Source organism: Anolis carolinensis, chromosome 2 (genome assembly GCF_035594765.1).
Source record: "Anolis carolinensis isolate JA03-04 chromosome 2, rAnoCar3.1.pri, whole genome shotgun sequence".
NCBI lineage: Eukaryota > Metazoa > Chordata > Lepidosauria > Squamata > Dactyloidae > Anolis > Anolis carolinensis.
The window spans coordinates 21,480,584-21,551,794 of NC_085842.1; the positions used below are offsets into that span (position 1 = coordinate 21,480,584).

At 45.2% G+C, this 71,211-nt stretch overlaps 3 protein-coding genes across 5 annotated transcripts; all 3 read right to left on the reverse strand.

The window, feature by feature from the left end:
• Nucleotides 1-3,403: 3,403 nt before the first annotated feature.
• LOC103278091 (zinc finger protein 773) lies at nucleotides 3,404-12,080 on the reverse strand. Its single transcript, XM_062973534.1, is given in 7 exon segments — nucleotides 3,404-5,332; nucleotides 7,716-7,850; nucleotides 8,248-8,374; nucleotides 8,916-8,998; nucleotides 9,308-9,374; nucleotides 9,968-10,373; nucleotides 10,375-12,080. Coding segments are annotated over 7 exon segments (1,881 nt in total). The 5' UTR covers nucleotides 10,548-12,080; the 3' UTR covers nucleotides 3,404-4,442.
• Nucleotides 12,081-21,773: 9,693 nt separating this feature from the next.
• Nucleotides 21,774-33,544, reverse strand: LOC100565231 (zinc finger protein 436). 3 transcript variants are annotated; one of them, XM_016991868.2, is made up of 8 exons: nucleotides 33,449-33,537; nucleotides 31,759-31,832; nucleotides 30,879-31,647; nucleotides 30,260-30,380; nucleotides 29,868-29,950; nucleotides 29,175-29,301; nucleotides 25,201-25,335; nucleotides 21,774-22,964 (listed from the first exon to the last, which is right to left on the reverse strand). In XM_016991868.2, exons 3-8 carry the CDS (start codon nucleotides 31,614-31,616, stop codon nucleotides 21,799-21,801), a joined length of 2,370 nt encoding a protein of 789 aa, XP_016847357.2. In that variant the 5' UTR covers nucleotides 31,617-31,647; nucleotides 31,759-31,832; nucleotides 33,449-33,537; the 3' UTR covers nucleotides 21,774-21,798. The 3 variants fall into 3 exon arrangements, with proteins under 3 accessions (XP_016847357.2, XP_062829605.1, XP_062829606.1); XM_062973535.1 differs by lacking the exon at nucleotides 31,759-31,832 and having other exon boundaries at nucleotides 33,449-33,544; XM_062973536.1 differs by lacking the exons at nucleotides 25,201-25,335; nucleotides 31,759-31,832 and having other exon boundaries at nucleotides 33,449-33,544.
• A 14,743-nt stretch (nucleotides 33,545-48,287) lies between these two features.
• Nucleotides 48,288-58,961, reverse strand: LOC103277526 (zinc finger and SCAN domain-containing protein 31). Its single transcript, XM_062973540.1, has 8 exons — nucleotides 58,677-58,961; nucleotides 56,727-57,492; nucleotides 56,041-56,161; nucleotides 55,617-55,699; nucleotides 54,965-55,091; nucleotides 54,346-54,480; nucleotides 49,686-49,729; nucleotides 48,288-49,131 (listed from the first exon to the last, which is right to left on the reverse strand). Exons 1-8 carry the CDS (start codon nucleotides 58,682-58,684, stop codon nucleotides 48,637-48,639), a joined length of 1,779 nt encoding a protein of 592 aa, XP_062829610.1. The 5' UTR covers nucleotides 58,685-58,961; the 3' UTR covers nucleotides 48,288-48,636.
• Between the last annotated feature and the right edge of the window lie 12,250 nt (nucleotides 58,962-71,211).

Sequence of the window (71,211 nt, forward strand, 5' to 3'; positions counted from 1 at the left end):
GACCACTGGGGTATAATGGCCTCCAATATGGATGCCTGGGGAAAGTCATTGCACATAGTGGCAGGCAGCAAAATGTGTCTCTTGGCCAATGGCCCCCAATGCCCTAAAATTTGGACAGATTTATGGGCACTGAAACAATGTTACACAAGTAGAAGAAGGACTTTCACAGTGATGGAACCCCTATTGAATGAACAGGAAATAACAATTCAAAAGCAGGAACAGATTTTTTTGCAATTGGTAAAGTTTTTTATATGAACTACAAAATTGCGCAATAAATCTTAGGAAAGGGCAAACGCTCTGCAATTTAGCAAACAAACAGGGTGGATTGTGTTCTCCCACTGTACCAAATTTGATCAGTATAGCTGAAAAAATAAGAGCAGGAGAGCCCCCGAACTCCCCCCCCCCTCTGGGGCTGTTTTTGGGCGACTGCGCATGCGCGTCCGCCATTAACGAATTAATTTTGAAGATAACGAATTTTCGTTAATTTCGAAATTTTTTGGGGGCAAAATTCGGAAATACCTTCAAAAACGAAACGCTGCCCCCCTCTAGTTTTGAAACGAGTTTAGAATCAAATTTTTCGTGGATCGATCAAGCCTAGTAAACACACACAGGTCTGTACACGCAAAGTGTGGCGCAGTTAACAAAGATTATATACCTTGGCTTATCTAAACTTGACCAATTGTCGATGGTCTTCTTCACCTCCACACCTATCTTGGCAGGTGGTAATCTATGACCTAACTGGTTTCCCTGAGCTAGCTTCTCTTCTTGGAAATTCTCCACCCTGGTGTTCTAGTGTTATCTTCTTGTTACTTCTGGAGAAAGGCACCAGCTCAAAGGGAGGGGCACAGGTCTTTTGTTACACGTACTTTGGTTCATGCAAAGAGCTTACGTTGTCTAGATAAAAAACTATATAATATATGCAAAAGCAAAGCTATATTTGCAAAAGTTTACTATTTTCTGGCTTATGGTCCCTTCACAATGACTGTCGATCATAACATTTTCTTCCTACTCAAAGGAGCTTTGTAATCATGTTCTATCAGATGCATTTGCAGAGTCCATTTCAGACCTTTGCACCCAACCTCTAAAGTCTAACTTACACACAAAGCTTTAGCTTCAACATACCAGCACCTACATATATGAAGGCGCTGGTATGTTGAAGAGTACCAAGTACAAGTAAAATATCCCTTAACCAAAATGCTTGGGCCCAGAAATGTTCTGGATTAGAGATTTTGAAATATTTGTATGAACATAACAAGGTATCTTGGAGATGGGACCCATGTTGTGTGGAGAGTTAAGAACGGCTGAGGTTCTTTCAGGCAGGGGGGAAACTTTTGAAAATCCCACTGCTGCCACCAATTTGTGGAGAACTCAGGCAGGGGGGAATCTTTTTTATCCCACCTCTAACACCAATTGCGGGGATGTGGAGAAGGATGGTGTTTTTATTAATTAATTATATTACATATATAACTATATCAGCTGCCACCAGTTATTAAAGATGTCTTGTTTAAATGCTGCCACCTGAGGTAAAAATGTTTATGATGCGGCCACAAGATGTCAAGGGGATTATCAACTCTAGCCACCACTATAGGAATACGTAGCCACTAGCTACCTAGAGAGGAGACTTTTATTTTTCTTTCTTTCTTCTTGTTTATTCTTGATGTGTGTATGTATGACAGAGACTAAGATGTTTGAAGGAACAATAACATTTATTTAGGCACAAGCTTGATAGTTACAATTCTCACTTAGAGGCACTTTCCTTAACAATTTCAATAACAGAATGAGGTGTTTCAAATTTCCTAAAATTCCACTTCAATCACAGAATATCTGTTCCTAGTCAGGAGACGGACTACCTTAAAATAAGTCACCAAACTTATTTTATCCCTGATCCCCTAACTTGGGATCAGCCTTCCCTGAGCTTCAACAGAGCCCAGACTACCTGAAATAAGTCACCAAACTTATTTTAGAATTGACTCAAATTTCCTCATTTGAGCCACCCTGATCTTCCAACTGAGAATCAGACTTCCCTGTGGTTCGCTGACCACAGACACTGACTGACTGAGTCCCCCCCCCCCCCAAATTCTACTCTCTGTTCAGCTAACCCAGTTGGCTCCGCCCCCTTCTCCATGGCAACCAGCCATGAGTGCAGAGTAACTGAAATATTAACCCTTTTTAAAACACAGTTAAACGTGACTTTTAAAATGCAGTTAAACATGACATCTGTAAACTAAAATTCACACTTCTTTACATGTTGAAACACGAAATTCATCTGTTACATATACACCTTCTACACATGGCTTGAAGGTAGTTTTATTCACAATATTTATGTGTATAAGACAAAGCTTGTGAACAATGAAAGCAAAAGTGCCCTTATCACAGCCACCCATTTTTAGATTTTGGGGTATTTCAGAATTTGGATTTCCAGAGAAGGGATGTTCAAGCAGTCTTGCTTTAAGATCCTACCTCTTCCCACTGCCTGGATGTGGGAACAGGCCTTTGTCTCCTATGGACACTCAGGTGTCAGATCAGCTTATCTCTCCGAGAGAAGTCCTTCCCACATTTGGGGCATTTAAAGGGCTTCTCTCCCGTGTGGACTTCAGATGACACATCAGATGTACCTCCTGTTGAAACCACTTCCTGCACTGGGAACACTGGTATTGTTTCCTCTCCCATGTGGATGCGCTGATGCCTCAGTAATGGTTCCTCAGACGAAAAGCCTTTTCTGCATATGGAGCATTTGTGCTGTTTCTCTCCGGTGTGAATTTTCTGGTACTGAGTCAATGCCTTCCGGTGTCCAAAGAATTTCCCACACCGACCACTGGTACTGCTTTGCTTTTGTCTGGATATTTTCTACATTTCAGTATGTATTTTGTGGAAATATGTTTTAATATGTGTATTTTAAAGAATGTTTTAGATGAAAGTGTGTTTTAACAATGTTGTAACCCGCCTTGAACTGTGAGGAGAGGAGGGCAAGAAATGAAAATTATTATTATTAATAATAATAATAATAATAATAATAATAATAATAATAATAAGTGGAAACGTAGGTAATGATAGTGTTTCCAAAGGACATCCCACATTGATTGCACGGGTACTTTTTTGCTTTTGTCTGAATGCCTTGATATAACCCCTTTATGTTACGGTGGTTTCTTCCACTCGTTGATGGTTCACAAGGTACCTGAGATTAGACAGAGTCAACACCAGGATGAAACTTTGCCTTGACTCAGAGAGTTGGGTCTGCTTCTTGTCTATAGGAGTCCCTTGATGTTTTTCAAAGTCATTTTTATGCTGCATGGTTTTGTCCAAAGAGTTTTCTTTGTTGTGCATCACAAACAAGCCTTGTATTGTAGTGGTATCTTCTGTTGTATTTAGAGGACAAGGATTTTCTGCCTCCTGTTTGCATCGCACAGCTTTTGTTGACCTCAGGAAGACGTCCTTCTGCAAACACTCTGAATTTATTTCTCCTTCCAATGCCAGTTTCTGATCTCCTTTGGAGTCCCAAAATCACAAATATGGCATAAAACAGTCATTATGACAAGCTGGATACCAAGATCAACCACAGGCACATGAAACTAGTATTTTCTGGCAACTGCTCTTTATTTACATTCCTGGTTGGACTGCAGTTACATGAAATGGTGGATACAACAAAATGTCATTAGAACTACTTTTGTCAAACTTGTACTATTGTCTGCATATAACATTTGTTCTTTCCTCTTAAATTCCTCTATAATCAAGTTCACTTTCCCTTATATCTTCTTTTTATGTTTTTCCTTCTGTTATTGTTTTTTTTTTCACTTCCATGGGGTCCTGTGCCCCTAAACCAGCAAATGTGGAAGGATAACAGTACATTTGTTAGTTTTGAAAAGCTGAATGCTAAAAAGCAAATAATTGGAAACGCTTCTGTAACAGGGTTGTTGTGTGTTTTCCAGGCTGTATGGCCATGTTCCAGAAGCATTCTCTCCTGACGTTTTGCCCACATCTATGACAGGCATCCTCAGAGGTTGTGAGGCACTTCACAAAAGCCTTCGACAACGCTTGTGTAACACCCACTTATCTAGATTCTGAAATGGTGTCTCCTGAATTATAAAAGGAGAAATCTGGTCTTCCATTTGACCCTGCAGCTGGAGGAGCGCTTTAAGGAAGGAGGGGCCTCCCAATTCCCTCCCACCTTGCAGTGGGCTACAAACTACAGAGTATACATTATCTCAGCAACCTTCATAAATACTGTTTGTTCAGTGCATCATTCAGACCACAGTTCTCCCCATGCACAGAAGATAAAGAGTCCTTAAGAAGGACCTATACGTCCTCTGGTGTCCATTCAACAGATATTGCCAAGAGAAGCCCTTTCCACATTCAGGGCACAATAGGGTTTCTTTCCAGGATGGATTCCCTGGTGGAGAATTAAATGTGAGCTCTGTCTGAAGCATCTGCCACATTGAAAACATTCACAGTTTCTCTCCAGTATGAATTCTTTGATGGCACTTCAGTTTCTTTCTTTCAGCAAAGCTCTTGCCACACTGTGAGCATTTATAGGGTTTCTCTCCAGTATGAATTCTTTGATGGATCTTCAAGTTATATCTCTTAGCAAAACATTTGCCACACTGAGAGCATTTATAGGGTTTCTCTCCAGTATGTATTCTTTGATGCACCATCAAGGTACATTTCAGAGTGAAACACTTACCACACTGAGAGCATTCATAGGGTTTCTCTCCAGTATGAATTCTTTGATGGTTCTTCAAGGTAGATCTCAGAGTGAAACACTTGCCACACTGAGAGCATTCATAGGGTTTCACCCCAGTATGGCTTAGCTGGTGTTTTACCAGGCTATCTTTCCGGCTGAAGCATGTCTCGCACTGAGAACATTGGTATGGCTTTTCTCCAGTATGACTACATTCGTGGCATGCCAGGTGCGCTCTAGATTTGAAGTCCTTCTCACAAGTAACACATTTATGCAGTTTCTTTCCTGTAGGAACATTTTGGTTTCTCTGTAAAGACTGTCCGTGGCTCTTGCTTGTTTCTCCATCTTTAGGACATTTAGCATCTTTCTTTCTTGGGTTCAGATCAACAAACCCATCTGACACACTGTGGTATTTTCTCCCATACTTGGAGAACAAGGGCTTCCCTGTGTCTGTGGAGGCCTTGTTATCAGCACCTGTAAGGCTTTTAGTGTGTTTCCTCTCTGTCTCCATGTACTTCTTCGACTCCTGACCCATGAGCCGGTATCCGCTTTTATGAATGTTGGATGCAATAGGCAAACTCCTCTGAGATGGTTCTGCTGGTGATGACTCTACCTGCGAAGATATCTTTATCTCCCTCCAACATCTCTTCTCATAATCTGCAGAGAGATAGAGAGTACAATTGTTGCTGTTCTGGCCACCACTTTTCTAATTTGTACCACCAGGCTTTCCCTCCTGCCATCTCTTGCTTTCCATCTGATTCAAAATGTCTTTGTTCACCTTGGATCATTTGAGTTCATGTGTGGGTATGTGTACTGATACATCACCCTTGCTTTACATTCTGAGCTATCTGCATTAAGCCTGGCATTAGGAAATGTCATCTCTCGTTAAAAAAAGGGGCAATTCTTGTGCTTCAAAGGTCAAGGGATTCCAAGATCATCCAAGGCTGCTCTAAATAATAGTATTCCCAGAAATCCAACAACCGCAACAATGATTTAATCTAATACAGGCCTGCATGAATGCAAGTCTTACAAGTTAATGTGTATTCAGGTCTTATTTATTTAATTATTTTATTTTTTCACCCCACTCCCACCCTCTGCCCTTTCCCCTTGAACATACTCTTTGTACAAAAAACTACAGAAATTACATTTGAAATATAAATCTTAATCTCAATTTTTCCAGGACTTTGGGGAAACCCAGGACACGTTGCTAAACAGGCCGGGCCTTTGCCGGAGGGAGGAAACTCTTCCCTCCAGTAAAGGCCCGGGACTTTGGAGAAATCTTCATGGCTCTCTTCTTCCACTCTCGCTGCATTTTTTTTTTTGGGGGGGGGGGGGGGGGGAAATACAGTTTACAAATACTTGAAAATTGCCTAGGGCCGGCCTTGCCTGTTCACTAATTCACTCCCTCCATGTATAAGTATTTTGTCTTCTAGCCCAGCTTTGGATCCAATTTCCTGCTCCTATCCAGTTCTGAATTTCTTTTTGCTCTACTCAGGATTTCCATCTTCTGTATCCAAGTCCTCAACTAGTCTTTTTCCTCCACCTTTGATTAATCTCAGTGTTTTACCTATATTTATGTCATTGCTACGTTTAACCTGCCATATTGTTGCCAACCTATTCTCATTGTCTGCATGTTAACTTCTTTTTTTCCACTCTCTAATTGTTTCTTTAAACAGTTTCTATTTCCTCTCTCCTATTCCAATCCTTACATATAATTTTTTCTTTAATATTATTATTTTCTCCATATTTACCCCTTTTGTCCTAGTATACTGTGTTTCTAACTATCTTTGATTTTGAAACACTTCATGATTTGCTTCTAATATGTATTCAGTTCCATGACATACGTTTAATGTTCCTGCTCAAAGCCAGTTTCAACATTCTTAATGGCTCGAACACTGAGTCGCTGTAATGGCATGTAACAAATCCAGCACCATATGAAATGCATATGGACTATCTTGCTGCTTCTCAAAGATCTTTTACTGGGTGATAAAATATCATATATAATAACAGAAAACAGTGACAGGGACAGTCCCCTTGAGAGAGGTGATGTATCCTCTTCAAACACCGCTCGACCTTTGAAAAATATCTGCTGATTAAGTGATCAAAAATATTAATGTTTTTCACAGATTAATGTTTTTTTCATAGATGCCAGGGTGGCAAATCACGAAAATTATCTAACTGGAACAATGTTTTTCCTTCTACTTCTCCTTACTGATATTTCTGTACCTTTCATGCCACTACAGAATTTCTCCATTAATTTTTGAAATTATTATTATTCTCAATGTAAAGTCCTTTCTTTACATCCACAGCTTTGAGAAAATGTGTTTTTCTGTTTTTGTTGCAGGTTTTAAAAGGAAGGACATTAAAAGAAAGAGAGGAAACTTGACTTTCTTCACCGGTGGTTCCTCAGTGGGTTTTGCTGGACATAATTATTCTATAATCAGGACATTCAGACATTCTTTTCTCCCCTGATGTGGGGATAATTCATTGTTTTAAAAAGCTGTTTCTCTCACATGCTCTGGGTATTCATGAGGTTTATTTTCAATATTATGTCTCTTGATTGTTTAAGGAGGAGCCTACCCAGGATTTTATCTTAGTATTCTAACTATATATGTGATTTTATTTTATTGATTTGTATTATATTGTTGGGTTTTTATATTGTCTTGGGCTAGGCCTCATGTAAGCTGCCCGGAGTCCCTTTGGAGAGATGGGATGGGGTATAATAATAGAGTTGTTATTATTATTGTTGTTGTTATTTAACAAATTTGATTTCTCCCCTGTACGGTTTTCCTTCCATGTGTCTACCATTTCTTTCAATTATGTCTCCTTTGATGTTGATCAGGGTCAGCTTTTGAGACGCTCTTCTTGCTTTTCCCAAGGAGACTCTGTGACAATCCCTTCAACCACAGTTGGGGAACCAGAGCCTTCCTTAAATTAATGCCCGTGATTTTGTTCAGCCTGTATCTGCCACAAGAAATCCCTAGATGTCCTGACTCTTTGGAGCTCACAGAAGCCCCTTCCTCTCCCCCCTTGGACTCACTTCTTTGTCCACACGTCTCCGCTGTCAATGGTCCATCTCTTTGGTTTAGGAGTGGCACTGCCCTGGGCCTCTCCTTCAGCACATTCACTCCATGCTGAGACGTCTCCACTTTAAACAAAGTTACATCAACCTCACCTGTAGACAAAGAGGGAGGAATTCTGTCCATGCTCAAGAATCCTTTTTAGGAACCCCTAGGTCCTGCGGCACAACTCTGTGAGCAACGTCTGCTGGATGCTGGTCACAGAGTCGTAGTGGAGGATCTAGAGATTCCTAAGAACATTTTAATTAAATCCACACATTATACAATATGTAAATGTTGTACCGGTCTCTGCTTCTCCCTTTCCTTTTAGGGCCTTTCCACACAGCCATATAACCCAGAATATTAAGGCAGATAATCTGCAATATCTTTGTTGAACTGGGTTATCTGAATGCACACTGCCATATAATCCACTTTAATATGGATTTTATACATCTGTGTGGAAGTGGCCTCAATTTCATAAAGTGACAGATCACGGATCTGAGCTGTCCTTACCAAATGGCTGGGCGTTTCCGCCCTCCTCCTGCAGGACTTTCCAGAAGATGGTCTGTTGGCCCAGCTGGGAGAGCGTCTGCTCAGCCCTGTGCAAAGGGACGCCTGTGTCTCTGCAGTCCAGCAGACCCTGGAAACGCAAGACATGTCCATCAACACAACAGTCTGGACCTTCTCATGCGCAACAGCATTGATATAGAGACTGATCTGCTTGTACTTCTGCTGCATTAACCCTGCAGTGCAGATGCATCCTCAAATGGGCAAACATTCTTCTTGCTTGTTCTATCTAGAGCAATGAGCTGGCAGAGGGAACTTTCTGTAGCCTGTATTTGGGTTCTTGAAAGTAGCATTCAGGATCCAGCAGAACAATTCAATAAACTGTTAACCCTGAAGCTATCCATGGTATCCATAGAGGGTGAAGGAATCAAATACTAGCATAAAGCAAAGACTGACCAAAACAGAATAGAGTGGGACAATGTTTTCCCTCGATCTGGACACTAGACTCCTATGGATGCAGCCTAGAATTGCATTGCCCACATCAGACAATTGGCTCATGTTCAGCTTGTGGTCTATAAGACTCCTAGATGATCCCTTATTGTTATTATTAGCCATTATTATGGTTATTGCCGAGTAATACTTGGATGTGGGCAGAACTAAATGAGATTACATACCGCACCCAGCCCAACTTCTGTCTCAACTTGTCCTTCAGGAGGAAACACTGAAATGGAAGGACTTGGACCTTGGATTCCACCACCTGTAAAGAATAAATGGGAATTTTTTTAGAAGGAGAACAAGTTGGATAGAATCAAAGGCAGATGCTAGGAGAGTGCATTTTTAAAAATTAGTTTCAAATAGAAATCACTCAAACAACTTCACACACCACTGGCCATGTTTGTAGTTTTGGAAGGTACTTAGCCAAAGAGAGCTGATGCCTCCCTAAGTTACAGCTCCCATTATCCCATAGTACTGAGCCATATAAAGTGATGTCAGACTACATAAGTGCTACAGCGTAGGTATAGCCTGTGTGTGGCACATTCATTCTCACATAGCCATTAAGCCTTACCTAGCAAAGGGATCACGGCATCCTTCACTGGTTTGGCTTCCACCTCCAGGGAACCAACACACACATCCTTTGACGATCCCCGAGAACCAGGAAGAGAGATTTCAGAAATGGAGAGAAGGAAAAGGAATTCTCTCAGGCCAGTGTGTTTGTTTTAGATTCAGTTTTGCTGGACATAGATTAAAAAAAAAATACCATAGTGTTGGAAGAGACCAGAAGGGTAATCTATTCCACTGCTTCTTGAACTGTGGGTCCTGATCTGAAAAGGGGTTCTTTCAGGTCAGTGATGGGGTCACAAAAATTGACAACAATAGAAGTTTTCTGAATGCCACCAAGTGGCTGTTTTAGACGTTTACCCGGATCTGTTTGCTGTGCTTTCAGTGGATTCTGCAGATGTACTTGATAAAAAGAAAAAACAGCCTGTTCAACAAGCCTTCAATGCTGATTTGATATCAGTAAATATTTTATATACCTGGGCTATATTTTATATACCTAGATACTCAGATGATGTAGACATTTGTCAGTTAGAAAGGGTTTGTGGGTGCAAAACTTTTAAAAGCCCTGTCTAATCCAAGTCCCATTCTGTCATAGAAGAATGAACAATCAAATCACCCCCAACAGATGGCCACCCAGCCTCTGCTTCAGTAGCCCTTGGAGCCTCACCTGGCACCTGGCGGAATCGGCCTCTTGCTGTCTCTTGAGGAGGAAGTCCTCTGCCAGGGCCACAGCCTGGGAACAGGTCTCCGGCCCTCCGCCTCGGATCCATCCTTGCAGGTCTTGGGGAAGACTGGCCAGGAATTGCTCCAGGACCAGCAGCTCCAGGATCTGCTCCTTGCTGCGTCTCTCTGGCTTCAGCCACCGACTGCAAAGCTCCTGGACTTGGCTGTAAACCCTTCGCGGGTCCCCGACCGCTTGGCAGCAGAACTGCCGAAAATGCTGGCGCTGCAGCTCCGCTCTCAGGGCCTCTGCTCTCAAGATGGCCGCTTTCACTTTCCCATAATCCCCCCTGTCTCCGGCTTCCAGGCTCAGAAAGGCCTGCTCTGCTTCTCCGCTCAAGGCGGGCATCAGCCCACTCTTCCTTTGGCCACCGACAGGCTTTGGCCACTTGCTCGAAGGAGGCCAGAAAGGTCTTGGCCTCGTCCCACGGCGTCTCCTCTGCCGACGGAAGGCTCCCCCATGTTGAGGAAGGCGACTGGAGGGTCTTCAGGAACTCCTGCCATTGGGCTTCCCAGCGCTGCTCCATCCTTTGACTTGGAAGCTCGTTGCCTTCTTCCGGTGCTTTCCACGTTGGCCCCTTGGTCACGTGTTCGGACTGAACCCTGCTTCAGGCTTTCCCTCCTTCTCTTACTGCTCCTTGTTCCGGCTGCAGACTTGTGGAATTCAGCTCCTACATCCCCTTCCTCTCTTCAAGCCAAACTTCAGTTCTGGGATAAAAAGAGTCACAAGCGTTGCTTTCAGGTAAATAACTTGAATGAAAGAGTCAACCAACCTTGCTTTGAATGTGCAGGAGCAAAAGGCTGCCGTTCTTTTCTTACCCAATCAAAGGACTCAATAGGGGCAATTCCAGCAGCGTGGAGACATTCCTGAGCTAAACTATGGAGATTTTTCCTGAATTAAAAAGAATGGAATGTAAAGGGAAAACGGAATAAAAATTCATTTGGAAGGAATCTCTCCAAAAATCTATTCCTTTGCCTTCTCAAAGGGCGTTAAGAGTGGAATAACTCCTCCTCTCACAGAATCCTAGAGTTGCCAGAGATCCCGAGGGCCATCCAGTCCAGTCCCATTCTGCCAAGCAGGAATGCACAATTCAAGTCCTCCCAACAGATGGCCATCCGGCCTTTGTTTAAAAAAAAAAAAACCTTCAGAGGAGGAGATTCCATCACACTCCAAGTCAGCAGCATGTTCCACTGTCAACAACTCTTATCTTGAGGAAGTTCTTCCCAATGTTCAGGTGAAATATCTTTTCCTGTACATGGAGCATAGACACCCCTCTCCCGCAACCAATGTTAAAGACTGGTGTGCTTGGGAAGGCCTTACAGTGGATTATGTGAGTTATAGTTCACCCACAACCAGGGACCACTGTAAACACCAGTGACGATGGATCTGGACCAAACGTGGCCCATAGTCCCTCCCATGACCCACAGAAAGTACTAGAGAAGTTTGGTAGGGTGTTTGACCCTAGGCGATGGGAGTTATAGTTCACCCATACGCAACGTGCATTGTGGACCTCACCAGTCATGGACCTGAACCAAACTTGGCACACAGACCCAACATGGTCAACTCTTCACTCCTAATGCTGCTTGGAGGCAATGACAGGCAATGATGGGAGTTGTAGTTTTCCCACATCCTTATGCTTTTTCTGATGAATTTCTAATAAATAGCACTGCAAAATAAATGCAAAATATTCTAATGTTTATCATCACAAAAGATCTAACCAGGCATCAACAGGCACCTAAGCAAATACTACTAAGGTTTATGGTTTCCCCTGACATTAGGTCTAGTCATGTCCGACTCTGGGGGTTGGTGCTCATCCCCATTTTTAAGCCGAAGAGCCAGCGTTGTCCTTAGACACCTCCAAGGCCATATGGCCGGCAAGACTGCATTGAACACCGTTACCTTCCCGGCAGAGTGGTACCTTTTGATGTACTGACCCTTGCATGTTTTTGAAATGCTAGTTTGGCAGAAGCTGGAGCTAACCGTGGGAGCTCACCCTGCTCTCCAGATTCGAACCGCCAACCTTTCGGTCAGCAAGTTCATCAGCTCAGTTTAACCCACTGCGTCACCACAGTCTCTGAGCTAATACTATAGAGAAAGCTTAATTTACAAAGAGAGACATAAAACATCTCAAATGTTATTGTTAAAATGAAATGAAACAGGGCACAGAATGGAAACCCTTGGTACAAATCTATGGAAAGAGGATTCAAATCTACACAACAGCTTCCTGCAAAGGCACGCACAACACTCAAGAGGAAGCCAGGAAAAGGGCCTTTCCCTTCCCCCACAAAGGCTATTCTGGCCCCACCTGCAGCACCGTGGCTCCAGGCGAGGGGGCCTTGGAAGTTCCAGTTTCCCAAGGCCTTGAGCCAGCTGGGACCCCAAAGGCCTCCTCCTGGGGCCCCCTCCGCCTCTCGTCCTGCCTCCGCCTCGAACAGAAGGAAGGAAGGAAGGAAGGAAGGAAGGAAGGAAGGAAGGAAGGAAGCCCAGCAGAGCAGCGAGAGGGAAGGAGCTCCGCCGGAAGGAAAGGCCAGGCGGGGAGGAGGAGGAGGCTGGCCAAGGCGCTGCTGCCCCCGGTGGCCGCCTGAGGCATTGCAGCCCCTTCCCTTCCAGAGAGACCGAGGGGAGAGACCTGTCTCTTCACATGGAGGAGGCCTCCAAAGCCATTCCCTCGGTCACAACAAGCTCCCGAGGAGACGGAGCGGTATATAAACAAAGTATTATTATTTTATTATGACACAGCAAACAAGATAGATATGCTGGATTTCATATCACAAAATCACAAGTCAAACACTTCCCAAGTGTCTAGGACTGTGTGATGTATTTTCGGATGATGCGCGCAGATCCCAGCAGGGTGGCCTTTTGCAGTTGGCAGATCGTAATTTTGTCAATGTCTATTGTTTCCAAATGCCGGCTGAGATCTTTTGGCACGGCATCCAGTGTGCCCATCACCACCGGGACCACCTACACTGGTTTCTGCCAGAGTCTTTGAAGTTCAATCTTGAGGTCCTGATAGCGGCTGAGTTTTTCCTGTTGTTTTTCATCAATGCGACTGTCACCTGGGATGGCGACATCAATGATCCAAACCTTTTTCTTTTCCACAACTGTGATGTCTGGTATTCCAGAACTTTGTCAGTCTGGATTTGGAAGTCCCACAGTATCTTTGCATGTTCGTTTTCCAAAACGTTTGCAGGTTTGTGATCCACCAGGACTGCTGGGAGGTGGTACTTGAGGCATAAGTTCCAATGAATCATTTGGGCCACATAGTTGTGCCTCTGTTTGTAGTCTGTCTGCAATTTTCTTACAGCAGCTGAGGATATGATCAATGGTTTTGTCAGTTTCCTTGCACAGTCTGCATTTTGGGTCATCAGCTGATTTTTCAATCTTGGCCTTAATTGCGTTTGTTCTGATGGCTTGCTCCTGGGCTGCAAGGATCAGGCCTTCTGTCTCCTTCTTCAGGGTCCCATTCGTGAGCCAGAGCCAGGTCTTCTCCTTATCAGCTTTTCCTTCAATTTTGTCAAGGAACTTTCCAGGCAATGTTTTGTTGTGCCAGCTGTCAGCTCTAGTTTGTAGTGCGGTTTTCTTGTACTGGTTTTTTGTCTGCTGTGCTTTGAGGAGTTTCTGATTTTTTACTTCAATCAAAACAGGTTCTTCACTTTGCTTTACTTATTATTATTATTATTATTATTATTATTATTATTGCTGCATTTGGTGGTCCCTGTGTAAACTTATCCACAGCTGCACGGTATATGTTAGACTCCTGCAGTGGTCGTGAGAGGATCCCTCTTGCCCTTCTTTGAACGTCACATTTGTGGGATTTTCTTGGTGGGTCTGTAGATAGTTTGCAGGTTGTGTTTCTTTCTCAGCCTCCCTCTGTGGTCAGTGGTTGATGTGTGGTAGGAACTCTGGGTGGATCTCTGTCTTTGCTCTCACGGCTTGTTCTTGGCCTTGCAGCTCTTCTGATATCTGAAGATGTTTGGCTTTTTCTTTTTTGCCATGAACCCAACAGCTTTCAGTTGCTTTTTCAGACATTTCGGCATCTTCTGGAGTCGGGTGGATGAAAGGAAACACGGCAACTAACAGGGCTTTAAGTCCCCTCGTGCCCCTTCCGCACTGGCTTTCTCTCCCAGGATCTGCCCCAGATTATCTGCTGATCCCAGACTGTCTGGCAGAGGAGACCCATATAGTTCAAAGCAGATGACCTGGGATCAGATCCTGGGATGCGGGGCAGTGCGGATGGGCCTCACGCGTGGTGGGAAATGGCGCCCCCTGTGGCCTAAAGCAGGCAGCCTCTCCCAGGAAGGGCCCGCATGAGGCCTAGTGTGGGAGACTGGCTTAGATTGGGGCCTCGTATTTCTACAGTGCTAGCTGTGCCCGGCCACACGTTGCTGGGTATGGTGGTATGGGAAATAAAGGATTGAGGAATTAGTGGTAGTTAGTGTATGTTGGAGCCCGTGATGGCGCAGCGTGTAAAGCACTGAGCTGCTGAACTTGTGGACCGAAAGGTTGCAGGTTCGAATCTGGGGGGTGGGGTGAGCATCCACTGTTAGCCCCAGCTTCTGCCAACATGCAAATGTGAATAGATCAATAGGTACTGCTCTGCCGGGAAGGTAATGGCGCTCAATGCAGTCATGCCAGCCACATGACCTTGGAGGTGTCTGCGGGCAACACTGGAGATAAGCACCAACCCCCAGAGTTGGTCACGACAGACTTAATGTCAGGGGAAAACCTTTTACCTTTACTATCTTGAATGGATTTCTCGTCACTTAAAGAAAATGAGAGACATTTTCCCCATGCCCGAGACCCTGATCACTTTGCCAAACCTTTGGCCTCCCACCCTCTTTAGCAGGAGTAAACTGGTTCCGTGTACACTATGCAAATTAAACCCACATATACATCTTTGCCAAATAGGTACAATTTATTCTACTGCTGCTCTTCATAGACTCATAAAGTTTGAACCCCACAGCCGCCCCATCCAATCCTCTGCCGTGCAGGAATACCCAGTCAAAGCACTCCGGACATTCCCATCTGTCCATAATGCAGTTTATGCTTTGATTTTGTCATGACAAAGATAGCTATACCAACCAAATCTTAAAATTTGAGCACTCGTGATAGATTTTGGGAAGGCAAAGCATATTTTGAATGTGCAGTTTTGTCAGCAAAACCACAAAAGTGGCATAAAACAGTAATTATGACACACTAGATACCAAGTTCAATCACACACACACGAAGCCAATATTTTCTGGCAACCGCCCTTTACAGTAAGACCCCCGTTTCTGCGGCGGATACGTTCCTGGTTGGATTGCAGTTATATGAAATGCTGAATACAACAAAATGTCATTAGAACTACTTTTGTCAAACTTGTATTATTGTCTGACGATAACATTTGTTCTTGTTCTCTCCTCTTAATTTCCTCTATAATCAAATTCACTTTCTCTCTTTTCTTCTTTTTATGTTTTATCTTCTTTTTTTCCACTTCCATGGGGGTCCTGTGCCCCTAACCAGCAAATGTGGAAGGATAACAGTACATTTATTAGTTTTGAAAGCTGAATGCTAAAAAACAAATAATTGGAAACACTTGTGTAACAGGGTTGTTGTGTGTTTTCCGGGCTGTATGGCCATGTTCCAGAAGCATTCTGTCCTGACATTTCACCCACATCTATGGCAGGCATCCTCAGAGGTTTTGAGGCATATACCTCACTGTCATGGAACCCAGTTACAGGGCTTTGGTAATTCAGCCCTGTAACTGGGAGTCATAACATAAACAATCCCAGGAGCACCTGGCAGAAGAAGATAGAATATGCCTGGGAACTTGGGGCCGAAAATATAAACAATTATAATTGGTCTAGTGTGTGAAAATGGTAGTAATGTGATATTGGGGGTGGGACTTGATGATGATATTTACGTGTGGTGTTACGTAGCATCAAAAGTTATAAAAATAGTTGTATGTAAACATTGGGTCATTCCTGACTTTTCCAAAGTCATGTGTTCTTCAATAAAGATTGGATTTGAGAGCAGCCATCTCTGATCTGCGTTCAGACTGATCCTTTGAAGTGAGCAGGACAATTAAGTCAGGAATCCAGTTCTCACCCTCCTGCAAATTTGCAGTGAAGTGATAATGAGCAGGGAAGGAGATCAAAGCCATGACGGAGCAAAGGGGCCTCCGCTGGGAGCTCTGCCGTTGGCAGAAGAGACATTGCAAGCCATAGCTTCCTCTACGGGGTACCCCAAGCCGGACGGCGTGACCCAGAGGATTCCCAGAGGGGGAAGAGGCGTTCCGGCGGCGGCAGAAACCAGTTGGGGATCTGGAGGAAGCATGCCGGAGACCGTGGCCCTGCGGTTATCCATCCTGGAAACTCACTTATCCAGGCTGTCGGATACCGTGGGGAGAATAGTGCCAATATTGGAAGAGAATCTCCAAAAAGAGCACATCCGATATGGCGCCGAGAGAGAGCCAAGCAAAGGAGGCGATTGGAGCCAGAGGGGACAGCGAGCTTCAACGCAGAGTCCCGCGGCGGCAAGGGACGAGGGAGACGAGGAATACTGGCAGGAGCTGGAGTTCCGAGACAGAATGGCGCGCGAAGTGGAGCGCCAGCGAGCTCTGGGAACTCTGAGGCCGCCATCTCCAACAGAGCTCCCAACCCCCCGAATGGGCGTCGGGGTGGAAAGGCCACTGGGGCCAGGGATCGGGTCCAGTGGATTTGCAGACGAAGGCGGAGAGGAGCGGGGGATCCAGGAAGAGGAGGAGGATGTGCCGTACGACGAGGAAAGGCGAGATGAGGGGGCTACAGCGAGGCCAGTATGCGGATGGGCGGAAGGGCCGACAGCGGCGGCAGACTTTCGGGAGCCGCGCAGAATGACCACCGGAGTGGGGCGCGGCGTGTTCCAAGGAGCCGCCCGAGGAAACCTGATGCAACCCTTCCCCATGCCTCCCAGACAGCATCAACGGGCCGCAGAATGGATGCCAAGAAGAGAAGATCTCAAACTGGAATACGGAGGGGAACCAGATGAACTGAACTTTTTTCTAATTAGCATCAGAGGATACATGGAAGACAATGCACACACATTCCCCTCCGAAGCAAGCAGGGTTCGAGCCATCGGCAACACACTAAAGCGAGGAGCAGCCAGCTGGTACGTGCAACTCCATGCCAGACACGACCCATGCCTGAGGTCAGTGCCCCGCTTCCTCGCCGCACTGGAAAACCGATTCAGAGACCGGCTAGAGCAATTGAGGGCTCGAGACCAGCTGAAAGGAATAAAGCAGAGGGACAAAACAGTGCCCGAGTACGCAGAGGAATTCCTACACCTCGCGGAAAGGGTACCAGAGTGGTCTGAAGTGACCAAAGTGGAGTTATTTAAAGAGGGACTACGCCCCGAGATTTTCAGCTGGGCAGCGCACAGAGATGACCCCGAAACGCTCCAGGGATGGATTCAACTAGCGGGGCGCGTTGAATCCACCCTGGCCCAAGTAAAGCGCTTCAGGAGCAGCGGCGGCCAGCAAAGACCGGTGGCGAGAGGTCGAGGAGAAACGAGGAAGCAGGAAAGACCTGGAGGGAGGCCGGGGATTCCCTCCAGAGGAGACGACAACAAACCTAAACCGGGATGCTTTGTATGTGGGAAGACGGGCCATCGAGCAGCAGAATGCTGGGCACGGAAGGGGGAGCCGCCAAAACCCTCAAAGCCCAAGCCAGCAACCGGGAGGCGTGCGGAGGAGGAGGTGCAAGCCCCAGAATCTTCAGAAAAATTGGTGAGTCGGGACAAACGCATGATAGTAGTGCCAATCTGCCTCTCGGGGCTAGAGAATCGGGCCACCTGCAAGGCATTTGTGGATTGTGGTTGTTCCAGGAATATTATAACTCCAGAGTTAGCAGGAGCGTTGAAATGCCAGCAGATGGCGCTTGACTCCCCAATTGCATTTTCGCAGCTAGACGGATCAGTTGCTACTGGGGAAGTATCTACAAAGGAAATACGGGAGGTCCCATGTAAAATAGGCAAATGGGAAGGAAGAATATCCTTTGTGATAGCCCCTATTGCCACATACCACGTAATATTAGGGATACCATGGCTCGAACAGGCAAATCCCGAAGTAGATTGGAGAGGAAAGAGCCTAGCATTTAAAGAACAGCAGACGCAATGGGAGATAAGCAAGATTGCAGAAGAGGAGGACGAGGGAGATGAAGAAGGTGAAATAGACCCACTGCTATTGCCACCTGAATACAGAGACTTTGTGGATGTGTTCAATCAGAAAGAGGCAAGTAAATTACCTCCCAAAAGGAATATAGAAGTAGAAATTGAAATAACCCCCGGAGCGAACTTACCAAAACCAAAAGTGTATCCCATGTCTGTGCAGGAGAAGGAGGAATTGAGGAAATACATTGATAAAAACCTGGCGCGGGGCTTCATTAAGCCATCCAATTCTCCTCTCGGGGCCCCAGTGTTATTCAGGAGAAAGAAAGACAACTCCCTAAGATTGTGCATTGATTATCGAAATTTGAATGCAATTACTAAGGACAATAAATACCCTATGCCCTTAGTAAAGGATTTAATTACCGTATTGAAAAAAGGGAGCATATTTACTAAACTTGATTTAATTGAAGCATATCATAAATTAAGGATCAAACCGGAAGATACTTGGAAAACTGCATTTTCCTGCGCATTCGGCCATTTTGAATATAAAATTTTACCTTTCGGTTTAAAAAATGGAGGCGGGTGCTTTATGCAGCTTATAAATGAAATACTGCACCCATTGTTGTACAGAGGGGTATTCATATTTCTTGATGATATCTTGATTGTGACTGAAGATAAGGAAAAGCACGTGAAATTGGTCCGGGAAGTTTTGCAGAGACTAAGAGAAGCAAAGCTGTACGCAAAACTGTCCAAATGTGAATTTAATAAAACTCAAATTGACTTTCTGGGGTATCGGATATCTCCAGAAGGGTTAGCTATGGATCCAGCTAAAGTATCAGATGTAAAAGAATGGGGAGTGCCTCAAACAAGGAGGCAATTGCAATCGTTTCTGGGGTTTGCAAATTTTTATAGATCCTTCATAAAAGGCTTCGCGCAAATAACTGCACCCCTTACTGAACTTTTAAAAACAAAAGGGAAAGGAGAGACAGCAAAAGTAAAAGCTCCTGGCGCCAAACTAAGTTGGACGCCAGAATGCCAAAAGGCATTTGAAACCCTAAAAGAATGCTTCACAGAAGGACCCATTCTAAAACACCCCGATATCAGGAGCCCTTTCATAATCCATTGCGATGCCTCAGACTGTGCGTATGGGGCAGTACTATTGCAAAAGGATCAAAATGGGAACTTAAAACCCTGTGGATATTTGTCCCGGAAGTTCAGCGAAACTGAAAAATGTTGGCCGATATGGGAAAAAGAGGCACTAGCCATATTAAAAGCCTTAGAATGCTGGCGACACTTTCTCGAAGGAAGCGGAATCCCATTTGAAATTTGGTCTGACCATAAGAACCTCCAGTATTTAAAGTCCCCTCGAAAATTATCCCCCAAACAGATTAGATGGGCACAATACTTCAGCAGGTTCGATTTCCAATTAAAGTTTTTTCAGGGGAAGCAGAATGTCTTGGCAGATGCTCTTTCACGCATGCCTCAACACGAAGGAATACCCACAGCAAAAGAGGGAACAATATTCTCTGACAAACAATGGGGTTTAGCTGTCAGAACAAGAGCACAAACCCAAAAGGAGAACACTGCTATGGTTGAACTCGACGGAAAAGATAATTGGGGAAACGAGCTGAAACAGTCTTATGAAGGAGACCAGTGGATCGCATCCAATGCAGAACAGGGGGAGCAGAAGGGGGGATTTTGGTTTGTGAACAAGAAACTGTATATCCCAGCAACATTAAGGATCAAGATTTTGCATCGTTTTCACAACAACCAGAGCGCTGGTCATACAGGAATTACAAAAACAACAAAAGCAATAGCAAAACATTGCTGGTGGCCAGGGATGAGGAAGGACATAAAAAATTATGTTGTTCAATGTGATGATTGTGCCAGAAATAAATCGAGAGGAGGGAAGCCAATGGGATTATTACAAACAGTAGCAGAACCTACCAGACCTTGGGAATGTGTAGCTATGGACTTTGTGGGGGAACTACCGGTTAGCAAAGGACATCGTTATATTTGGACAGTATTGGACCTGTTTTCTAAACAGGCCCACTTTATAGCACTGACGAAACTACCATCAGCCGAGAAACTAGCTGAATTGTACATAAACCACATTTACAAACTGCATGGATGTCCCAGTAGAGTGATCAGTGACAGAGGAGTACAATTCACAGCAAAATTTTGGGAAAAATTCCTGGAAATGCTAGGAGCAGAAAGGAGTTTAAGTTCTGCTTTTCACCCCATGACAAATGGGGCGGTAGAACGTACTCAGCAGACACTTGGGCAGTTCCTTCGAATGTACTCTAACATGAGACAAAATGACTGGTCTCGGTGGTTGGCTTTTGCAGAACTAGCTTTTAATTCGACTATACATTCAGCAACAAATAAAACCCCCTTTGAAGTAGTTTACGGGTATGAACTACAGCCTCTGCCCCAGCTGCCGAGATGGACAGAGAATGAGGGAACAGAGGCAGGGAAATGGAAAGCGCAAATGATGGAATGCTGGAGTCAAGTGACTGCATCCTTAAAAGAAGCACATAAAAAGTATAAAGTATTCGCAGACAGAAAGAGGGTGGAAGGTGATAAATTGGAGAAAGGAGATTTAGTGTGGCTAAGTACCCAAAACATCAAACTGGGGCTACCTTCGAAAAAATTGGGCCCTAAATATATTGGACCATTTAGAATACAGGGTGTTATCAACGAGGTGACTTTCCAGTTGGCATTGCCAAAAAGCTTAGGGAAAATACACCCTGTATTCCATCGTAGCTTACTGAAAAAATACATGGGTACTTTGGACAAAATGGACACATAGAATTATTGTTTTGTTTCAGGCTTGTGATGAAAGAAGAACCGAAGAGGAGGACGAAGAAAAGGAGGGCACCATGTCATGGAACCCAGTTACAGGGCTTTGGTAATTCAGCCCTGTAACTGGGAGTCATAACATAAACAATCCCAGGAGCACCTGGCAGAAGAAGATAGAATATGCCTGGGAACTTGGGGCCGAAAGTATAAACAATTATAATTGGTCTAGTGTGTGAAAATGGTAGTAATGTGATATTGGGGGTGGGACTTGATGATGATATTTACGTGTGGTGTTACGTAGCATCAAAAGTTATAAAAATAGTTGTATGTAAACATTGGGTCATTCCTGACTTTTCCAAAGTCATGTGTTCTTCAATAAAGATTGGATTTGAGAGCAGCCATCTCTGATCTGCGTTCAGACTGATCCTTTGAAGTGAGCAGGACACCTCACAACCTCTGAGGATGCCTGCCATAGATGTGGGCAAAGCGTTATTAGAGAATGCTTCTGGAACATGGCCATACAGCCTGGAAAGCATACAACAACCCTGTGATTCCGGCCATGAAAGCCTTCAACAACGCTTGTGGATTTTGAAACTGTGTCTCCTGAATTATAACAATAATTTCACAGGAGAAATCTGGTCTTCCATTTGAAACTGCAGCTGGGGGAGCACTTGAAGGAAGGAGGCCCCCCAATTCCCTCCCACCCTGCAGTGGCCTACAGACTAGAGTATACATTTATCTCAGCAACCTTCATAAATATTGTTTGTTCAGTGCATCTTTAGGACCACAGTTCTCCCCACACACAGAAGAGAGAGACCTTATGAAGAACCTATGAGTTGTCTGGTTTATATTCAACAGATATTGCCAAGAGAAGCCTTTTCCACATTCGGGGCACAATAAGGTTTCTTTCCAGTATGGATTCCCTGGTGGACAATTAAATGTGAGTGCCGTTGGAAGCATTTCCCACATTGAGAACATTCATAGGGTTTCTCTCCAGTATGAATTCTTTGGTGGACCTTCATGTTAGATCTCTTAGAGAAACACTTGCCACACTGAGAGCATTGATAGGGTTTCTCTCCAGTATGAATTCTTTGATGGTTCTTCAAGGTATGTCTCTGAGGGAAACACTTGCCACACTGAGAGCACTTATAGGGTTTCTCTCCAGTATGAATTCTTTGATGGTCCTTCAAGGTCTTTCTTTCAGCAAAGCTCTTGCCACACTGAGAGCATTTATAGGGTTTCTCTCCGGTATGAATTCTTTGATGGACCTTCATGTTAGATCTCTTAGTGAAAGACTTGCAACACTGTGAGCATTTATAGGGTTTCTCTCCAGTATGAATTCTTTGATGATCCTTCAAGTTATGTTTCAGAGTGAAACACATACCACACTGACAACATTCATGGGGTTTCTCTCCAGTATGTATTCTTTGATGGTTCTTCAGGTGAGATCTCTGAGCGAAACACTTGCCACACTGAAAGCACTTATAGGGTTTCATCCCTGTATGGCTTAGCTGGTGTCTTACCAGCTTATATTTCCAGCTGAAGCATTTTTCGCACTGAGAACATTGGTATGGCTTTTCTCCAGTGTGACTCCGTTTGTGGCACAACAGGTCCGCTCTAGATTTGAAGTCCTTCTCACAAGTAACACATTTATGCAGTTTCCTTCCTGTAGGAACATTTTGGTTTCTCTGTAAAGACTGTCCATGGCTCTTGCTTGTTTCTCCATCTTCAGGACATTTAGTATCTTTTTTTCTTGGGTTCAGATCAACAAACCCATCTGACACACTGTGGTATTTTCTCCCATACTTGGAGAACAAGGGCTTCCCTACATCTGTAGAGGCCTTTTTATCAGCACCTATAAGGCTTTTAGTGTGTTTCCTCTCTGTCTCCATGTACTTCTTCGACTCCTGACCCATGAGCCGGTATCCGCTTTTATGAATGTTGGATGCAGTAGGTCTCTGAGATGGCTCTACCTGCGAAGATATCTTCATCTCCTTCCAACATCCCTTTTCATCACCTGAAGAGAAAGAAAGGACATTTTTTCTGTTCTGGCCACCACTTTCCTAATTTGTACCACCTGGCTTTCCCTTCTGCTATCTCTTGCTTTCCATCTAATTCAAAATGTCTTTGTTCACTTTGGATCATTTGAGTTCATGTGTGAGTATTTGTATTGATACGTCACCCTGGCTTTACATTCTGAGCTGTCTGCATTAAGCCTGGCATTAGGAAATTTCATCTCTCTGTAAAAATGGGACAATCTTGTGCTTCAAAGGTCAAAAGACTTCCAAGACCATCCAAAGCTGCCCTAAATATAATTACTCTCAAAAACCCATCACAACAATGGTTTAATCTAATACAGATCTGCAAGTCTTACAAGTCGATGTGTATTCTGTTCTTATTTATTTATTATTTTATTGTTTCATCCCACTCCCACTCTCCACCCTTTCCCCTTGGACATACTCATTGTACAATAAACTACAGAAATTACATTTGAAATATCATTCTTAATCTCATTTTTTCCACTCCACATCTTCATACATTCTCTAAGGAATTATTACCTGGATCCCACATATACCTAATTATTGTAACATTTTCTAGTTATTTTCTATTGTTCAAATTACAATTTTTATTTCCACATTTAATGTATTAACTAAACAATTACACGGTCCATCTGTAACAAATCTAGCACCATAAGACATGCATAGTGGCTACCTTTCTGCTTCTCAAAGATCTTTTACTGGGTGATAAAAATTCTGTATATAACAACAGAATATAGTGACAGGGACAGTCTCCTTGAGAGAGGTTAGATGCTCTAACTCAGGGGTCCCCAAACTAAGGCCCGGGGGCCGGATGCGGCCCTCTGAGGTCATTTACCTGGCCCCTGCCCTCAGTTTTATAATATAATATATTGTATATACATATAATATTGATAATAATATTATAATGTAATGCAATATAACACATAATAATACCATATAATAATATTAATTATATGTTCTATATTACATATAATATTACTAATAATATTACAGTATAGTGGTATAGTTCAATATAGTAATATATAATGCTAATATTGTGCTATGCTAATAATATAATATATTGTATGTACATATAATTTGTAAGCCACTCTGAGTCCCCTTTGGGGTGAGAAGGGTGTGATACAAATGTAGTAAATAAATGCAGTAAATAAATAAATAATAAATAAATTTTAGACTTAGGCTTGCCCAAAGTCTGAAATGACTTGAAGGCACACAACAACAACAACAACAACAACAACAATCCTAATTAACGACTATCTCATTGGCCAGAAGCAGGATCACACTTCCCATTGAAATCCTGATAAATGTATGTTGGTTAAAATTATTTTTATTTTTAAATATTGTATTGTTCTTTCATTGTTCTTCTTCTAGTTGTTGTTCTTGTTGTTGTTTTTGCACTACAAATAAGACATGTGCAGTGTGCATCGGAATTTGTATTTTTTTTCTCCAAATGATAATCCGGCCCCTCAACAGTCTGAAGGATTGTGGACCGGCCCTCGGCTTAAAAAGTTTGAGGACCCCTGCTCTAACTGAAACACTTTTGTTTTTCCTTCTACTTCTCATTACTGATACTTCTTTCCCTTTCATGCCACTTTGGAATTTCTCTGGTTTTTTTTTTAATTATTATTCTCAATGTAAAGTCCTCTGTTTACATCCACAGCTGTACTTTTAACCTTTGCTGTGAGGAAAGGTGTTGTTTTTGTTTCAGCCTCTAAAAAGAAGGAAACTAAAGTTAAAGAGAGGAAACTTGGCTTCCTTCACCAGTGGCTCCTCAGTGGGTTTTGCTGGACGTAATTATTCTATAATCAGGACATTCAGACGTTCTTTTCTCCCCTGATGTGGGTATAATTCATTGTTTTAAAAAGCTGTTTCTCTCACATGCTCTAGGTATCCATGAGGTTGATCTTCAATACTATGTCTCTGATTGTTTAACAAATTTGATTTCTCTACTGTATGGCTTTCCTTCCATGTGTCTACCATTTCTTTCTTTTATGCTTCCTTTGATATTGATCAGGGTCAGCTTTTGAGACGCTTTTCTTGGTTTTCCCCAGGAGACTCTGTGACAATCCCTTCAACCACAATTGGGGAACCAGAGCCTTCCCCAAATTAATGCCCCATGGTTTTGTTCAGCCTGTTCCAGCCAGAAGAAATCCCTAGATGTCCTGACTCCTTTGGAGATCACAGAAGCCCCTTCCTCTGCCCCCTTGGACTCACTTCTTTGTCCAGACGGCTCCGCCGTCAACAGTCCATCTCTTTGGTTTAGAAGTGGCGCTACCCCAGGCCTCTCCTCCAGCTTATCCCCTCCATGCTGAGACGTCTCCACTTTAAGCAAAGTTGAATCAACCTCACCTGTAGTAAGTAAGTCAGTAAAACTTTATTTATATAGTAAGTAAGTAAGTAAAACTATTTATATACCGCTCTATCTCCCCAAAGGGACTCAGGGCAGTTTCCAACCATAAATACAAACAACATACACTACATAAACAGCAAAATAAACACATTATTAAAACAAGATAAAACTATACAACTAATAAGTAACAGTCACAACAAACCTTTGATCCAGCATATTTCAGGGCCATGGGTCGGTGGTGTACCAGAGTGGATTATTCAAAAACCTGCCAGAATCACCAGGTTTTCAGTTCCTTATGGAAGGTGGACAGAGTAGGGGCTTGCTTAATCTCCTTTGGGAGGACATTCCAGAGACGAGGGGCCACAACCGAGAAGACCCGCTCCCTCGTCCCCACCAATTACACTTGGGACGGCAGTGGGAATGAGAGGAGGGCCTCCCCGGCCGATCTCAAGGGGGAGATGCGATCACGGAGATAGGCAGGGCCCGAGCTGTGTAGGGCTTTATAGGTCAATACCTGGACCTTAAATTGGGCCTGGCAGTTTATCAGCAGCCATTGGAACTGCTTTAATAGGGGCGTTGTATCCTCCCTATAACCAGCCCCAGTTAGAAACTTGGCTGCCGACCTTTGAACCAGCTGGAATTTCCGGACTGTCTTCGCAGGCAGCCCCAAGTAGAGAGCACTGCAGTAGTCCAATGTGGATGTAACCAAGGCATGGACCACCGTGGCCAAGTCAGACTTCTCGGGGTACAGTCGCAGCTGGCACACAAGTTTTAATTGTGCAAAGGCCCTCCCGGCCACTGCCGACACCTGAGCTTCAAGCGTCAGTGATGAGTCCAGAAGGACCCCCAAGTTGTGGACCTATGTCCTCAGGGGGAGTGCAACCCCATGGAGCACAGGTTGCCACCCAATACCAAATTGGTCCCACGACTGACCAGGAGGGCCTCTGTCTTGTCTGGATTCGTCACTGCTGCCAGGCACTGGTTTAGGGTCTGGGTGGCTTCCATGGAATTCGGTGGAAAAGAGCAGTAGAGTTGGGTGTCATCTGCGTAGAGATGGCACCGAACTCCAAAACCCCGGATGACCTCACCCAGCGGTTTCATGTAGATGTTGAAAAGCATGGGTGATAGAATGGAACCTTGCGGGAACCCACAGGTCAAAGGCCAGGGGTCTGAGCAGGTATTCCCCAGCTTCACCATCTGGGTACGATCCCTCAGGAAGGAGCGGAGCCACTGCAGAGCAATGCCCCCAAAACCTATTCCCGAGAGCCACCCCAAAAGGATACCATGGTCAATGGTATCGAACACCGCTGAGATGTCCAAGAGAACCAGAAGGGAAGCATGCCTCCTATCTAGCTTTCTGCGGAGGTCATCCACCAAGGCAACCAAAGCCATCTTAGTCCCATGACCAGGCCTGAAACCAGACTGTGACGAATCTAGATAATCGGTCTCATCCAAGAATTCCTGGAGCTGAGAAGCGACCACCCTCTCCAAGACCTTGCCCAAAATTGGGAGGTTGGAGATTGGTCGGTAGTTGGTCAATAATGACAATCCAAGTTGCCTTCTTCAGAATAGGCTTTAGAATTGCTTTTTTGAGGCAAGATGGTATATGCCCCTGTTGAAGAGAGGTGTTGATGATTCCTGTAACCCAATCAGTCAACCCCCACTGGCAAGTTTAATAAGCCAAGATGGGCAAGGGTCTAGGGCACAAGTGGTTGCCCTCACTGCTCCAAGAACCTTGTCAACGTCATCAGGCTGAACAAGTCGGAACGAATCCAACAAAACCTGACAGGTGCCTCATTTACATCCCTTGTTTCTGCACTAACGCAGGCGTCTAAGTTGGAGCGTATTCGAGCAACATTGGGTTGTCAGGTGATCAGGGGGCCCCTCCCCCTCAAGGAGATGTTCTCTGACCACATGGTTGCAGACGCGATGCAGGCAGTCGAGAAAATCCTGGGGGAGTTTTGGGAGGGTTGACCCAAAACTTTTGGGAATTGTAGTTCGCCACATTCTTATACATTTTCTCATGGGAGCATTCATAAAAAACAAAAGACTGAGGTTTTTTCCTAAGACATAGTGTAACATCGGAAGCGGGCTAAGCCTCATAGGAAGAAAGCCACTCATGAATAGAAGTGGGCTAAGCTTCATAGGAAGAAACAGCGGGCCCCTTTTTGGGACACCATGGTGTAGTGGTTTGAAAGTTGGACTACGATTGTGGCTTGATTCCCCATTCAGCCATGGAAACCCACTGGGTGATCTTGGGCAAGCCACACACTCTCAGCCACAGAAAAGCCAATGAAACAGTTTCAAACCAGGAACAGATTTCCTTATTCAGAGGCTGGTGGTCATCTGTCAGGAGTGATTTGATGGTGTACTATGATTTCTGTTCCTGGGTGATAAATGTCATTTCGTAATTGGTTCTGTCATAGAAACATGGCAAAACTTTACACTGCCAAAACTTTGTCTTTGCACAAGGGACATGGTGCTATGATAGCCCATTACAGTTTCCTGGGACACTGTCCACCAATTTAACCAAGTTTCAGCCACAAAAGCAATGTTTCTGAAGTAGAACAATGACTTTCAAAGTAAAGACAACCCAATGAAACAGGAAATAACACTTTCAAACCAGGAACAGATTTTTGTTATTATTAAAAAAAGTTTTTTTAGTAAAAACTTTGAAAATTCTTTGAAGTGTTCTCAGATTTGGTGAGCTAACAGTGTTTTTTGTGTTCTACCACTATAGCAAATTTCATTAGGATAGCTCAAAAATTGAGGGAGAAAGAGGCCCCTCAATTTTCCCCATTGGCGATGTTTTCCTTAATGCGCATGCGCATTCGCCATTAATGAAGTACATACAAAGCTTCGGAAGTTTCGGAAAGTTTTGAATTTTTTGCTTCAAAATTCGGAAATGACTTTAGAAACGAAGCACCAGCACCCCCTATTTTTGAAGAGGGTATTGAACCATTTTTTTTCATGGATCACACATGCCTAATAAATATATACAGTAGAATCTCGGTCATCCGATTTAAATGGGCGGAGCCCAACTCGGGTTACCCGGATTAATCGGATAACCCAGATTCTTGACCCAGGCGCCTGACGGAGGAAGAAAATTAATCCCTCCGGCAGGCGCTTGGACCCAGGGAAGCGGGAGGCATGCAGATGCTTAGCGACATGCCTTGCGCTTCCCTCTCTGGGTCCAAGCGCAAGGCGAAGGGAGTTTTCTCCTTTCGCCCGGCGCTTGGACCCAGGCAGGGAAGCGCAAGGCGTGCCGCTAAGCAGCGACACGCTTCACACTTCTCTAAAGGCCCAAGCTCACTCTCTCCGCTCGGCGCTTGGGCCCACGATCACTGCTGCTGCAGCAGCGATCACGGCCCGCTTCCTCCTGCCTCCACCTCTCCTCTTGCGAGAAGGAGCTCCTTCTCGCAAGAGGGAAGCGCCCCGCCTCTTCCTTCTCGCGAGAGGAGGGGGAAAGGCCGGAGGAAACGGCGCGATCGTGGCCTGCTTCCATGGGCCGAGCCGTCACCCCTTGGGAAGCAGCTCACAATCCGGGGCTCGGATTACTGAGATTGTACTGTGTGTATGTGTGTACACACACACACACACATACAAAGAGAGAGAGAGTGTGTGTGTATACCCTCTGCTTCTCCCTTTCCTTTTAGGGCCTTTCCACACAGCCATATAACCCAGAATATCAAGTCAGATAATCTGCAATATCTTCTTTCAACTGAGTTATCTGAATCCTCACTGCCATATAATCCAGTTTAACATGGATTTTATACAGCTGTGTGGAAGGGGCATCAATTTCATAAAGTAATAGGTCACGGATCTGAGCTGCCCTTACCAAATGGCTGGGTGTTTCCGCCCTCCTCCTGCAGGACTTGCCAGAAGATGGTCTGTGGGCCCGGCTGGGAGAGAGTCTGCTCAACGCTGTGCAAAGGGACGCCTGTGTCCCTGCAGTCCAGCAGACCCTGGAAACGCAAGACATGCCCATCAACACAACAGTCAGGCCATCCTCGTGCACAACAGCATTGACATAGAAACGGATCTGCCTGTGCTTCCACTGCATTAACTCTACAATGCAGATGCATCCTCAAATGGGCTAACATTCTTCTTGCTTGTTCTACAGCAATGAGCTGACAAAGTGAACTTTCTGCAGCCTGTGTTTGGGTTCTTGAAAGTAGCATTCAGGATCCAGCAGAACAATTCAATATACTGTTAACCCTGAAGCTATCCATGGCATCCATACAGGGTGAAGGAATCAAATACTAGCATATATCAAGGACATACTTTTGTGAGGCCTGACCAAAACACAATAGAGTGGGACTATGACTTCCCTTGATCTGGACACTAGAGTCCAATGGATGCAGCCTAGAATTGCATTGCCCATTTTCGCTGTCACATCACACAATTGGCTTATGTTCAGCTTGTGGTCCATAAGACTCCTAGACGATCCCTTATTGTTATTATTAGACATTATTATTGTTATTGTAGACTAATACTTTGGATTTCGGCAGAACTAAATGAGATTACATACCTCACCCAGCTCAGCTTCTGTCTTAACTTGTCCATCAGGAGGAAACACTGAAATGGAAGGACTTGGGCATTGGGTTCCACCACCTGCAAAGAATAAATGGAAATTCTTTTTTTAGAAGGAGAATGGGTTGGATACAATCAAAGGCAGATGCTGGGCAAGTGAAACCTACCCTCTTCCCCATTTATTCAAAAAATATAGTTTTAAAAAAGAAATCGCTCAAACAACTTCACACCCCATATTTAGCCAAAGAGAGCTGGTGCCTGCCTAAGTTACAGCTCCCATTATCCCATACTACTGAGCCATATAAGTTAAAGGGATGTCAGACTACATGAGGTCTACAGCGTAGGTACAGCCTACGTGTGGCACATTCATTCTCATTCATGAAGCCTTACTTAGCAAAGGGATATCCGCATCCTTCACCGGCTTGGATTCTTCATAGATCTGTCCCTGAGCAGCATCTGGCGACTTCCTTTCCGCATCCAGGGAACCAACACACACATCCTGCGACAGTCCCTGAGAAATAGGGAGATTTTGGAAATGGAGAGAAGGAAAACAAATTCTCTCAGGCTAGTGTGTTTTTTTTTAGATTCAGTTTTATTAGGACATTGGTAAAAAAAAATACCACAATGTTGGAAGAGACCACAAGGGTCATCTATTCCACTGCTTCTTGAACTGTGGGTCCTGATCCGAAATGAGGTCTTTTTAGTTCAGTGATGGGGTCACAAAAATTGACAACAGAAGTTTTCTGAATGCCACCAACTGGTTGTTTTAGACATTTACCCAAATCTGTTTGCAGTGTTTCCAGTGGATTCTGTTGAGGAAGCCTTGCAAATGCTGATTTTTATATACCCAGGTAATATAGAAATTTGTCAGGTGCAAAGGGATCATGAGTGCAAAAGTTTAAGAAGCCCTGTCTAATCCAACCCCATTTGGTCACGTAAGAGAATACAATCACAGCTCCCCCAAGAGATGGCCACCCAGCCTCTGCTTCAATAGCCCTTGGAGCCTCACCTGGCACCTGGCGGAATCGGCCTCTTGCTGCCTCTTGAGGAGGAAGTCCTCTGCCAGGGCCACAGCCTGGGAACAGCTCTCCGGCCCTCCGCCTCGGATCCATCCTTGCAGGTCTTGGGGAAGACTGGCCAGGAATTGCTCCAGGACCAGCAGCTCCAGGATCTGCTCCTTGCTGCGTCTCTCCGGCTTCAGCCACCGACTGCAAAGCTCCTGGACTTGGCTGTAAACCCTTCGCGGGTCCTCGACCTCTTGGCAGCAGAACTGCCGAAAATGCTGGCGCTGCAGCTCCGCTCTCAGGGACTCCGCTCTCAAGATGGCCGCCTTCACTTTCCCATAATCCTCCCTGTCTCCGGCTTCCAGGCTCTGAAAGGCCTGCTCTGCTTCTCCACTCAATGCGGGCAACAGCCGGGCCACCCACTCTTCCTTGGGCCACCGACAGGCTTTGGCCACTTGTTCGAAGGAGGCCAGGAAGTCCTTGGCCTTGTCCCATGGCATTTCCTCTGCTGGCGGAAGGCTTCTCCATGCCCAGGAAGGCGACTGGAAGGTCTTCAGGAACTGCTGCCATTGGGCTTCCCAGCACTGCTCCATCCTTAGACCTGGAAGCTTGTTGCCTTCTTCTGGCGCTTTCCACATTGGTCCCTCGGTCACGTGTTCAGACTGAACCCCATTTCCTGCTTTCCCTCCTTCTCTTGCTGCTCCTTGTTCCAGCTGCAGACTTGCAGGATTCAGCTCCTTCATCCCCTTCCTCTCTTCAAGCCAAACTTCAGTTCTGGGATAAAAAGAGTGACAAGTGTTGCTTTCAGGCAAATACCTTGAATGAAAGAGTCGACCAACCTTGCTTTGAATGTGCAGGAGCAGAGGGCTGCCGTTCTTTCCTTACCCAATGGAAGGACTCAGTACAGGCAATTCCAGCAGCGTGGAGAAATATTCCTGAGCTGAACTGGGAGATTTTTCCTGAATTAAAAAGAATGAAATGCAGAGGGGGAAATAGAATAAAAATTCAGTTTGGATGGAATCTCTCTCCAAAAATCTATTCCCTTGCCTTCTCAAAGGGCGGTATGAGTGGAATAACTCTGTCTCTCACAGAATCCTAGAGTTGAAAGAGACCCCGCAGGCCATCCAGTCCAATCTCATCCTGACAGTTTGTATGTATTTTCCAAGATGGCCCCCACATCCAGACAGCCCTGTGATTCCTGCCAACAACGCATCTGAACCAGATTTGCGACACAGACACCAGGGGGAGGTGGGTAACTACACTGGATGATGGGAGTTATGGTTCACCCCCACCCAGAGAGCACTGCGAACCCCACTGAAGATGGATCCGGCCCAAACTTATAACACAGACCCACCAATTCCAACTTTACATATGTAGGGTGTGTGTTTGTGGGGCGAATTACTCTGGACAACGGAAGTTGTAGTTCATTCATGTATTATTAAAATACAGTAGAGTCTCACTTATCCAACATAAATGGGTTGGTAGAATGTTGGATAAGTGAAAATGTTGGATAATACGGAGGTATTAAGGAAATGCCTATTAAACGTCAAATTATGTTATGATTTTACAAATTAAGCACCAAAACATCATATTTTACAACAAATCGACAGAAAAAGTAGTTCAATACACGGTAACGTTATGTAGTAATTACTCTATTTACGCATTTAGCACCAAAGCCTCGCAATGTATTACAAACATTGACTACAAAAACATTGACTACCAAAAAGTGACTATAAATAAAGATAAAGGTAAAGGTGTCCCCTAGCATTAAGTCCAGTCATGTCTGACTCTGGGGGTTGGTGCTCATCTCCATTTCTAAGCCGAAGAGCTGGCGTTGTCCATAGACACCTCCAAGGTCATGTGGCTGGCATGACTGCATGAAGCGCCGTTACCTTCCCACCAGAGCAGTACCTATTGATTTACTCACATTGGCATGTTTTCGAACTGCTAGGTTGGCAGAAGCTGGAGCTAATAGCGGGCGCTCACTCCGCTCCTGGGGTTCGAACCTGGGACCTTTCGGTCTGCAAGTAGCTCAGTGCTTTAACTCACTTCACCACCGGGGCTCCATAAATAAAGATAGAATTGCATAAAATAAACGTACTGCAACAACATTGTTGGAAGTTAAATCCGTAAAAAGTTCAGTACTTGCTGCCAAGAGAAACAGCTGTGGATAGAGGCGGGGTGGTGGTGGTGGCAGACTGTGCTGGATAATCCAGAACGTTGGATAAGCGAGACTCTACTGTATCATGAAACGGGGCAGAGAATGGAAACCCTTTGAATACATCTATGGGAAGATTATACCAATCGAGACTGGAGCTTCCTGCAAAGGCAGGCACAATATTCACGAGGATGCCAGGAAAAGGACACAGAGGGTGTTCTGGCCCCACCTGCAGGGCCTGGCTCCAGGGGGGGGCCTTGGGAGTCGTAGTTTCACAAGGCCTTGGGCCCCCTTGCCTAAGAGGGCCAGCCACCGCCCCCAGGGTCCCACAGCATGGAGCCAAGGCAGCGAAAGCGGTGCCAAAGCGAGAGAGGGAGGGAAGGAGGGAGGGAAGGAGGGAGGGAGGCTTCTTCCCACCTAAGCAGCAAGAGGACAGGAACTCCTCCAGAAGGAAAGACGAGGCAGGAAGGAGGAGGAGGAGGAGGAAGAGGAAGTGGCGGTTGGCCCAGGAGGAGCCGCATGGGCGCTGCTGCCCCCGGTGGCCGCCCAGGACATTGCAGCCCCTTCCCTTCCCTTCAACGGCGCATGCGCTCCCTCGGGCAGAGGCCGGGGATTCCATCCCAGGGAGAGAGCCTCGGAGGAGGGAGACAGGGCTCTCCATCATGCGTTATTTTAATTTGGTTTAATAAGTCTATTTTGAGATCGTTTCGTCCACTGTTTTTATTTGATTTACCATGGTCTGTTTTTGGCACTGAATCTTTGCCATTTTGACACTTTTGTTGGAAACCGCCCTGAGTCCCACTAAAGGAGGAATGCCAAAGTTCTGTACAAGAAACATAAAGGTATTTCATGTCTACAGTTGGGCCCCATGTCCATGCCCCCTCACTATCTACATACACGCAAGTAGACGGATACTCTGCCTGTCCTTATAGTACAGTCAACCCTCCACATTCGCTGGGGTTAGGGGCTCTGAGAACCCTTTCTAGGAATCCCTAGATCCTGCAGCACAATTGTCAGTGTCTGCTGGAGGCTGGTCACAGAATCATACTGGGGATCTAGAGATTCCTAAGGAGGGCGTTTTAATTAAATCCACGCACAACACCATTTGCAAATATGGAGGGCTGGCAGTATGTATATATAGTACTTGAGCTGGTCACGGTTTCTCCCTTGCCTCTCAGTTTTATAAAGTGACAGGTCAGGGTTCTGAGCTGCCTTTACCAAATGGCTGGGCGTTTCCGCCCTCCTCCTGCAGGACTTGCCAGAAGATGTTCTGAAGACGCAAAGATACTGTGGGACTTCCGAATCCAGACTGACAAAGTTCTGAAACACAACACACCAGACATCACAGTTGTGGAAAAGAAAAAGGTTTGGATCATTGATGTCGCCATCCCAGGTGACAGTCGCATTGACGAAAAACAACAGGAAAAACTCAGCCACTATCAGGACCTCAAGATTGAACTTCAAAGACTCTGGCAGAAACCAGTGCAGGTGGTCCCGGTGGCGATCGGCACATTGGGTGCCGTGCCAAAAGATCTCAGCTGGCATTTGGAAACAATAGGCATTGACAAAATTACAATCTGCCAACTGCAAAAGGCCACCCTACTGGGATCTGCGCGCATCATCCGAAAATACATCACACAGTCCTAGACACTTGGGAAGTGTTCGACTTGTGATTTTGTGAAACGAAATCCAGCATATCTATCTTGTTTGCTGTGTCATACAATAAAATAATAATAATAAAACGTTATTTATACCCCGCTCCATCTCTCGAAGGACTCGGGGCGGCTTACACTGGGAGAAGCCCAAAACAGTATTACATCAGTAAAAACAGTTACACAATAAAATCACAGTATAATAACCTTCCACACAGCCCTATATATATCCCAGAATGTCAAGGCAGAAAATCTAAAGCTTATTTGAGTGCGGATTCAGATAACCCAGTTCAAAGCAGATATTGTGGGATTTTTTGCCTTGATATTCTGGGATACAGGGCTGTGTGGAAGAGCCCTAAATCACGGGTTTGAAACAGGGGCAAAAAATCCCAGGACTTCAGAAGGGGTCCACATACAGACAGACCTGTCAGTCCTGGGATTTCTGCCTCCGTTGTCCAGACGTGCTGCTTTGTTCCGAGTTTTAGAGGCGCCTAAGATGGTCGATGTGAGACTTTTGTCAGAAACCTTGGCCGTTTTTTTAAAGCCCCGGGACGCGGATACATGGATATGCGGATCTCTGCAAATGTTCCGGTTTTTATTCGTCATCTCATTATCAAATGGCTCTCCTTAAATATCAAATTGCTCCCCCCCCCCCCAAATATTGGGAACCAGGGTTTTTAGGATAAAGTCAGCTTGACATCACTTGAGCTGCCAAGGCTCAATGCTACACAGTTCTGGGAGTTGTAGTTTGGTGAGGCCCCAGAACCTTTGACAGAGGAAGCTTCAAATCAAGCTAGAAATGCCAGGATTCCATTGCATGGAACCCTGGCAGTCGAAGTGGCATCAAACTGCATTCCTTCTACAGTGTAGCTGCTCCCTGGGAGTAAAGCCCAGGGGATTCAGTCCCAAGGAGAGAGACTCTACGAAACCTTGGGAGGAGCAAGGAGACAGAGGAAGGAGCCACCTTGGAGGATACGGACAGGGCTCGGGGCCACTTTCTCAGGGAAGCTGGAGTGCCCATTCGGGGCTGGACTCGCTGGCCTTTCTTTCCTTTTACTAAAGGTTGGCCTCAGTTGTTATTATTGTTGCCACCAGTGTCTTTAAAATGTGCTTTAAGCCTTTTCACCTTTCTGTGCCTTATTTTCCATCTTCACCGCTATGATACTTCATCTTGTTGATGGGAAGTTTCTCACAGGAGTGGAAATCATTTATCAGACAGACGGCAAACTATTTAACCTCAGCAGACTGAACGCCAAAACCCAGGTCACAACATCTGTTATAGAACTCCAATATAACGATGATAATGTTATCTGTGTGCTTTCAGAAGACGACCTCCAAGCCACTCTAAACACCTTTGCAGAAGCATACGAGAAGCTCAGCCTCTCATTGAATATCGAGAGGATCAAAATGCTCTTCCAGCAGTAACCAGCCAATCCCTCTGCAATGCCAGGAATATAGCTTAATGGTGTAACATTAGAAAACATTGACCATTTCTGCTACCTTGGCAGCCACCTCTCCACAAAAGGCAACATTGACACTGAAATACAACATTGCCTGAGCTCTGCGAGTGCAGCATTTCTCTGAATGAAGCAGATTGTGTTTGAGGATTAGGACATTTGTAGGGATACCAAGGTGCTTGTGTATAAAGCCATTGCCCTCCCAACCCTGTTATATGCCTGGAAAATGTGGATGGTCTACAGACGTCACTCTCAACACCTGGAACGATTCCATCAGCATTGCCTCCGAGAATTCCTGCAAATCTCTTGGGAAAACAGGCGGACAAATGTCAACGTGCTGGAAGAAGCAAAGACCACCATCACTGAAGTGATGCTCCTACGCCATCAACTCAGCTGGACTGACCACGTTGTCCAAATGCTCAATCACCATCTCCCAAATCAGTTGCTATACTCCCAACTCAAGAATAGGGAACGTAATGTTGGTGGGCAGGAAAAGAGATTTAAAGACGGGCTCAAAGCCAACCTTAAAAACTGTGGGATAGATACCAGGAACTGGGAAGCCCTGGCCCTTAAGCGCTCTAATTGGAGGTCAGCTGTGACCAGCAGTGCTGCAGAATTCGAAGAGACATGAATGGAGGGCTTAAGGGAGAAGCATGCTAAGAGAAAGGCGCGTCAAGCCAACCCTGACTGGGAACTCGCAGAAGAACATGAGGGTCCAGAACAGGTCTAAGGATATCATTGGTAAAAATGAATGTCTTACCAAGACTATTGTTCCTATTCCAAAACCTACCAATAATATGTAAGAACATAAAATTTAAAGAATGGAACATAGAACTATTGAAATTTGCTTAGAAGGGGAAAAAACCCAGAATTAAATACACGATATTAACAGACAAAAAAAAATAGAGATGGTTTTGGTTTTCTGGACATAAAATTATATTATGATGCATGTGCCCTAGCCTGGATTAAGGACTGGATGAGCTTAAAAAAAGAAAAGTTGCTTTCCCTAGAGGGACATGATTTGCGAGTGAGTTGGCATTCATATGTTTGGTACGAGAGAGAGAGAAAAGAGAAAACCTTCGGGAACCACTTCATACAATCCTCACTACTCCGGACTTGGCAAAAATATAAAAAAATTCTATACAAAGACTCCACTATGGCTATCCTCCATGGAAGCCAACTAGAGAAGACTATTAGGCTGGTCTAAGTGGCCAACATATAAGGATTTATTAGTAAAGGGTTCAATAACTCTAAAATCTCATGAGGAGATCAAACAAAAATTTACCAATATTTCCTGGCTACACTATTTGCAGATTAAGGAACTATAGGATAAAGACAAACTAATTGGCTTCAGCCAAAACGATCAATTTTGGGACAAAATAAGAATACAAAAATTTACAATAAATTATTGGAGTAGTCAACAGAAGGGGAAACAGTCAAGAATTGTATGATAAAATGGGCCAAAAATTTGAGAAGAACATAACCCTCTCAGAATGGGACTCAATTTGGACCAAAAAATTGAGATATACATACACGATGGATTTGAAGGAAAACTGGCTGAAAATGTTCCATCGTTGATACATTACACCAAAGAAACTAAGCCAAATGTACAAAAATACTCAGAAAAATTGCTGGAAATGCAAGAGCCAAGAAGGCAGCTTCTTCCACGTGTGGTGGACATGCAAAGAAACAAAGAAATTTTGGGAGAAAATCCATGCAGCATGTCAACACATACTTAAGTTACAATTCCCTATGAAACCGGAATATTACCTTTTAGGTATAACTGACTTGGATATTCACTTCGATTCCAACAATGATATTCTGTTCACCTATTTGACCACAGCCGCTAGAATTAGCTTTGCAAAAAAGTGGAAACAAAAGGAAGTACCAAATATAGAGGACTGGTTCCAGAAAGTGAGAGAGATTAAAGACATGGACAAATTAACTTTTCTACTAAAGAAAAATACAGGAACCGCGACAAAGTACACAGACTGGTCTAAAGTAGAGGAACACAAAAGGAAAAGACAATGAAGTATCTTTGGAGCCTCCTCTTCTTTTAGAGAAGTAAAGAACAGCCAATTTATTTTATATCAATGACAAGACTTCTTTTTACCCTCAATATATTCTTCTAAATTTGGAATCGCAAAGGCTACGATGAAAGTCACAAAAAAATTTTTCCTCCTCTCCCTCCCTATGTTTCCTTTTTTCTATTTTTCCTACGTTTCTAATAAACATGATTCCTACTCTTTCGATGTTGTTTAAATATATATATATATACTAGCTGTGCCCAGCCACGCGTTGCTGTGGTGTTGTCTGGTGGTGTTGGTGAGAACTTGTTGAGTTAGTGGTGGTATTGAATGTCTGTTGTATGGTTGTCTTTATGTTTAGTATGCATTTGGTTGTGTACTGTGAAAGTGGTGAGGATAGAGGGGGTCTATGTCTGTGCCGTCCGCCGGACAATAAAAAACTATAAAACTGAAACGTGCTGTCCTTTATCCGGGCGAACTGCAAATCCCTATAAGCTGTCCTATAGATATTGAACGACTGAGTCTGGATAACTTCAAAAAAGGATGTTTATTCATACAAGGTTGTAAACCTGGCACAGATCTTAAAGTTGCAGAAAATGAAACAAATTTCCATAGGTTTTAGTTGCAGAATTATCCCTGGTTCCAGAAGGCAAAAGTGATTATAAAACCACTATACCCTAATCACGCTGCCTATATTAGAAGGAGAAACTCTTTCCTTCCCTATCTTTACAGCAAAGATTAGTTCTAGAAGCGATGGAATAACTTTGCTCCTCTAACTAGATTTCCTATTCCAGATCAATATAATTCAATACTTATCTAATTTGGATAGGCTTAGATTGGCCTGGTTTTGAGGATGATTTGTCCCAGTTAGCTTTGCACAGCTCCAGCACGTTGGAAGACTATAGCCAGAATGAAGCTCCAAAATGGAGACTAGACCCTGGTAAAAAGGGCGGTCCTAAGATGTTGCACTCTTTGACCAATCACTGCAAAGAAAACTGCAGCCAGCTCTTGCAGATTCCAAGCCACCTTTCCTAGGCCTTTGCAGCCAGAGGCTCAAACAAAATGTAAAGGAGGGAAAACAAACAAACGACCAATAGGTAAGGCAAACCATCGTCCTGGGGGACGGAACACTCCCCGCTAAATTCCCAGGATGTGGGAATTTACCAATCAAAAACATACAAACACCTTTGTATACACAACAATACAAACACTATAAAACTTTAAACATCTCCAATAAGCAACACGAGGTCACTAATTGGTCTGTCCAGGACAGACATTTTGTCCTTACTATGAGTCTTTACTTGAACTTTTCTAACCTTACCGTCCGGGCAAGGAAAGGTCTTTAATACAATGCCCATGGGCCACGCATGGCGGGGCAAGTCTTTGTCCTTTAACAACACAACGTTGTTAACCTCAATGTTGTCCTGTGGGCTTTGCCAGATTCTTCTAGCTTGAAGTTGGCTTAAGTACTCAGCTTTCCACCTTTTCCAAAAGTGGTTGGCCAAGGACTGCACCTGTTTCCACAGGGCACGGTGAGTTCCGTCCGGAACTGGCAACATGACGTCCTTCCATCCTGGCACCTTTTGTGTCAAAATAAGTGCAGGAGTCAGTGGTTGTAAGTTCTCAGGGTCACTGGTAAGGGGAACCAGCGGCCGGTTGTTGATAATTGCGGTAACTTCCGCCATAAGTGTCACCAAAACATCATGCGTCAATGACCTATGACTCAAAAGCATGGCATTAAGGATTTTGCGACTAATACCAATCATCCTCTCCCAAACACCACCCATGTGGGAGGCGTGAGGAACATTGAAAGTCCACATAATTTGTTCAGTATTCGTAAAGTTCTGAACCTTTGGGTCTCTCCCAAACCTAGACACACAATTGAGTTCTTTGGTCGCACCTACAAAATTGGTGCCACAGTCAGATCTAATAGACTTAATCGGCCCTCTGAGAGCTATGAACCTTTTCAATGCATTTAAAAATGATGAAGTGTCCATCCCTTCTATGACTTCTATATGGACAGCTCGTATTACTAAACAAGTAAACAAAACTGCCCACCTCTTGTTATTTACAACACCACCCCTGGTTTTCCTAGTGACAACCTCCCAAGGACCAAACACATCGATTCCCACATGGGAAAAGGGTGGGTCTGTCAAAGTCCTATCCTGAGGTAGTTCTGCCATCAACTGACTTTGACAGTTTCGCCTAAGGCGCCTGCATTTAACACATTTGAAAATACAACTGTTGACCAACCTTTTGGCATTAACTACCCACAGACCTTCATTTCTAAGGGCTGCCTCAGTTAGAGTTCTACCCTGATGATGGATCCTTTCATGGTGATGCCGAACGAGCAGCAATGCAGTGTGACTATTAGGGGGTATGATGATGGGGTTTTTTATGCACGCCTTGAGTTTAGCTTTGGCTAACCTTCCTCCAACTCTCAAAATACCCTCCTTGTCTAGAAATGGGTTTAACTCATTTAGAAGACTTTGATTAGGGATGTTGAGCCCTTGCTCTAGCCTAGCTATTTCCTGCTTGAAAGCAGATCTCTGTACTGACTTGAATATGACGCTCTTAGCCTTTATCATATCCTGGACCTGTAAAGGCTCACTATCTTTGCAAGCTAAACGATGTATAAGCCTAGCTACTGCTCTAAGAAGACTGTGCCACTCCGAAAAACGTTCAAAACGGTGTGGTTCCAGGCAAGATCTTTGGCCCATCTTGATTTCTGTGGTTGATTTGCAGGCTTTCACCTCTGCACTTCGTGAGACTTGAGCATTCATAATGTCCGAAAACCTTTGCTCATCTTTCGAGAGCGCTGTGGCTTCGTCTCTCTCAGAGACTTTGAAGATGGAGGAATACTCTGGAGTTATTGCTTGGCAGTAGACTGAGATGTGACTTAGGCAACTGCGCACAAGTGTAGGACGTCCACCTTTAAGCACCTGTGCTTGATTGGAGTCCAACGACGATGGTGGGTGCATCTTGTTTATGCACACTGGGCCTGTAACTGTCCAGCCTAGTGGTAGCAGCTGAGCAATGGGCGCCCCTGGAGGTCCCTTAACTTGGTCGTTCACATAGAACAAGTTCGGACAGTCCGCACCAAGCAGAAGGGCAATGTCCACATCTGGACGGAAAGCAGGTATGGCATTCTTTAATCGTCGCAAATGTGGATGAGTCTCCACAACTTCTCTAGTTACAATTTGTTTTTTGTTCCGAGGGATGGAGGAACACTCAATCAGGTCTGGCAACTTGAACTGCCTCTTCTGGTCGCAAGAGGAGACAACAAAGCCAGATGCTATGCGACCCTGCAACTTCTTTTTTCCTGCACACGTAGTCATAGTGTAGTCAACCATCTTGGTTTTAAGGTCAAACATGCGGAAGAACTCTGGAGTAGCCAGGGAGGCGTCGCTCTGTGAATCCAGGGCCACATAGAGTCTCTTTCTAAGCCAAGGGCTCTTGGCTGGATATACATCCGCTAGGCAGATAGGATGACAAACTCTGTACTGGTGCGAGTCAGAACACAGCTCTGTACAGGCGACTGCTGAAACTTCCACCTGCATCTCTGGTGCGGCTGGCTTGTCGGTGTCTTCGACTGCTGACTTTTCTTTTGATGAAGCGTTCTCTTTGGGGTGGGAGATGATATTGGAGTTGTGCATTGCGGTGCAATGCTTGAGGCTGTTGCATTTCTCACACTTGATGTTTTCTTTGCAGTTGGATGCAAAGTGTGGAGTTGCTCCACAGCATCTAAAGCAGATTCCCTGCCTTTGAACTAGCTGTTGCCTTTCTTTGTATGTCTTTCTACTAAACTCCCTGCAGTTGGCCAAGCTGTGAGGCTTTTGGTGAATAGGGCAAAGCAACTCTTTTACCTCCGACCTGGGTTCGTCAGTCTTGTGTTGAGTTTCGACTGCCTTTACGCTGACAGGTCTATTGGCCTCTCTAGGTGGTTTCTTGTCCACTTCAGGTGCCTTCTCTGGCTGGGTCCCTTGGTATAAGGTGGGGAGGCCCGTCTGTGGATCATTCCTTTCTCTGGCTGCCCTGGTGATGAACTGGACCAAATGAGAAAATGGAGGGTATGCCTGGGAGTGGGCCTCCTTGTAGTTGAAGACCTCCTGTCCCCAGCGTTCTTGCAAAGTGAAGGGCAGCTTGGTCAAGATCTGCCTCTGGGACAGGTGCTGATCGAGGCACTTCAAACCGGGCAGTTCTGGATTCTCCTTGGCCGACTCTAATTCCGCAAGGAGATCGCTGAGGTCCCACAAGAGTTTGAAGTCTTTGAGTTTTAAAGCTGGGAACCTTTGGAGCTTGTCCATAAGAGATGCTTCAATCTCTGTGCTGGCCCCATACCTCTGCTGCAACCTGGCCCAGGCCTTTTCCAGGGCTTTGTCGGGATCGGCTACGTGGGCTGCGTAGATCTTCTTAACTTGTGAGGATGAGGCTGGGCCCAACCATGCAGCCAGAAGAGTCAGTTCTTCCTCAGGCAATAACTTTAAGTCTCTGATTGCTCTCTGGAAGGTGGCCTTCCAGAGAAGAAATTCCTCAGGCTTGTCCGAAAACTTTTCGACACCCTTGTCCTTAAGATCTCTTCTGGGGCTTCTGATGATGGAGACAAGCTGGGACTCTGGCGTCGAAGGGAACAATTGAGGAGTTTGCTGTTGTGGAGTGGACTCCCACCGTGCACCTTGCGTCAACCTTTGGCCTCTTGGAGGGATGACATCGACCACTGACGAATCGGTGGCTCCCTGTGCAGCTGTCTGTAAGGGCCAACTAGCACTCGGCCTTGAGGCCCTGATTGACTGACCTAGGGATTTAGCAGGAGGCACAGGTAGCTCGAGCAAGGGTGAGCTCCCCGCTATGACGCTCTGCTCTGCAGGAAACTCAAAAGTGACTTTGGGGCCCTGCTCTGGGTAAGGAGAGAAGTCTTCCTGTTCCTCATCCGAAAACTGGCTGTTTAAGCTATTAAGATGCACAAGCACCTTGGAAGAAGGGTCCTGCTTCGGCAACTGACTTACATTTTCTTCTGTGAGTGGCTCAATTAGGGCCTTGGCCAAAGTCTCAGCCCTTACCTTTTTGGCAGTAGCATCCATCCTTATTCTAAGCATTTCTATTTCACCTTGCCTTTGGGCCTGTTCCATTTGCATTTCGCTTTGTCTACGGGCCTGTTCTATTTGCATTTCGCTTTGTCTACGGGCCTGTTCTATTTGCAGTCGTTGCTCTTCTTCTTTAAAGGGAAGGGTGAGATCAGCTGCCTTAGCATCAGCCTCCGCCCCCGCTACCTTGCTCTTTAGCTTCAGACGTGCAGCCTCCTTAATGTGCAAGGCAGCTAGGGAAGAGATGGCACTCCCAGCAGCAGAAGACTTGCTAGAGTGGCTATGTTTAGATGATGCACACTCCCTTAGCTTAGATACCTGGCTAGAGCGGTTGGACTTAAGACTAAGTGCCACAGCAGGTGATTTTAAAAGATTGGTCTCATGGCTGCATAAGGAAGACTGATTTCCTTTTGGCTCAGACCTTAGATTAACAGGTGGAGAACTAAATTCCAAGGCATCTAGAATTGCCCTCACCTTATTTTCTTTCTCATTAGTGTCAGCTAAGACACTCACTATTTCTAACTCTGAATCCTTGGCGTTAATGCGCTCGAGGACCTGGACTATCTTAGACACCAAACCCCTCCAAATACCGAAGGTCTCTTCAAGGTCGGTCTGTAATATGGATGGCACCCTTGTAATACCCAAGCTCTCAATTCTGTCCATCAATGTTACAATTCGCTCCCATGCCGAACCTAACCTCACATGGAGGAGCTCCTTTTCACCTATTAGATGGGCTAGCATCTTGGCTGAAGGGTGCTTTATCCTTTGGGGCCTTTCATTCCTACTTTCAGCCTCAGAAGGAGGTATACCATCTGTATCATCTTGAAATTGCATAGACATTATGTATTCTTAATAGCAAGTAAATTTACAACAAAGGCAAATACAACATACCAGCAAGTAAATTTACAATAAAAGCAAATTCAATATATAATACAATTCACAGCACTTAACCATAGCAATATATATCACTAAGTAACTATACTTTACAAAGATTGTGACCCTTGGCGCCAAACTTTGGTAGGCAAGCTGCAAAATGCCAACTGACAGCAACTTGCCACTTGATACCTCCCTTGCCCGAGTGACGTAAACTACCAAAATGGCGACTTCGCCAAATTTTCAAGCACCTTGTGCTCCGCGGCTCGAGGCCTGCCGCCGAAGGAGCACCGAGGCTGGCTTTGGAAAGGAGGAGAGAAGAGACGCCTCCTCCCCGCTGTGAAGGGAGGTCACCACCGCAGGACGATGAGACAGGTCACCACCGCAGGTCAATGAGGCAGGTCACCACCGCAGGATGATGAGACAGGTCACCGCCGCAGGTCAATGAGGCAGGTCACCACCGCAGGATGATGAGGCAGGTCACCACCGCCGGACCATGAGGCAGGTCACCACCGCCGGGCGACTGTCCCGGCCGAGATCCTAGCCACTGTGAAGACTCAGCCAGAACTTTCTTTTGGAGTTGCCAGGCTTATCTGGGTCCCGGCCTGGTGCTTCTGGACTCACCACCTCTGTGTGAGCCCAAAGACTGCTGCTGGAGCTCCGCGGCTCGATACCTGCCACCGAAGGAGCTCGGGGTAGATTGCTGGGTTTTGCACAGCCGTGCAATTGCAGAAACAGCCGCAGCTGAAGAGCAGGATACTGCAGAGGCTGAAGGAATGGCAGCAAGCTTCACTGCAACAGACCAACAAAATCAAAGTCTCTATGGCCGTGCAGGCTAGCTCAAGCGGAAAACCGCTGATCGTCCTCAAAACTGTGCCGTCCGCCGGACAATAAAAAACTATAAAACTGAAACGTGCTGTCCTTTATCCGGGCGAACTGCAAATCCCTATAAGCTGTCCTATAGATATTGAACGACTGAGTCTGGATAACTTCAAAAAAGGATGTTTATTCATACAAGGTTGTAAACCTGGCACAGATCTTAAAGTTGCAGAAAATGAAACAAATTTCCATAGGTTTTAGTTGCAGAATTATCCCTGGTTCCAGAAGGCAAAAGTGATTATAAAACCACTATACCCTAATCACGCTGCCTATATTAGAAGGAGAAACTCTTTCCTTCCCTATCTTTACAGCAAAGATTAGTTCTAGAAGCGATGGAATAACTTTGCTCCTCTAACTAGATTTCCTATTCCAGATCAATATAATTCAATACTTATCTAATTTGGATAGGCTTAGATTGGCCTGGTTTTGAGGATGATTTGTCCCAGTTAGCTTTGCACAGCTCCAGCACGTTGGAAGACTATAGCCAGAATGAAGCTCCAAAATGGAGACTAGACCCTGGTAAAAAGGGCGGTCCTAAGATGTTGCACTCTTTGACCAATCACTGCAAAGAAAACTGCAGCCAGCTCTTGCAGATTCCAAGCCACCTTTCCTAGGCCTTTGCAGCCAGAGGCTCAAACAAAATGTAAAGGAGGGAAAACAAACAAACGACCAATAGGTAAGGCAAACCATCGTCCTGGGGGACGGAACAATGTCCCTGTGTAGTATTGTATAAGGAGCCCCGGTGGCGAAGTGCGTTAAAGCACTGAGCTGGAGACCAAAAGGTCCCTGGTTCAAACCCCGGGAGCGGCGTGAGCGGCTGCTGTTAGCTCCAGCTCCTGCCAACCTAACAGTTCAAAAACATGCAAATGTGAGTAGATTAATAGGTACCGCTCCGGCGGGAAAGTAAGGGCGCTCCATGCAGTCATGCCGGCCACATGACCTTAGAGGTGTCTACGGACAACGCCGGCTCTTCGGCTTAGAAATGGAGATGAGCACCAGGCCCCAGAGTCAGACATGACTGGACTTAACGTCAGGGGAAAACTTTACCTTTAGTATTGTATAGTATTTATACGTTGTCCATGTGTTGTGAAAGCTTGGGTTGTGTCCAGCTGCATAGTAGAAAGGGTTGGGCTGGATGGCCCCTAGGAGTCTCTCCAAACTCTTGGATTCTATGCTTCTATTATTATTATTATTATTATTATTATTATTATTATTATTATTATTATTATCATCATCTTCTTCATCATCATTATTATGTAGAGGCTGGATGGCCATCTGTCAGGAGCGCTTGGATTGTGTCCTCCTGCATGGTAGAAGGAAGTTGATCTGGATGAACCTTAGGGGTAACTCCAAACCTTAGGATTGTATGATGTTGTTATTATTATTATTAGTAGTAGTATTAGTATTGAGAGGCTGGGTGGCCATCTGTTGGGAGTGCTTGGATTGTGTCCTCCATGGCAGAGTTGAGTTGGAGTGGATGGCCTTTAGGTGTGTCTCCTAACTGTCTGATGCTATGATTCGATGTGTGTTATTATTGTGCAGATATTGGATGGCCATCTGTCAGGAGTGGTTGGATTGTGTCCTCCTGCATGATATAAGGAAGTTGAACTGGATGATCCTTAGGGGTATCTGCTAACCTTAGGATAGTACAATATTCTTATTCTTATTGAGAGGCTGGGTGGCCATCTGTTGGGCGTGCTTGCATTGTGTCCTCCATGGCAGAATTGGGTTGTTCTGGATTACCACAGTAATTATCTCATATTACAGTAGAATCTCACTTATCCAACATTCACTTATCCAAAGTTCTGGATTATCCAACGCAGTCTGCCTTTTAGTAGTCAATGTTTTGTAGTCAGTGTTTTAAATTCATTGTGATATTTTGGTGCTAAATTTGTAAATACAGTAATTACAACATAGCATTACTGAGTATTGAACTACATTTTCTGTCAGATTTGTTGTATAACATGATATTTGGTGCTTAATTTGTATAATCATTACCTAATTTGATGTTTAATAGGCTTTTTCTGAATCTCTTCTTATTATCCAACATATTCACTTATCCAACGTTCTGCCGGCCTCTTAATGTTGGATAAGTGAGACTCTACTGTATATTTATAATCTTATATCTGCTTAGAACTGGATTATATGAGGCCCCTTCTACACAGCTGTATAAAATGCACACTGAAGTGAATTATCTGGCAGTGTGGACTCAAGATAATCCAGTTCAAAGCAGATAGTATAAGATTATAAATGGGTAATATAGCTGTGTGGAAGGGCCTTGAGTCTACACTGCCATTTAATCCAGTTAAAATCAGATAATCTATGGAAAATGCCTAAGTGAGGCCTAACTGTGCCTGTCCCGTGAGCTGAGTAGGTCGCTAGGAAACCAAGTGGGCGGAGCTTAGCACTCTAACTGGCAGCAATTGGATAAAAACAATTATTACTCTCTCTCTAATTAGGACTTTATTTTTCTTTTCTTTTTGTTGTATCAACCTAGTGCCGTGGATGATGGGTTGTGTTGCCAAATTTTGAGGTTGGGGGCCTGTACTTTTGTTGTTTTGTCCACTGCCCTGATGCCATTACTCTTTTATATATATAGATATATATATATATGAATAATATATAATAACAAAAAAAGAAAGTATTTTCTGGCAACTGCTCTTTATCAACAGTAAGACCCCCGCTTCTGCAGAGGATATGCTCCTGGTTGGATTGCAGTTTCATGAAATGGTGGATACAACCAAATGTTATTAGGATTACTTTTGTCAAACTTGTGTTATTGTCTGCATGTAACATTTATTCTTGTTCTCTCGTCTTTATTTCCTCAATAATTAAGTTTGCTTTCTCTCATTTCTTCTTGTTATGTTTTACCTTCTGTTTTTAACTTTCATGGGGGTCGTGTCCCCCAAACAGCAAATGAGGACGGATAACAGTACGTTGTCGAAGGCTTTCATGGCCGGGATCACAGGGTTGTTGTATGTTTTCCGGGCTGTATGGCCATGTTCCAGAAGCATTCTCTCCTGACGTTTTATCCACATCTATGGCAGGCATTCTCAGAGATTGTGAGGTACATGCCTCACAACCTCTGAGGATGCCTGTCATAGATGTGGGCAAAACGTCACGACAGAATCCCTTCTGGAACATGGCCATACAGCCCGGAAAACATACAACAACCCGGATTAACAGTACATTCCTTATTGTTTTGAAAAGCTGAATGCTAGAAAGCAAAAAAATGGAAACGCTTGTGTAACATCTACTTATTTAGATTTTGAAACTGTGTATCCTGCCTTATAAAACTTTTATTTCAAAGCAGGTATCTGATCTTCCATTTGAGCCTGCAGCTGGGGGAGAACTTTAAGGAAGGAGGGGCCCCAATTCCCTCCCACCCTGCAGTGGTCTACAGACTACAGAGTATACATTATCTCAACAACCTTCATAAATACTGTTTGTTCAGTGCATCTTTAGGACCACAGTTCTCCCCACACACAGAAGAGAGAGGCCTTATGAAGGACCTATGAGTTCTCTGGTGTCCATTCCACAGATATTGGCAAGAGGAGCCTTTTCAACATTCGAGGTACAATAGGGTATCTTTCCAGTATAGATTTCCTGTTGGACAATTAAATGTGAGCTCCTTCAGAAGCATTTCTCACATTGAGAACATTCATAGGGTTTTACTCCAGTATGAATTCCTTTATGGTCCTTCAAGCTAGATCTCAGAGTGAAAAACTTGGCATACTGAGAGCATTTATAGGGTTTCTCTCCAGTATGAATTCTTTGATGGTCCTTCAAGGTATATCTCTGAGAGAAACACTTGCCACACTGAGAGCATTTATAGGGTTTCTCTCCAGTATGAATTCTTTGATGGTTCTTCAAGCTAGATCTCCGAGTGAAACACTTGCCACACTGAGAGCACTTATAGGGTTTCACCCCAGTATGGCTGCGCTGGTGTCTTATCAGTGTACCTTTCAGGCTGAAGCATTTCTTGCACTCAGAACACTGGTATGGCTTTTGTCCAGTGTGACTCAGTTGGTGGCATGTCAGGTCCGCTCTAGATTTGAAGTCCTTCTCACAAGTAGAACATTTATGCAGTTTCCTTCCTGTAGGAACATTTTGGGTTCTCTGTAAAGACTGTCTCAACAGAAAGGAGAAGGAAATAAGAAGAAAAGGAGTTAGAATTTAAGGAGAAATTAAGGAAGAAAGAAAAGGCAAATTACCTTGAAGAAACTGCTGAGAAGTCATTTTTATATTCACTTTTTAAAATCTCTTTTTTTCTTTTTTTTACATTTCCTTCCTTTCTTCTCTTAACCTTTTCTCTCCTTTTCTTTTTTGCCCAATTAGGGATTTTGCTTTTTAGTATTCTGTTAAAACTAATAAAGATTATTTTATTTAAAAAAAAGACTGTGGATTTTGCATCCTTCTCCATCTTCAGGACATTTTGCATCTTTCTTTCTTGGCTTCAGAGCAACAAACCCATCTGACACATTGTGGTATTTTCTCCCATACGTGGAGAACAAGAGCTTCCCTAAGTCTGTGAAGGCCTTATTATCGGCACCTATAAAGGTTTTGGTGTGTTTCCTCTCTGTCTCCACTAACTTCTTAGACTCCTGACCTCTGAGCCAGTACTTCCTCTTATGAATGTTGGATGCCATAGCCTGAGATGGTTCTGCTCGCGATGACTCTACCTGTGGCGGTATCTTCTTCTTCTTCCAACCTCTCTTTTCATTACCTAAAGAGAGACAGAGAGGACATTTGTTTCTGTTCTGGCCACCATTTTCCTAATTTGTATCACCTGGCTTTCCCTCCTGCCATCTCTTGCTTTCCATCTCATTCAAAATGTCTTTGTTCACCTTGGATCACTTGAGTTCATGTGTAGGTATGTGTACTGATATATCACCCTCGCTTTACATTATGAGCTATCTGAATTAAGCCTGGCATCAGGAAATGAAAGGAAAATGTGGCTGATTTATACAAAAGCTGCATCAGCTAATCATCTGGAAAGTAATAATAATAGTAATAATAATAATAGTAATAGCAATTAATCGTGCAAATTTGCAAGAATATCTTTTTTTCCCCTTCTGCCCATGCAATCTGGCTTGCAAGGGTTTCTCTCACACTCTCCTTTCGCTTTTGAAAACATTCGCTTCTTCTCTGTCTCTCTCTCAAAAAAATATAAGATAACCAGCCTGGGAGGAGAAGCAGAGGAGGGAGGTTTTGGAAAAGAAAACATACTGTGGCCTCCAGGCTCCGCTGCTGGCTTGACCTTGACCCGAATATAAGCCGGGGGAGGCTTTTTCAGCTCATAAATAAGGGCTGAAAAACTCAGCTTATCTTCGAGTATATACGGTAGCTCTCAAAAATCCAACAACCACAACAATGGTTTAACCTAATACAGATCTGCACATATGCAAGTCTTACAAGTCAATGTGTATTCCGGTCTTATTTATTTATTTATTTATTTTATTGTTTCACCCCATTCCCACCCCCCGCCCTTTCCACTTGGACATACTCTTTGTACCATAAACGACAGAAATTACATTTAAATTATCAATCTTAATTTCAATTTTTCAACTTCACATCTTCATACATTCTCCAAGTAATTCCTACTTGAATCCCACATACTCTTAACGTTTTCTATTTATTTTCTATTGTTCAATTTACAATTTGTTATTTCCACATTTAACATATTAACTATATAATTATACCAGTTTGTCAGAGTCCATTTTGTTTTATCTTTCCAACCTCTCACTAAAACTATTGGAGCACACAGTATTCATTTGTCAGCCACCCTTTCCGTTTGCACATTATAAACTCCTGGTATCCTTGCATGGAATATATTTCTATGGTTTATTATTATTTGAAGATTTAACGTTCTATTATTTTCTCCTTCAATTGTTCTCCGGTACACCTGTACTCTATCACATTCCCATATCATGTGATTAAACATACCTCTTTGTTTACAACCATGCCGACACCTATCTTTTAAGGTAAAGGTTTTCCCCTGACATTAAGTCAAGTCATGGCCAATTCTGGGGGTTGGTGCTCATCTCCATTTCTAAGCCAAAGAGCTGGTGTTATCCGTAGACACCTCCAAGGTCATGTGGCCGGCATGACTGCATGGAGCACCATTACCTTCCTTTTGTATGTTTTCGAACTGTTAGGTTGGCAGAAGCTGGGGCTAACAGCAGGAACTCACCCCGCTCCCTGGATATGATCTGCTGACCTTTTGGTCGGCAAGTTCAGCGACTCAGCAGTTTAACCCACTGCGCCACTGGGGGCTCCCTGTCCTTTACCCCAGGTAAAATGTATTCGTATAGGTCTCGTCCTAATCGCCTTCTTAAATGGATTGTCCTGATCACTAATTCTCTCCCTCTGTCTATAAATATTTTGTCTTCTAGCCCAATTTTGGATCCAATTTCCTCCTCCTGTCCAGTTCTGAATTTCTTTTTGCTTTACTCAGGATTTCCATCTTCTGTATACAAGTCCTCAACTAGTCTTTTCCCTCTACCTTTGATTAATCTCAATGTTCTATCTATATTTACGTCATTGCTGTGTTTAACCTGCCATATTGTTGCCAACTTTATCTAATTGTCTAGCTGTTGACTTCTTTTTTCTTTTTTCCACACTCTTATCGTTCCTTTAAACGGTTTCTAACATTCTGTTTCATCTCTCCTATTCCAATCATTAAATCTTTTTTTCTTTAATCTTATTTATTATTTTCTCCATGGGCTACCTTGCTGCTTCTCAAAGATCTTTCACTGGGGTGATAAAAATAGTTTCTATAATAACAGAATATAGTGACAGTCCCCTTGAGAGTGGTGGTGTATCATCAAACACTGCTTTACCTTTGAAAAATATCTGCTACTGATGGGATCAAAAATATTAATGTTTTTCATAGATTCCAGGGTGGCAAACCAGGAAAATTGTCTTACCGAAATGCTGTTTTCCTTCTACTTCTCCTTACTGATTCTTCTATCCCTTTCATGCCACTTCGAGATTTCTCTGTTATTTTTTAAAATTATTATTATTCTCAATGCAAAGTCCTCTCTTTACATCCATAGCTGTATTTTCAATTTTGCTTTGAGAAAATGTGTTTTTATGTTTTTGGTTCAGCCTCGAAAAGGAAGGACATTAAAAAGAAAGAGAGGAAACTTGGCTTCCTTCACTGGTGGCTCCTTATTGGATTTTGCTGGACATAATTACCATATATACTCGAAGATAAGCCGAGTTTTTCAGCCCTTATTTATGAGCTGAAAAAGCCTCCACCGGCTTATAATCGGGTCAAGGTCAAGGCCAGCAACAGAGCCTGCAAGCTATTGCTTGCAATATGTGATCTATTTCTCTCTTCTTCCTTATCAGTGTGTTTTCGTTTGCAAAGCCTCCCTCCTCTTAATCAAGGGAATGTTTTGAAAAGAGAAAGACACCCTTGCAAGTAAGGAAAAAGAAAAATATATATTAATTAATCTTATGAAAGCATTTTCCCCTGAAATATTTGTTAAACTCTCCTACAGATATATAGACATTAACCCCTTGCAAGCTTTTGCCATCACTATGTACCTTTATATGTGTATCTATCTATATGCATTAATTTTATATATGAATTTCCCCTCATACGTTTGCAGGTCTTTGCAAATCCTTTATACATAGAGATCCATGTACCTGTGTATCTGTAGCCATACATATACATTATTTTTATATATGAATTTACCCTCATATGTTTGCAAGTCTCTGCAAATCTATATATATACAAGAGTGATGGCATCACGGCGACCCACAAAACAACAAAACGACAGGCCCCCCAACCTCGAAATTTGACAACACAACCCATCATCCACGCCTCAAGGTTGATACAACAAAAAGAAAACAAAAATAAAGTCCTAATTAGAGAGAGAGGAATAATTGCTTTTATCCAATTGCTGCCAGTTGGAAGGCTAAGCTCCTCCAACTTGGTCTCCTAGCAACCCAATAAAAATAATAAAAAACACTAAAAATAATTAAAAACACTAAAAAATTAATACAATAAAATACTATAATAACAGAAAATAACTAAAAATAATACAAGAAAATAATAAAATATAATAAATAAAAAGATAACTTACAATAAAATTAATTAAAAAATACAAATAATACAAAAATACAAATAATGTCAACAATTACACAACAATTTTTAACCAATACCACCACCACTTTGCCACAGCAACGCGTGGCCGGGCACAACTAATATCTATATAAAGAGAGATGTCTGGATAGATATTAATATATTCTTACCTACCTATATATAGGGCTTGGAAATATTACAGGGGGGAAATGAACACACAAATATATATAGACATGTCTAGATAGATATGAATATATATATATGTGTGTGTGTGTGTGTGTGTGTGTGTGTATAGGGCTTACAAATATTGTAGGGGAATTGCACGCACGCACACACACACACACGCACGCGGGATTTGCAAACATTTCAGGGGGAAATGCATATGTGAAATTAGTATCTATAATTATAGATCTATATCTAGCTCTGCATTGTTTATATAAGCATTGAATGTTTGCCTGTTACTATGTTGGAAGCTAGCCTGAGTCCCCATGGGGAGATAGGGTGGGATCCAAATAAAGTTATTATTATTATTATTATCATTAGGTTATTGTTGATACCATATTGTTTTTGTTACCCCTACTTTTCCACTTATAGAGCTAGTTTATTGTTTATCTTTGAAATATGGTAAATCTTCAAAAACATTTAACCTACTGATGCCTCAATTAATGAAATTGTATTGGTATCTATTTTTATTTTGAAATTTACCTGTAGCTACTGCATTTCCCACCCTCGGCTTATACTCGAGTCAATAAGTTATCCCAGTTTTTTGTGGTAAAATTAATTGCGCCTCGGCTTATATTCGGGTCAGTTTATACTCGAGTATATAGGGTATTCTATAATCAGGACAATCAGACATTATTTTCTCCCCTGATGTGGTTATAATTCATTGTTTTAAAAAGCTGTTTCTCTCACATGATCTGGGTATTCATGAGGTTTATCTTCAATACTATTTCTCTGACAGTTTAACAAATTGGATTTCTCTACTGAACGGATTTCCTTCCATGTGTCTACCATTTCTTTCCATTATGCCAACTTTGATGTTGATCATGGTCAGCTATTGAGACGCTCTTCTTGGTTTCCCCAGGAGACTCTGTGACAATCCCTTTGACCATATTTGGGGAACTAGAGCCTTCCCCAATTTAATGCCCCGTGGTTTTGTTGAGCCTGTTCTTGCGACAAGAAATGCTTAGATGTCCTGACACCTTTGGAACTCACAGAAGCCCCTTCCTCTCCCCACTTGGACTCACTTCTTTGTCCACACGTCTCCACCATCAACGGTCCATCTCTTTGGTTTAGGAGTGGCACTGCCCCGGGCCTCTCCTTCAGCTCATTCACTCCATGCTGAGAAGTCTCCACTTTAAGCAAAGTTGCCTCCACCTCACCTGTAGACAAAGAGGGAGGAATTCTGTCCATGCTCAGGAATCCTTCTTAGGAATCCCTGGGTCCTGCAACACAATTCTATGGCCAACGTCTGCTGGAGGTTCATCACAGAATCATACTGGGGGATCTAGCGATGCCTAAGGAGAACATTTTAATTAAATCCACACATTTAATTAAATCCACACATCTGCAAATGTGGAGGGCCCGCAATACACACACACATACACATACACATACACATACACACACACACACACACAGAGTGTGTACATGAACCCATCTCTGCTTCTCCCTTTCCTTTTTGAGCCTTTCCACACAACCGTATAACCCAGAATATCAAGGCAGATAATCTGCAATATCTTCTTTGACCTGGATTATCTGACTCCACACTGCCATATAATCCACTTTAATGTGGATTTTATACAGCTGTGTGGAAGCGGCCTCAATTTCATAAAGTCACAGGTCATGGATCTGAGCTGCCCTTACCAAATGGCTGGGCATTTCCGCCCTCCTCCTGCAGGACTTGCCAGAAGATGGTCTGTTGTCCTGGCTGGGAGAGCGTCTGCTCAGCCCTGTGCAAAGGGACGCCTGTGTCTCTGCAGTCCAGCAGACCCTGGAAACGCAAGACATGCCCATCAACACAACAGTCAGGCCATCTTCGTGCGCAACAGCTTTGACATAGAGACTGATCTGCTTGTGCTTCCGCTGCATTAACTCTACAGTGCAGATGCATCCTCAAATGGGCTAACATCCTTCATGCTTGTTCTATCTAAAGTGATGAACTGACAGAGTGAACTTTCTGCAGCCTGTGTTTGGGTTCTTGAAAGTATCATTCTAGCAGAACAATTCAATTAACTGTTAACTCTTAAGCTATCCATGGTATCCAAAGAAGAATAAAAGACTAGCAGAAAGCAAGGACAGACCGAAACATAATAGAGTGGGACTATGACTTCCCTTGATCTGGACACTAGACTAGAATTGCATTGTCCATTTTCGCTGCCACATCAGATAATTGGCTAATGTTCAGCTTGTGGTCTATAAGACCCCTAGATGATTCCTTATTGTTATTATTAGACATTATTATTGTTATTGCAGAATAATAGTTTGGATTTGGGCAGAACTAAATGAGATTACATACTGCACCCAGTCTAGCCTCAGTCTTCACTTGTCCTTCAGGAGGAAACACTGAAATGGAAGGACTTGGGCCTTTGATTCCATCACCTGCAAAGAATAAGTGGGAATTCTTTTTTTTTTTTAGAAGGTAATGAGTTGCATAGAGTCAAAGGCATATACAGGGGAAGTACAACCTACCTTCCTCCTCATTTATTAAAAAAATAGTTTTCATAAAGAAATCACTCAAGCAACTTCACACCCCATGGGCCATGTATGTAGTTTTGCAAGGTATTTAGCCAAAGAGAGCTGATGCCTGCCTAAGGTACAGCTGCCATGATCCCACAGTACTGAGCCATATAAGTTAAAGTGATGTCAAACTATATAAGTTCTAAAGCATAGGTATAGCCTACATGTGGCACGTTCATTCTCCCAAACCGGTGAAGCCTTACCTAGCAAAGGGATCACGGCATCCTGCACCGGCTTGGCTTCTTCACAGATCTGTCTCTGAGCAGCATCTGGTGACTTCCTTTCTGCCTCTGGGGAACCAACACACACATCCTGCGAAGGTCCCTGAGAAACAGGAAGGGAGATGGAGAGAAGGAAAGGGAATTCTCTCTGTCTAGTGTGTTTGTTTTAGATTCAGATTTGTTATACATCGGTTAAAAAAAATACCACAGCATTAGAAGAGACTACAAGGGTAATCTATTCCACTGCTTCTTAAACTGTGGGTTCCGACCCCAAATGGAGTCTCTTTATCTCAATCATGGGGTAACAAAGATTTGATAACAATAGAAGCCACCAAGTGGCTGTTTTAGACATTCCCCCGAATCTGTTTGCAGTGCTTCCAGTGGTTTCTGCAGAAAATGTACTTGATAAAAAGGAAAATCAGCCTGTTGAGCAAGCCTTACAAATGCTGATTTGTTATCAGTAAATATTTTATATACCCGTGATATATTTTATATACCTAGATACCCAGGTGATGTAAAAATTTGTCAGAAAGAAAGGAATTGTCGGTGCAAATGTTTAAGAAGCCCTGTCTAATCCAAACCCCATTCAATCACGTAAGAGAATACAATCAAAGCTCCCCCAAAAGATGGCCACCCAGCCTCTGCTTCAGTAGCCCTCGGAGCCTCACCTGCCACCTGGCGGAATCGGCCTCTTGCTGTCTCTTGAGGAGGAAGTCCTCTGCCAGGCCCACAGCCTGGGAACAGCTCTCCGGCCCTCCGCCTCGGATCCATCCTTGCAGGTCTTGGGGAAGACTGGCCAGGAATTGCTCCAGGACCAGCAGCTCCAGGATCTGCTCCTTGCTGCGTCTCTCCGGCTTCAGCCACCGACTGCCAAGCTCCTGGACTTGGCTGTAAACCCTTCGCGGATCCTCGACCTCTTGGCAGCAGAACAGCCGGAAATGCTGGCGCTGCAGCCCTACTCTCAGGGCCTCTGCTCTCAAGATGGCCGCCTTCACTTTCCCATAATCCTCCCTGTCTCCGGCTTCCAGACTCCGAAAGGCCTGCTCTGCTTCTCCACTCAATGCGGGCAACAGCCGGGCCACCCACTCTTCCTTTGGCCACCGACAGGCTTTGGCCACTTGCTCAAAGGAGGCCAGGAAGGCCTTGGCCTCATCCCACGGCGTTTCCTCTGCCGGCGGAAGGCTTCCCCATGCCCAGGAAGGCGACTGGAGGGTCTTCAGGAACTCCTGCCATTGGGCTTCCCAGCGCTGCTCCATTCTTTGACCTGGAAGGTCCTTGCCTTCTTCCGACGCTTTCCACGTTGGCCCCTCGGTGATGTATTCATACTGAACCCTACTTCCGGCTTTCCCTCCTCTTGGCACTCCTTGTTCCAGCTGCAGACTTGTGGGATTCGGCTCCTTCATCCCCTTCATCTCTTCAAGCCAAATCTCAGTTCTGTGATTAAAAAAGAGTCACAAGCGTTGCCTTCCATGAAAGAGTCAACTCACCTTGCTTTGCATATGCAGGAGGAAAAGGCTACCGTTTTTACTTTACCCACTGGAATGACCCAATACAGGCAATACCAGCAGGATGGAGACACATTCATGAACCAAACAAGAGAGATTCTTCCAGAATTAAAAAGAATGAAATGCAGAGGGGGAAATAGAATAAAAATTCAGTTTGGATGGAATCTCTCCAAAAATCTATTCCTTTGCCTTATCAAAGTGTGGTAAGAGTGGAATAACTCTGCCTCTCACAGAATCCTAGAGTTGCCAGAGACCCCGAGGGCTAGTCCCATTTTGCCAAGCAGGAAGGCACAATCCAAGCCCTCCCAACAGATGGCTATCTGGTCTTTGTTAAAAAAAACTTCAGAGGAGGAGATTCCATCACACTCCAAGGCAGCAGCATGTCCCACTGGAATCCTTTTTCCTGTACTAAGTAACTGTGATCCGGCTGTGGATGCCAAACGTGGGGCACAGACACCGCTCTCCTACGACCAATGTTAAAGACTGGTGTGCTTGGGAGGGCCTTACAGTGGATTATGTGAGTTATAGTTCACCCAAAACCAGGGACCACTATAAACACCAGTGACGATGGATCTGGACCAAACGTGTCCCACAGTCCCTCCCATGACCCACAGAAAGTACTAGAGGAGTTTGGTAGGGTGTTTGACCCTGGATGATGGGAGTTATAGTTCACCCATATGCAAAGTGCATTGTGGACCTCACCAATCATGGACCTGAACCAAACTTGATACACAGACCCACCATGATCAACTCTTCACTCATAATGCTGTTTGGAGGCAATGACAGGTGATGATGGGAGTTGTAGTTTACCCACATCTTTATGCATTTTCTAATAAATTTCTAATAAATAGCACCGCGAAATAAATACAAAATATTCTAATATTTATCAGCACAAAAGATGTAATCAGGCATCTAAGCTAATATTATAAAGCAAAAGGTTTCCCCTGACGTTAAGTCCACTCATGTCTGACTCTGGGGGTTGGTGCTCATCTCCATTTCTAAGCAGAAGAGCCAGTGTTATCCGTAGACACCTCCAAGGTCATGTGGCCACTGGCATGACTGCATGGAATGCCATTACCTTCCCAGTGGAGCGGTGCCTATTGATCTACTCACATCTGCATGTTTTCAAACTGCTTGGTTGGCAGAAGCTGGGGCTAACAGCGGGTGCTCATTCCACTCCCCGCATTCGAACCTGCAACCTTCAGCAGCTCAGTGATTTAACACGCTGCGCCACCAGGGTCTCCAAGCTAATATTATAGAGAAAGCTTAATTTACAAAGAGAGACATAAAACATCACAAATGTTGTTGTTAAAATATAATGAAACAGGGCACAGGGCTTAGAATTGAAACCCTTTGTACAAATCTATGGAAAGAGGATTCAAATCTACACTGGAGCTTCCTGCAAAGGCAGGCACAACACTCAAGAGGAAGCCAGGAAAGGGCCTTTCCCCCTCCCCCACAGAGGTTATTCTGGCCCCACCTGCAGCACCGTGGCTCCAGGCGAGGGGGCCTTGGGAGTTCCAGTTTCCCAAGGCCTTGAGCCTCCCCGTCCTGCCTCCGCCTCGAATAGAAGGAAGGAAGGAAGCAAGCCCAGGAGAGCAGCGAGAGGGAAGGGCCTCCGCCGGAAGGAAAGGCCAGGCAGGAAGGAGGAGGAGGCTGGCCAAGGCGCTGCTGCCCCCGGTGAGGCAGCGCCTTCCCTTCCACGGCGCATGCGCTCCCTGGGGCCGAGGCCGGGGATTCCCTCCCAGGGAGAGAGACTCTGCTCAACCTCGGGAGGAGGAGGCGAGAGAGGAGGGAGACAGGCCTCTCCATTATGTGTTATTTTATTTAGTTTAATAAGTTCATTTTGAGATTGTTTCGTCCACTGTTTTTATTTGATTTACCATTGTTGTTTTTGGCATTGAAAGTTTGCCATTTTGTCACTTTTATTGGAAACCGCCCTGAGTCCCATCGGTTGGAGGATTGGGAGTACAAATAAAGTATTTTCATGATGATGATGATGATGATGATTATTATTATTATCATTATAGGGCTCGGGGCCACTTTCTCAGGGAAGCTGGAGTTCCCATTTAGGCCCAATGGCAGCGAATCATGAAGGAAAGGCTCATAACAGAAAATAATGTAAATTCTCAAACTTCTTATTTATTTGATTCTGGTGTTCTTTAATACTAGTAACCAGATTTGTTTCATTTTCATGGTTTCCGCCTTTCTGTTGAAATCATCTACGTGTTTGTGGAGTTCGGTGGCTTCTCTGTGTAGTCTGATTGATTCCTGTCTGTAATTACTCTGTTTTCAGAGTGTTGTTCTTTATTTACTGTCCTAATTTTAGAGTATTCTAATACTGGAAGCCAGATTTTGTGCATTTTTGTGGTTTCCTCCTTTCTATTAAAATTGTCCACATGCTTGTGGATTTCAGTGACTTCTCTGTGTATTCTGACATGGTGGTTGTGAGAGTGGTCCAGCATTTCTGTGTTCTCAGATAATATTTTGTGTCCAGATTGGTTCATCAGGTGCTCTGCTATGGCGGACTTCTCTGGGTGAGTTAGTCTACAGTGCCTTTGTTGTTCTTTTGTTCCTGTCCGGACAATGGGGCTGCGTTTGGTGGTCCCTCTGTAGACTTGTCCACAGCTGTATGGCATCTGGTAGACTCCTGCAGAGGTGAGAGGATCCCTCTTATGAAGAAGGAAAGCTGATGAAGAAACACAATCTACAAACTATCTACCGACCCACTAAGGAAATGCAACAAATGCTACGTTCAGTGAAGTACAAGAGGGATCCTCTCACCTCTGCAGAAGTCTACTGTATGCCATGAAGCTGTGGACAAGTCTACAGAGGGACCACCAAACACAGCAACATTGCCTGGACAGGAACAAAAGAACAACAAAGGCACTGCAGACTAACTCACCCAGAGAAGTCAGCGAAGTTCAGCGAAGGATAAGAGGGATCCTCTCTCCTCTGCAGGAGTCTGCCGTATACCTTGCAGCTGTGGACAGGTCTACAGAGGGATCACCAAACGCACTGGCCAGACACGAATCAAGGAACGTGAAAGGCTCTGCAGACTCACTCAACCAGGGAAGTCAGCCATAGCAGAGTACCTGGTGAACCAACCTGGACACAGAATATTATTTGAAAACACAGAAATGCTGGACCACGCTCACAACCACCACGTCAGACTACACAGAGATGCCACTGAAATTCAGACATGTGGACAATTTTATCAGAAAAGAGGAAACCATGGAAATAAACAAAATCTGGCTACCAGTACTAAAAAACGCTAAAATCAGAACAGTAAATAAGGAACAACACTTTGAAAACAGGAATTACAGACGAGAATCAATCAGGGGCAGCTAACACCTCAGAACAAAGGATTCCCCCGGGCAGGAATAAAGCTTGCAAAGCAATTAATGCTAATCAGGGTGATTAATTACAACATTCACACTGGCCTCCAACAGACAAGAGTTCTTTCTCCCACCTGGACCTTCCACAGATATATAAACCTCCCTTGCTTAGCTTTCCAATATTTCTTGCAACCTCTGAGGATGCCTGCCATAGATGTGGGCAAAATTTCAGGATATAATGCTTCTGGAACATGGCCATACAGCCCGTAAAACGCACAGCAACCCAGATCCCTCTTAGCCTTTGCTGAACGTAGCATTTGTTGAATTTTCTTAGTGCGTTTCCTCATCAGCTTCCCTGTGCGGTCTCTGGTTCCCTTGGTATTTGTATGGAAAAATCTCTCTTCCTCTGGGTGGATCTTTGTCTTTACTCTCGTGACTTGTTTGTGGTCTTTCAGCCCTTCAGATGTCTGATGGACTAAAATAAGGAACACCACCCAGAAACAGGGGAGCTCCAGGCCGCACACAATCAAGTGCCAGTTAACTCCTCCCAAACAGAGGGTGCCTCCAGGCAATAGAGGCCAGGCTGTCTCTATGCAGCTCGTCACACTGATTGACTTTGCAGCTTCATGGCTACTCAGTGCTATTCAAGCTTCCCAATTGCAACATTTACACTTGCTTCAAACAGACAATGGTTCTTTCCCCGGCCCCGGACATTCCTCAGATATATACACACTCCACTTGCCTCATCTCCAACTGACCTCTGAGGATGCCAGCCACAGATGCAGGCCAAATGTCAGGAGATAATGCTACTGGAACACAGCCATAGAGCCTGAGAAAATCAGGGCAACCGAGGTTCGCGGGCGGGCTTGCGCACTCTAGCCCAGGCCTCCGGGCGCTCTCTGGTCCCAAGGGCACACGCGTGTCCCTGGCGGGGCCTAGGCCGGCGCTGCTGCCTGTCAGGACCCAGGCTGCAGAGCACCAATAACCAAACACAGAGGCCAGAATCTATCTAATATCTTTATTGTAGAAATATATAAAGTTAATAAAAGCAAGTGTAGAAATTAGTCCAGAAGTAGACCTTTCAGGAAAGGTCAAAATTAGTCCAAAGAAACAATGTCCAATATGAGATATTAAGGTCCAAAGTTGTAATCCAGTAACCGAAACACTCACTTTGCCAAGCAAGGTGAGGGGAGATGACAAGGTCCTTTAGTCCATGAAACTTAAGCAAGGCTAGGAAGCAGAACTTGATTCTTGGAACACTAGGCTTATTTCAAGGCAACACGAAACGAGGAGCAAGAACAGGATCCGTGGTAAATTCGTGGCGAGGTCCGGGAAGCAAGGCAAGGTCCGTGGAGCAAGACAAGGTCCTGGGAAGCAAGGCGAGGCTGGAAACGGGAACAAAGGGCTTGGACGCGGGAGTAGCGAAGTCCACACACAACCTACTCCCGAAGCTGACGAATTGACTCCGCAAGATTCCTACGTGGGCAAAACACCTAAATAGGGTCTCGTTTCCCCGCCAAAGAACAATTCTCTGGGGAACCAGAACCGAAAGCCATTCTCTGTGTCCAGATGCATGACTCCCTAAAGTTTCCCATGGGAAGCAGGCTTAATCATCTGAATGCCTGGCAGCAATCCTAGCGCTCCTGCGAAAAGCCTCCTGAGCGCCTTTCTGTTGTTTATAATAATCGCGGCGAGAAAATGGGGGAGATTTCGGCTCAAGGCTTGTTTGGCAGACTTCTGGAAGGCAAGTCTCCTGCAGGTGCAAGGGCTCCAATTCTGGCTGGAAAAGCTCCAATTCTGGCTGAAACGGTGGGAAACCGAAGTTTTCCTCTTCATCTGTCACAACAGTGTTAGGAACGGGACTACATGGCCCATGAGTCATCACACTATCCCCCTCCTCAAGGCCCCCCTCAAAAATGGGCTCCCTTCCCGAGGTGCGGGGCCGCGGCTTGGCGGGGTAGGCCTGGTGGAAGCGGCGGGCTAAATCGGGGGCATGGACTGTGGAGCTTCTTGCTCTGGTTCAGTCAGGGAGTAGAGGTGTCCTCGCGGGATCGGGGCCCCCTCCACCAAGTCAATGGCACAATCATAAGGCCTATGCGGGGGCAGTTTCTCGGTTTCCTTCTCATTGAAAACATCCCAAAAGTCTGAGTATTTCTTGGGCAAGGTGATGATGGATTCAGCGTCTGTGGCATGGCAGACCTTGGCTACAAGACAATGGTTTTGGCAATACTTAGAAGCAAACTGTAGTTCTCTGTTGGTCCAAGAGATGCTGGGGTCGTGGAGTGTCAGCCATGGAATCCCTAGAATCACAGGGAAATGAGGAACCTCGGTAACAAAGAAGGAAATCTCTTTCATATGTTCCCTTATCCACATTCTGGAGGGTTCAGTCCATTGGCTTACTGGACCTGTCTTTAGGGGGCGGCCATCTATGGCTTGCACCACCCGGGCGTTCTTGAAATCGTGATATTGTAATCCCAGAGAGTCGGCATACTCTTTATCAATGAAATTGTTTATTGCTCCTGAGTCTATCATGGCATGGATCATGACAGGTCCTTTTTTCGCTGACCACAAGGTGACCACTAGGAGAAATAGGACCCCGGTTGGCGGCTCTTGAGTGGGGTTTTTGACCGGGTTGGCGAGCCTCTCTACGCCCGGTCGTTGGCTTCCCCCGCCGGCTTTGCGCCAGCCGCCTCGGCCGTCTCCGGCTCCACGGAGGACGCCGCCGCCAAACGAGCGGTGGGTTTTCTTTTGGCTGGGCACTCTCTGGCAAAGTGGCCCCCGTCTCCGCAGTACCAACAGAGGTTTAAACGTTGGCGGCGGGCCTTCTCGGCAACGTCTAACCTGGGGCGCACATTGCCCAATTGCATTGGCACCTCCCCGCTTTCTCTGGGGTATGGGGCTGGTGGCGGGGGTCTCCACACTGGACGTGGTTGGGCGCCAGCGGGAGCGGGAGGTTTTGCCCCTGCTCTCCCACTCTGGCCTCGGAGCCATTGTTTCCTGTTGGCAAGCATGACTTCGGCTCGTAAACATTGGTCAATAAGTCTTTCAAGAGAGTTCGGAGAATCCACCTTGGAGATTTCTTCCAACATCTCGATATTGAGACCCTCCCGAAATTGTCCTCTGAGGGCTATGTCATTCCAACCGGTGCTTTGAGCCAGCACTCGGAACTCGGCTATGTACTGGGACAAGGGCCTGTCTCCTTGAGAAAGGCGCCGGAGTTTGTGGCCGGCCGCCTCTAAATTGTCCTCGATCCCCCAAGTCGCCTTAAGGTGATTCAGGAAGTTTTGCGCGGAACTTAGGTGTGGGGAGGCTTCATCGAACAGCGCCGTGGCCCAATTGGCCGCGGGGCCGTCCAGGAGACTGTAAATCCACGCTACCTTGATGTCTTCTTGGGGAAACTCAGCATTACGGGCTTCTAGGTATGCCTGGCATTGTCGACGGAAAACGTGAACCTTGGAAGCTTCTCCAGAAAACTTGGTTGGCAATGCCAGGGCAGGGAGACGGATTCCGCGTTCCTTCAAGCCCCGTATTTCTCCCTCCTGCGCATGGATCATATCACGGATTCTGTCCACTTCATCCTTGGCAATGGTGTAGCTGAGCGGCTGGTCTCCCGGCCCGGCTCCGGTAGACATTCTGGCCTAGGTTGATTGGTGCTTAAGGTGGCGGAGTCAAACTGTCAGGACCCAGGCTGCAGAGCACCAATAACCAAACACAGAGGCCAGAATCTATCTAATATCTTTATTGTAGAAATATATAAAGTTAATAAAAGCAAGTGTAGAAATTAGTCCAGAAGTAGACCTTTCAGGAAAGGTCAAAATTAGTCCAAAGAAACAATGTCCAATATGAGATATTAAGGTCCAAAGTTGTAATCCAGTAACCGAAACACTCACTTTGCCAAGCAAGGTGAGGGGAGATGACAAGGTCCTTTAGTCCATGAAACTTAAGCAAGGCTAGGAAGCAGAACTTGATTCTTGGAACACTAGGCTTATTTCAAGGCAACACGAAACGAGGAGCAAGAACAGGATCCGTGGTAAATTCGTGGCGAGGTCCGGGAAGCAAGGCAAGGTCCGTGGAGCAAGACAAGGTCCTGGGAAGCAAGGCGAGGCTGGAAACGGGAACAAAGGGCTTGGACGCGGGAGTAGCGAAGTCCACACACAACCTACTCCCGAAGCTGACGAATTGACTCCGCAAGATTCCTACGTGGGCAAAACACCTAAATAGGGTCTCGTTTCCCCGCCAAAGAACAATTCTCTGGGGAACCAGAACCGAAAGCCATTCTCTGTGTCCAGATGCATGACTCCCTAAAGTTTCCCATGGGAAGCAGGCTTAATCATCTGAATGCCTGGCAGCAATCCTAGCGCTCCTGCGAGAAGCCTCCTGAGCGCCTTTCTGTTGTTTATAATAATCACGGCTAGAAAATGGGGGAGATTTCGGCTCAAGGCTTGTTTGGCAGACTTCTGGAAGGCAAGTCTCCTGCAGGTGCAAGGGCTCCAATTCTGGCTGGAAAAGCTCCAATTCTGGCTGAAATGGTGGGAAACCGAAGTTTTCCTCTTCATCTGTCACAACAGTGTTAGGAACGGGACTACATGGCCCATGAGTCATCACACTGCCAGTGGCACCCGCTTCCTGAGGCGAGCGAGTGAGCGAGTGGGCATGTCCTCGCCTCCTCCGCCTTCACGAGGGCTTCCCGTTGCCAAGGCCAAGGCTCTCCTCTGAGGAACAAATGGGCACGGCCAGAGGGAGGCCTGGCAGCTCACACAGACACGGACCCACTTATGTTTGGCAAGGCACCACAACCTCCACTAGGCCTTATTCTCAGAGGAGGCCTTCTGTTTGGCAAGGCACCACAACGTCCACTAGGCCTTATTCTCAGAGAAGGGCTTATGTTTGGCAAGGCACCACAACCTCCACTAGGCCTTAGTCTCAGAGGGTGTCTTATGTTTGGCAAGGCACCACAACCTCCACTAGGCCTTATTCTCAGAGAAGGGCTTATGTTTGGCAAGGCACCACAACCTCCACTAGGCCTTAGTCTCAGAGGGTGTCTTATGTTTGGCAAGGCACCACAACCTCCACTAGGCCTTATTCTCAGACGAGGTCTTCTGTTTGGCAAGGCACCACAGCCTCCACTAGGCCTTATTCTCAGAGGAGGGCTAATGTTTGGCAAGGCACCACAACCTCCACTAGGCCTTATTCTCAGAGGGTGTCTTATGTTTGGCAAGGCACCACAACCTCCACTAGGCCTTATTCTCAGAGGAGGGCTAATGTTTGGCAAGGCACCACAACCTCCACTAGGCCTTATTCTCAGAGGGTGTCTTATGTTTGGCAAGGCACCACAACCTCCACTAGGCCTTATTCTCAGAGAAGGGCTTATGTTTGGCAAGGCACCACAACCTCCACTAGGCCTTAGTCTCAGAGGGTGTCTTATGTTTGGCAAGGCACCACAACCTCCACTAGGCCTTATTCTCAGAGAAGGGCTTATGTTTGGCAAGGCACCACAACCTCCACTAGGCCTTAGTCTCAGAGGGTGTCTTATGTTTGGCAAGGCACCACAACCTCCACTAGGCCTTATTCTCAGACGAGGTCTTCTGTTTGGCAAGGCACCACAACCTCCACTAGGCCTTATTCTCAGAGGAGGGCTAATGTTTGGCAAGGCACCACAACCTCCACTAGGCCTTATTCTCAGAGGGTGTCTTATGTTTGGCAAGGCACCACAACCTCCACTAGGCCTTATTCTCAGAGGGTGTCTTATGTTTGGCAAGGCACCACAACCTCCACTAGGCCTTATTCTCAGAGAAGGGCTTATGTTTGGCAAGGCACCACAACCTCCACTAGGCCTTAGTCTCAGAGGGTGTCTTATGTTTGGCAAGGCACCACAACCTCCACTAGGCCTTATTCTCAGACGAGGTCTTCTGTTTGGCAAGGCACCACAACCTCCACTAGGCCTTATTCTCAGAGGAGGGCTAATGTTTGGCAAGGCACCACAACCTCCACTAGGCCTTATTCTCAGAGGGTGTCTTATGTTTGGCAAGGCACCACAACCTCCACTAGGCCTTATTCTCAGAGGGTGTCTTATGTTTGGCAAGGCACCACAACCTCCACTAGGCCTTATTCTCAGAGGATGTCTTATGTTTGGCAAGGCACCACAACCTCCACTAGGCCTTATTCTCAGGGGGTGTCTTATGTTTGGCAAGGCACCACAACCTCCACTAGGCCTTATTCTCAGAGGAGGTCTTCTGTTTAGCAAGGCACCACAACCTCCACTAGGCCTTATTCTCAGAGGAGGGCTTATGTTTGGCAAGGCACCACAACCTCCACTAGGCCTTATTCTCAGAGGAGGGCTTATGTTTGGCAAGGCACCACAACCTCCACTAGGCCTTATTCTCAGAGGGTGTCTTATGTTTGGCAAGGCACCACAACCTCCACTAGGCCTTATTCTCAGAGGGTGTCTTATGTTTGGCAAGGCACCACAACGTCCACTAGGCCTTATTCTCAGAGGAGGGCTTATGTTTGGCAAGGCACCACAACCTCCACTAGGCCTTATTCTCAGAGGGTGTCTTATGTTTGGCAAGGCACCACAACCTCCACTAGGCCTTATTCTCAGAGGGTGTCTTATGTTTGGCAAGGCACCACAACGTCCACTAGGCCTTATTCTCAGAGGAGGGCTTATGTTTGGCAAGGCACCACAACCTCCACTAGGCCTTATTCTCAGAGGGTGTCTTATGTTTGGCAAGGCACCACAACCTCCACTAGGCCTTATTCTCAGAGGAGGTCTTCTGTTTAGCAAGGCACCACAACCTCCACTAGGCCTTATTCTCAGAGGAGGGCTTATGTTTGGCAAGGCACCACAACCTCCACTAGGCCTTATTCTCAGAGGGTGTCTTATGTTTGGCAAGGCACCACAACCTCCACTAGGCCTTATTCTCAGAGGGTGTCTTATGTTTGGCAAGGCACCACAACGTCCACTAGGCCTTATTCTCAGAGGAGGGCTTATGTTTGGCAAGGCACCACAACCTCCACTAGGCCTTATTCTCAGAGGGTGTCTTATGTTTGGCAAGGCACCACAACCTCCACTAGGCCTTATTCTCAGAGGGTGTCTTATGTTTGGCAAGGCACCACAACGTCCACTAGGCCTTATTCTCAGAGGAGGGCTTATGTTTGGCAAGGCACCACAACCTCCACTAGGCCTTATTCTCAGAGGGTGTCTTATGTTTGGCAAGGCACCACAACCTCCACTAGGCCTTATTCTCAGAGGGTGTCTTATGTTTGGCAAGGCACCACAACGTCCACTAGGCCTTATTCTCAGAGGAGGGCTTATGTTTGGCAAGGCACCACAACCTCCACTAGGCCTTATTCTCAGAGGGTGTCTTATGTTTGGCAAGGCACCACAACCTCCACTAGGCCTTATTCTCAGAGGGTGTCTTATGTTTGGCAAGGCACCACAACCTCCACTAGGCCTTATTCTCAGAGGAGGTCTTCTGTTTAGCAAGGCACCACAACCTCCACTAGGCCTTATTCTCAGAGGAGGGCTTATGTTTGGCAAGGCACCACAACCTCCACTAGGCCTTATTCTCAGAGGAGGGCTTATGTTTGGCAAGGCACCACAACCTCCACTAGGCCTTATTCTCAGAGGGTGTCTTATGTTTGGCAAGGCACCACAACGTCCACTAGGCCTTATTCTCAGAGGGTGTCTTATGTTTGGCAAGGCACCACAACGTCCACTAGGCCTTATTCTCAGAGGAGGGCTTATGTTTGGCAAGGCACCACAACCTCCACTAGGCCTTATTCTCAGAGGGTGTCTTATGTTTGGCAAGGCACCACAACCTCCACTAGGCCTTATTCTCAGAGGGTGTCTTATGTTTGGCAAGGCACCACAACGTCCACTAGGCCTTATTCTCAGAGGATTGCTTATGTTTGGCAAGGCACCACAACCTCCACTAGGCCTTATTCTCAGAGGGTGTCTTATGTTTGGCAAGGCACCACAACCTCCACTAGGCCTTATTCTCAGAGGGTGTCTTATGTTTGGCAAGGCACCACAACCTCCACTAGGCCTTATTCTCAGAGGGTGTCTTATGTTTGGCAAGGCACCACAACCTCCACTAGGCCTTATTCTCAGAGGGTGTCTTATGTTTGGCAAGGCACCACAACCTCCACTAGGCCTTATTCTCAGAGAAGGGCTTATGTTTGGCAAGGCACCACAACCTCCACTAGGCCTTAGTCTCAGAGGGTGTCTTATGTTTGGCAAGGCACCACAACCTCCACTAGGCCTTATTCTCAGACGAGGTCTTCTGTTTGGCAAGGCACCACAGCCTCCACTAGGCCTTATTCTCAGAGGAGGGCTAATGTTTGGCAAGGCACCACAACCTCCACTAGGCCTTATTCTCAGAGGGTGTCTTATGTTTGGCAAGGCACCACAACCTCCACTAGGCCTTATTCTCAGAGGAGGGCTAATGTTTGGCAAGGCACCACAACCTCCACTAGGCCTTATTCTCAGAGGGTGTCTTATGTTTGGCAAGGCACCACAACCTCCACTAGGCCTTATTCTCAGAGAAGGGCTTATGTTTGGCAAGGCACCACAACCTCCACTAGGCCTTAGTCTCAGAGGGTGTCTTATGTTTGGCAAGGCACCACAACCTCCACTAGGCCTTATTCTCAGAGAAGGGCTTATGTTTGGCAAGGCACCACAACCTCCACTAGGCCTTAGTCTCAGAGGGTGTCTTATGTTTGGCAAGGCACCACAACCTCCACTAGGCCTTATTCTCAGACGAGGTCTTCTGTTTGGCAAGGCACCACAACCTCCACTAGGCCTTATTCTCAGAGGAGGGCTTATGTTTGGCAAGGCACCACAACCTCCACTAGGCCTTATTCTCAGAGGGTGTCTTATGTTTGGCAAGGCACCACAACGTCCACTAGGCCTTATTCTCAGAGGAGGGCTTATGTTTGGCAAGGCTCCACAACCTCCACTAGGCCTTATTCTCAGAGGGTGTCTTATGTTTGGCAAGGCACCACAACCTCCACTAGGCCTTATTCTCAGAGGGTGTCTTATGTTTGGCAAGGCACCACAACCTCCACTAGGCCTTATTCTCAGAGGAGGTCTTCTGTTTAGCAAGGCACCACAACCTCCACTAGGCCTTATTCTCAGAGGAGGGCTTATGTTTGGCAAGGCACCACAACCTCCACTAGGCCTTATTCTCAGAGGAGGGCTTATGTTTGGCAAGGCACCACAACCTCCACTAGGCCTTATTCTCAGAGGGTGTCTTATGTTTGGCAAGGCACCACAACGTCCACTAGGCCTTATTCTCAGAGGAGGGCTTATGTTTGGCAAGGCACCACAACCTCCACTAGGCCTTATTCTCAGAGGGTGTCTTCTGTTTGGCAAGGCACCACAACCTCCACTAGGCCTTATTCTCAGAGGGTGTCTTATGTTTGGCAAGGCACCACAACGTCCACTAGGCCTTATTCTCAGAGGATTGCTTATGTTTGGCAAGTTACCACAACCTCCACTAGGCCTTATTCTCAGAGGGTGTCTTATGTTTGGCAAGGCACCACAACCTCCACTAGGCCTTATTCTCAGAGGGTGTCTTATGTTTGGCAAGGCACCACAACCTCCACTAGGCCTTATTCTCAGAGGGTGTCTTATGTTTGGCAAGGCACCACAACCTCCACTAGGCCTTATTCTCAGAGGGTGTCTTATGTTTGGCAAGGCACCACAACGTCCACTAGGCCTTATTCTCAGAGGATTGCTTATGTTTGGCAAGGCACCACAACCTCCACTAGGCCTTATTCTCAGAGGGTGTCTTATGTTTGGCAAGGCACCACAACCTCCACTAGGCCTTATTCTCAGAGGGTGTCTTATGTTTGGCAAGGCACCACAACCTCCACTAGGCCTTATTCTCAGAGGGTGTCTTATGTTTGGCAAGGCACCACAACCTCCACTAGGCCTTATTCTCAGAGGGTGTCTTATGTTTGGCAAGGCACCACAACCTCCACTAGGCCTTTTTCTCAGAGGAGGTCTTATTGTCAGGGAAACATGGTAGTAAAGTGCCCATATATCTATACTAGACATGTTTTAAAAGGAAAAAAGTAATAAAAAAGTTAAATAGTAAGTGTTAAAGACAGAATTAAAATGCAGTACATACACTGAAATGGCTAACTGCACCTACAAGGCTTTTCGAGAGTGCAGGACCTTTATCCTCTTTGTACGGGTTTAACCCATTATCGACCTTTGGGCTTCCATTGCTGTCCAGAAGTTTCATCAGCCACGAGGTTCCCTTTCCCTCCTTTGACACATGGACCCCATATTTCCTCAGGCC

Excerpts from the sequence above, each read along its gene's own strand:
- LOC103277526 (XM_062973540.1), bottom strand. Across the intron at positions 55,092-55,616 it reads CTGAGGCTAGACTGGGTGCA|GGTCTGCTGGACTGCAGAGA; the intron begins GTATGTAATCTC and ends TTGCGTTTCCAG. Across the intron at positions 54,481-54,964 it reads CGGAAATGCCCAGCCATTTG|GTGAGGTGGAGGCAACTTTG; the intron begins GTAAGGGCAGCT and ends CTTTGTCTACAG.
- LOC100565231 (XM_062973535.1), bottom strand. The coding sequence starts at position 31,616 with ATGAAGGAGCTGAATCCTGCAAGTCTGCAGCTGGAACAAGGAGCAGCA. Across the intron at positions 25,336-29,174 it reads CGGAAACACCCAGCCATTTG|GTGAGGTTGATTCAACTTTG; the intron begins GTAAGGGCAGCT and ends TACTTACTACAG. Across the intron at positions 22,965-25,200 it reads GGAGCCGTCTGGACAAAGAA|GTGATGAAAAGGGATGTTGG; the intron begins GTGAGTCCAAGG and ends CTTTCTCTTCAG.